Below are 72,089 nucleotides of genomic sequence, written 5' to 3'. Positions count from 1 at the left end.
TTTAGTACAAGTTTCTATGCAATCCATGGTGGAGGGTACATAAGATTCGGCCTGGCCCAACTTACGGCCGTATATACTTGTTCATTGTCCATCAGTTAAATTATTCGTCATTAATTTTTCTTCACATTTTTTCCTCAGTGTACATACTATTTATACCTTATACATATATACAATTTTTAAATATTATATAGCACAATATTCCTTTTTTTCTTTAAGCTTTAAAATACTCTTTGCTTGTATTGGCTGTAGTCTTGATGTTGTTGTTGGTTTTGGGCATCGTTTTCTGTGTGAAATGCGGTGGTATGTTGAGCCCCTTTTTTGTTGATTTTTCGTTCATAATTGAGCACTCATTCAACACAAAGATCCCTTTACATAATAATGAGGTAATTAATGATACACATTTTACCACATTACATTTTATTAATATAATTACTTTTGGTTGCCATTGGGTTTGCCTTGTTTCTTTTTTTTTTCATCTTAGTATCCTTTTGTGTTTTGTTCTTCGTGATGGTGGCCAAATATGATAAACCTTAATAAATCCAATCATAAATTATGGTATTCCATTGGCCAAGTAAATACACCGAGGAAAATCGTTACTTATAACAAAAAATAACAAAGAGCCTCTGTTGAATTTTTTGCCCATTTGAATTCGAACAAATCTAAACGGATTCTAAAATTTTATGCTATTTCCGACATTTTTAACAATAAATTAAAAACAAGTATATACGGCCGTAAGTTCGGCCAGGCCGAAGCTTATGTACCCTCCATCATGGATTGCGTAGAAACTTCTTCTAAACACTGCCATCCACAATCGAATTACTTAAGTTGCGGTAACGCTTGCCGATGGCAAGGTATCTTAAAACCTCCTTACACCATCTTCTAAATTGTATGTAAGTCCATACGTGGTATATATTAAATCAAAAAAGATCGATCCAATACTTATATAATTCAGTTTGACAAAGTAGACATACAATTTTGACAAAATTTTCTACAGAAATAAAATTTTAACAAAATTTTCTATAGAAATAAAATTTTCACAAAATTTTCTATAGAAATAAAAATGTTGACAAAATATTCTATAGAAAGAAAATTTTGACAAAAATTTCTACAGAAATAAAATTTTGACAAAATTTTCTATAGAAATAAACTTTTGACAAAATTTTCTATAGAAATAAAATCTTGGTAGATTATTTGTGGCTCGAGTGGCAACCATGATTATGAACCGAATAAAATTTGAACAACATTTTCTATAGAAATAAAATTTTGACAAAATTTTCTATAGAAATAAAATTTTGACAAAATTTTCTATAGAAATAAAATTTTGAAAATGATGAAAATTTTATTATGAACCGAATAAAATTTTAACAAAATTTTCTCTAGAAATAAAATTTTGACAAAATTTTTTATAGAAATAAAATTTTGACAAAATTTTCTATAGAAATAAATTTTTGGTAGATTATTTTTGGCTCTAGTGGCAACCATGATTATGAACCGATATGGACCAATTTTTGTGTGATTGGACCAATTTTGGTATGGTTGTTAGCGACCATATACTAACACCACGTTCCTAATTTGAACCGGATCGGATGAATTTTGCTCCTCCAAGAGGCTCCGGAGGTCAAATCGGGAGAACGTTTTATATGGGGGCTATATATAATTATGGACCGATATGGACCAATTCTGGCACGGTTGTTAAAGATCATATACTAACACCATGTTCCAAATTACAACCGGCTTGGATGAAACTTGCTTCTCTTGGAGACTTCGCAAGCCAAATCTGGGGATCGGTTTATATGGGGGCTATATATAATTATGAACCGATGTGGACCAATTTTTGCATGGTTGTTAGAGACCATATACCAACATCATGTACCAAATTTCAGCCGGATCGGATGAAATTTGCTTCTTTTTGAGGCTCCGCAAGCCAAATCTTGGGATCGTTTTATATGGGGGTTATATATAATTATGGACCGATGTGGACCAATTTTTGCATGATTGTTAGAGACCATATACCAACACCATGTACCAAATTTCAGCCGGATCGGATGAAATATGCTTCTCTTAGAGGCTCCGCAAGCCAAATCTGGGGATCGGTTTATATGGGGGCTGTATATAATTATGGACCGATGTGAACCAATTTTTGCATGGTTGTTAGAGACCATATACCACCACCATGTACCAAATTTTAATAAATCCAATCATAAATTATGGTATTCCATTGGCCAAGTAAATACACCGAGGAAAATCGTTACTTATAACAAAAAATAACAAAGAGCCTCTGTTGAATTTTTTGCCCATTTGAATTCGAACAAATCTAAACGGATTCTAAAATTTTATGCTATTTCCGACATTTTTAACAATAAATTAAAAACAAGTATATACGGCCGTAAGTTCGGCCAGGCCGAAGCTTATGTACCCTCCATCATGGATTGCGTAGAAACTTCTTCTAAACACTGCCATCCACAATCGAATTACTTAAGTTGCGGTAACGCTTGCCGATGGCAAGGTATCTTAAAACCTCCTTACACCATCTTCTAAATTGTATGTAAGTCCATACGTGGTATATATTAAATCAAAAAAGATCGATCCAATACTTATATAATTCAGTTTGACAAAGTAGACATACAATTTTGACAAAATTTTCTACAGAAATAAAATTTTAACAAAATTTTCTATAGAAATAAAATTTTCACAAAATTTTCTATAGAAATAAAAATGTTGACAAAATATTCTATAGAAAGAACATTTTGACAAAAATTTCTACAGAAATAAAATTTTGACAAAATTTTCTATAGAAATAAACTTTTGACAAAATTTTCTATAGAAATAAAATCTTGGTAGATTATTTGTGGCTCGAGTGGCAACCATGATTATGAACCGAATAAAATTTGAACAACATTTTCTATAGAAATAAAATTTTGACAAAATTTTCTATAGAAATAAAATTTTGACAAAATTTTCTATAGAAATAAAATTTTGAAAATGATGAAAATTTTATTATGAACCGAATAAAATTTTAACAAAATTTTCTCTAGAAATAAAATTTTGACAAAATTTTTTATAGAAATAAAATTTTGACAAAATTTTCTATAGAAATAAATTTTTGGTAGATTATTTTTGGCTCTAGTGGCAACCATGATTATGAACCGATATGGACCAATTTTTGTGTGATTGGACCAATTTTGGTATGGTTGTTAGCGACCATATACTAACACCACGTTCCTAATTTGAACCGGATCGGATGAATTTTGCTCCTCCAAGAGGCTCCGGAGGTCAAATCGGGAGAACGTTTTATATGGGGGCTATATATAATTATGGACCGATATGGACCAATTCTGGCACGGTTGTTAAAGATCATATACTAACACCATGTTCCAAATTACAACCGGCTTGGATGAAACTTGCTTCTCTTGGAGACTTCGCAAGCCAAATCTGGGGATCGGTTTATATGGGGGCTATATATAATTATGAACCGATGTGGACCAATTTTTGCATGGTTGTTAGAGACCATATACCAACATCATGTACCAAATTTCAGCCGGATCGGATGAAATTTGCTTCTCTTTGAGGCTCCGCAAGCCAAATCTGGGGATCGTTTTATATGGGGGTTATATATAATTATGGACCGATGTGGACCAATTTTTGCATGATTGTTAGAGACCATATACCAACACCATGTACCAAATTTCAGCCGGATCGGATGAAATATGCTTCTCTTAGAGGCTCCGCAAGCCAAATCTGGGGATCGGTTTATATGGGGGCTGTATATAATTATGGACCGATGTGAACCAATTTTTGCATGGTTGTTAGGGACCATATACCACCACCATGTACCAAATTTCAGCCGGATCGGATGAAATTTGCTTCTCTTTTAGGCTCCGCAAGCCAAATCTGGGGATCGGTTTATATGGGGGCTATATATAATTATGGACCGATGTGGACCAATTTTTGCATGGTTGTTAGAGACCATATACCAACACCATGTACCAAATTTCAGCCGGATCGGATGAAATTTGCTTCTCTTTTAGGCTCCGCAAGCCAAATCTGGGGATCGGTTTATATGGGGGCTATATATAATTATGGACCGATGTGGACCAATTTTTGCATGGTTGTTAGAAACCATATATCAACACGATGTAACAAATTTCAGCCGGATCGGATGAAATATGCTTCTGTTAGAGGGTCCACAAGCCAAATCTGAGGGTCCCTTGATATGGGGGCTATACGTAAAAGTGGACCGATATGGCCCATTTTCAATACCATCCGACCTACATCGATAACAGCTACTTGTGCCAAGTTTCAAGTCGATAGCTTGTTTCGTTCGGAAGTTAGCGTGATTTCAACAGACGGACGGACGGGCGGACATGCTTAGATCGACTCAGAATGTCACCACGACCCAGAATATATATACTTTATGGGGTCTTAGAGCAATATTTCGATGTGTTACAAACGGAATGACAAAGTTAATATACCCCCATCCTATGATGGAGGGTATAAAAAAAGAAAAAATATAGAGCTTTACTTTGTTGCACTACCATGTATGATAGGAAGAGACGCACCACTTCGCAGCAAAAAAAGGCTTTCAAAAAAGTAGTTTGGATCCCCAATTTTTGATCCGGAAGTAGTGAAAACTTGGATTATCTCCATTGAATTTTACATGGGTTTGTCATAGTTCGGAAGTACTCCATTTTTGGATCCTTTACATTACTTTGGAAGTTGTTCCTAAGAAATGCCTCTGAATGAAGAAATTTTAAAATGTGAAAACAACATTTTTTCACCAATTTCACTTTTTATTTTCACCACTATTTTTATACCCACCACCATAGAATGGTGACGGGGGTATAATAAGTTTGTCATTCCGTTTGTAACACATCGAAATATCGATTTCCGACTATATAAAGTATATATATTCTTGATCAGGGAGAAATTCGATGTCCGTCTGTCCGTCTGTCTGTCTGTCTGTCTGTCTGTCTGTCTGTCTGTCTGTCTGTCTGTTGTAATCACGCTACAGCCTTCAATAATGAAGCAATCGTGCTGAAATTTTGCACAAGCTCGTCTTTTGTCTGCAGGCAGGTCAAGTTCGAAGATGGGCTATATCGGTCCAGGTTTTGATATAGTCCCCATATAAACCGACCTCCCGATTTGGGGTCTTGGGCTTATAGAAATCGTAGTTTTTATCCAATTTGCCTGAAATTTGAAATCTGGAGGTATTTGATGACCATAAAGAGGTGTGCCGAAAATGGTGAGTATCGGTCCACGTTTTGGTATAGCCCCCATATAGACCGATCTCCTGATTTTATTTCTTGGGCTTATAGAACCCGCAGTTTTTATTCAATTTACCTGAAATTGGAAATCTAGAGGTATTGTAGGACCACAAATACGTGTGCCAAAAATTGTGAGTATCGGTCCATATTTTGGTATAGCCCCCATATAGACCGATCTCCCGATTTTACATCTTGGGCTTATAGAAACCGCAGTTTTTATTCAATTTATCTGAAATTGGAAATCTAGAGGTATTGTAGGACCACAAATATGTGTGCCAAAAATTGTGAGCATCGGTCCATATTTTGGTATAGCCCCCATATAGACCGATCTCCCGATTTGGGGTCTTGGGCTTATAGAAACCGTAGTTTTTATCCAATTTGTCTGAAATTGGAAATCTAGAGGTATTTTAGGACCATAAAGAGGTGTGCCGAAAATAGTGGGTATCGGTCCATATTTTGGTATAGCCCCCATATAGATTGATTTCCCAATTTTACTTCTTGGGCTTCTAGAATCCGAAGTTTTTATCCTATTTGCCTGAAATTGGAAATCTAGAGGTGTGCCGAAAATGGTGAGTATCGGTCCATATTTTAGTATAGACCCCATAAGAACGATCTCCCGATTTAACTCCTTGGGTTTCTAGAAACCGTAGTTTTTATCTGATATGCCTGAAATTGTAAATATTCTGGTATTTTAGGCTCACAAAAACGTGTATCGGATTAAGTTTTTATCGGTCCATTTGGTAATGCCTCCATATAGACCGACTTCACTTCTTGAGGGTGTAGAAGGCGCACTGATCATGAAAATTGCTTGAAACTCAATGTAAAATTTCCAGATTTTACTTCTACAGATTTAAGATTTCAAATCAAGACGTTATTTTATAATTTTCTTGCACACTTACAAGAGATGTTAATGATTCCTCTAAAACTCAAACAAAAATGGTTCTTATAAATCCAGAATCTGATATAGTCTTCATAGGTGAAATCTTTAAATTTATCTTCGGGAAGTGTCCTCAAGTCCTCAAGCCCTCATGAAATTTCAAAGGAAACCCTAATATTTGGTTCATGGCTGTGGGTATTTAAGATTCGGCCCGGCCGAACTTACTGCTGTATATACTTGTTTGTTATAATTTTATTTTCTTATTATCTAATTTTTACAATTTGAAAAACTATTTTTGCGTCCACCGGGGGTTGAACCCACAGTTGCCATTCGAGACAAAAATAATGTACCAAAATTTTGTGAAAATTTTACCAAAAACCTACCAAACTAATTTTGGAAAATTTTGACTTCTATAGAAAATTTTCTCAAAGTTTTATTTCTGCAGAAATTTTTCTCAAAATTTTATTTTATAGAAAATTTTCTCATTATTTGTACAGAAAAAATATTATTTCTGTAGATTTTTTTTATTTAATTTCTGAAGAAAAAACAATTTTATTTCTGTAGAAAATTTTGTCATAATTTTATTTCTATAGAAAAATTTTTCAAAATTTTATTTGTACAGAAAATGTTCTCAAAATTGTATTTCTATAGAAAATTTTCTCAAAATTGTATTTCTATAGAAAATTTTCTCAAAATTTTATTTGTACAGAAAAAAAATATTTCTGTAGATTTTTTTAAATTTAATTTCCATAGCAAAAAATTATCTTTTTCTACAAAAAATGTTCTCAAAATTTTATTTCTATAAAAAATTTTATTTCTATAGAAAATATTCTCAAAATTTTATTTGTATAGAAAATTTTCTCAAAATTTTATTTATACAGAAAATTTTCCAAAAATTGTATTTCTATAAAATTTTCTAAAAATTGTATTTCTATAGAAAATTTTCTCGTATTTTTTTTTTTGTACACAAAAAAAGTATTTCTGTAGATTTTTTAAAATTTAATTTATGTAGCAAAATATTATTTTATTTCTATAGAAAAAAATTGTAATTTTATTTCTGTAGAAAATTTTGTCAACATTTTATTTCTATAGAAAATGTTGTCAACATTTTATTTCTATACAAAATTTTATTTGTACAGAAAATTTTCTCAAAATTGTATTTCTATAGAAAATTTTCTCAAAATTGTATTTGTACAGAAAAAAATATTTCTGTAGATTTTTTTAAATTAAATTTCCATAGAAAAAATTATCTTTTTCTATAGAAAAAAAAAATTAATTTTATTTCTATAGAAAATTTTGTCAAAATTTTATTTCTATAGAAAATTTTCTCAAAATTTTATTTCTGTAGAAAATTTTCTCAAAATTTTATTTCTATAGAAAATTTTCTCAAAAGTTTATTTCTATAGAAAATTTTGTCAAAATTTTATTTCTAGAGAAAATTTTATGCATATTTTATTGCTATAGAAATATTTCTGAATTTTTTTTTCTATAGAAAATTTTCTCAAAATGTTATTTCTTTAGAAAATTTTTTACAAATGTTATATATAGAAAATTTTCTCAAAATTGTATTTCTATAGAAAAATTGTAAAATATCTCTTGGGAATATTTTACAAAATCTACAAAACATCAAGAATTCTACCAAACATTAAAAAATCTACCATTTTTGGTAAAATTTTACCAATTGAGGCAACCGTGGTTGAACCTGGATTTCTTGGCACCATAACAGAACGCCTTAGCACACTCAGCAACAAACGCCATTAAACAGAAAGCCTCGAAACATCAATTCAAATCGTAATATAACACCAAAGCATAACTAACTGTTTCTCGAGATGTTCTTTCGAATCCCACCAGCGGTGAATTTCTATTAAATATTTTTCAAAAATTTTAATTTTTATTTTGTTAATTTCGGCATATATTTTTGTATAACTATATTTTCCCCATTAAAAATCAAAAAAAAAAACAAGTATATACGGTCGTAAGTTCGGCCAGGCCGAAGCTTATGTACCCTCCACCATGGATTGCGTAGAAACTTCTACTGAAGACTGTCATCCACAATCGAATTACTTGGTTGCGGTAACTTTTGCCGATGACAATGTATTTTAAAACTTCCTAATACCGTAATATATACCACGTAGTCCATACGTGATATTAAACTTAAAATGGCCGTTTAAATACGTATATAATTAAGTTTGACAAAATTTTCTATAGAAATAAAATTTTGACAACATTTTCTATAGAAGTAAAATTTGGACAAAATTTTCTATAGAAATACGATTTTAACAAAATTTTCTATAGACTTAACATTTTGACAAAATTTTCTATAGAAATAAAATTTTTACAAAATTTTCATAAGATTTAAAATTTTGACAACATTCTCTATAGACTTAAAAATTTGACAATATTTTCTATAGAAATAAAATTTTGCAAAATTTTCTATAGAAATAAAATTTTGCTAGATTATTTTTGCTCGAGTGGCAAGCATGATTATGAACCGATTTTTGTGTGATTGGGGATAGGCTATATATAACTATAGACCGATATGGACCAATTTTAGCATGGTTATTAGCGGCCATATATTAACACCACGTTGCAAATTTCAACCGAATCGGATGAATACTTCTCGTCCAAGTGGCTCCCGAGTTCAAATCTGGGGATCGGTTTATATAGGGGCTATATATAATTATGGACTGATATGGACCAATTTTTGAATGGTTCTTAGCGACTATATACTAATACCATGTTCCAAATTTCAGCCGGATCGGATGAAATTTGCTTCTCTTTGAGGCTCCGCAAGCCAAATCTGAGATCGGTTTATATGGGGGCTATATATAATTATGGACTGATGTGGACCACTTTTTGATTAATAAATAAAATATAAAAAATATAAAAGTTAATTCATTAAAATCAAATTAGGATGGTGAGGCGTAAACGATTGCAACGACTTTCGCCGTTACATTGCACAAATTCATTTCATTCATTCATTCATGTATCGTACAATGTTATGATAGAATTATTTCTTTCTATATATTTTTAATTTATAATCTTTTTTTGTTTGTTTTTGCACTTGACCGTAATTTAATGAAATTTTCAAATATTTCAAAGAACAACGTTAATGACAGCTGAAATGTTTTGTAAATAAAAACTGGCCCATAATGCCTTTTTTATGGCCTATCGCCTTTGAACTTTAACCATCAAGCCCACATGCATACACACAACTAAAATAATTTTGTTTTGTATAAACTACAAAAAAAGGCAACTGGATTTAGCTTTTCCACAAATTGAGTTTGGGGGACTGCAAGAGGATGGTAGCTACAATTTCATTTAAAATATGACATTTTTCATAAGCTTTGAATACTAATTTATGCTGCTTAAGCAATTTATGCAATGGCCTCTACAACGCCTGGAATAAAGGATGTGACATAAGGCACCAGTATGCTGTCCGAGGTTCCGCGGCAGCAGCAGCTGTATGCCAAGCATTACAAAAAAGGCGCGAGCATAATGCAGAAAATTGCGAAATTTTCATTTAATGTCACAACACTTGGTGAGGAGTTGGTGAGAGTATCTCTCTTTCTCCTTGGTCATTTCGCAAATGCTTGATATCCTTGCGCTAACTACTTCACACGTTCACCCAATGTAGAAAACTATGAAATTGCCACCTCTGTTGTATGAAAAGTAGGCAAAATAAAACTAAATAAGAAGTGCTTAGGTTTCGGCTGGGATGTGGCTCATATACCCTATACCATGAATTTTATTATTAATCAAGGGAATTTCACAATTGAACCTGTGATAATTATTTATATTAATTTAGAATGAAATCAAATTATCTATGAAGTATAACAAAATCAATCTTTGTTGTATATCATCGACGCATATGCAATACTACAGCGGTGCAACTTTAGTGGCAAATTTTTCCAAGTGACAATACATTCGCGGCACTAAAATCCATATAGATAGAATTAGGTCCAAGTAGAAACACAGATATTCTCAAACAAAAACATGCAGATCTCAAATGTAGCCCTAATATACCCACGGTTGCCACAGTTGATAGAATTCTACCAAAAATGGCAGATTTTTTACTGTTTGGTAGAGTGGTAGAATTCTTGATGTTTTGGTAGATTTTGCGAATTATTCCTCTCAAACTAAGAGGTACTTCAAAAAATTTCGATAGAAATAAAATATTGACAAAATTTTCTATAGAAATAAAATTTTGACAAAATGCTGTATACAAAAAAAAAATATTGAACAAATTTTTTATAAAAATAAAATATTGACAAAATTTTCTAAAGAAATAAAATTTTGACAAAATGTTCTATAGAAATAAAATATTGACAAAATCTTCTATGGAAATAAAATTTTGACAAAAATTTCTATAGAAATAAAATTTTGAGAAAATTTTCTATAGAAATAACATTTTCTATAGGAATAAATAACATTTTCTTAGAAATAAATAAATTTAAAAAAAAAATTCTATAGAAATAAAATTTTAACAAAATTTTCTATAGAAATAAAATGTCGAGAAAATTTTATTTCTATAGAAATAAAATCTTTATAAAATTTCTATAGAAATAAAATTTGCAAAATTTTCTATAGAAATACAATTTTGAGAAAATTTTCAATAGAAATCAAATTTTGAGAAAAATTTCTATAGAAATAAAATTTTGAGAAAATTTTCTATAGGAATAAATAAAATTTTGAAAAAATTTTCTTAAGAATAATTAAAATATTGAAAAAATTTTCTATAAAAATAAAATTTTGACAAAAAATTTCTATAGAAATAAAATTTTGAGAAAATTTTCAATAGAAATAAAATTTTGAGAAAATTTTCTATAGGAATAAATAAAATTTTAAAAGGAATAAATAAAATTTTGAAAAAAATTTCTAGAGAAATAAAATTTTGACAAAATTTTCTATAGAAATAAAATATTGACAAAATTTTCTATAGAAATAAAATTTTGACAAACTTTTCTATAGAAATAAAATTTTGACAAATTTTTCTATAGAAATAAAATATTGACAAAATTTTCTATAGAAATAAAATTTTGACAAAATGTTCTATAGAAATAAAATATTGACAAAATTTTCTATAAAAATAAAATTTTCAAAAAAATTTCTATAAAAATAAAATTTTGGCAAATTCTATAGAAATAAAATTTTGAGAAAATTTTCTATAGAAATAAAATTTTCTATAGGAATAAATAAAATTTTGAAAACCTTTTCTTAGTAATAAGTAAATTTTTAAAGAATTTTCCATAGAAATAAAATTTTGACAAAATTTTCTATAGAAATAAAATGTCAAGAAAATTTTATTTCTATAGAAATAAAATTTTGACAAAATTTTCTATCGAAATAAAATCTTTATAAAATTTATATCGAAATAAAATTTGCAAAATTTTCTACAGAAATACAATTTTGACACATTTTCTATAAAAATAAAATTTTGACAAAAATTTCAATAGAAATAAAATTTTGAGAAAATTTTCTATAGGAGTAAATAAAATTTTGAAAAAAAAAATTCTTAGGAATAAATAAAATTTTGAAAAAAATTTTCTATAGAAATAAAATTTTGACAAAATTTTCTATAGAAATAAAATGTTGACAAAATTTTCTATAGAAATAAAATGTCGAAAAAATTTTCTATAGAAATAACATTTTTATACAATTTCTATAGAAATAAAATTTTGACAAAATATTCTATAGAAATAAAATTTTGCCAAAATGCTCTATACAAAAAAATATTGACAAAATTTTCTATAGAAATAAAATTTTGAAAAAATTTTCTATAAAAATAAAATTTTGACAAAAATTTCTATAGAAATAAAATTTTGACAAAATTTTCTATAGAAATAACATTTTCATTAAGAATAAATAAAATTTTAAAAACATTTTCTTTGGAATAAATAAATTTTTAACAAATTTTCTATAGAAATAAAATTCGAGAAAATTTTATTTCTATAGAAATAAAATCTTTATAAAATTTCTATAGAAATAAAATTTGCAAAATTTTCTATAGAAATACAATTTTGAACAATTTTCTATAAAAATAAAATTTTTACAAAAATTTATATAGAAATAAAATTTTGAGAAAATTTTCAATAGAAATAAAATTTTGAGAAAATTTTCTATAGGAATAAATAAAATAAAAAAAAAATTCTTAGGAATAAATAAAATTTTGAAAAAATTTTCAAGAGAAATAAAATTTTGACAAAATTTTCTATAGAATAAAATATTGACAAAATTTTCTATAGAAATAAAGTTTTTACAAACTTTTCTATAGAAATAAAATTTTGACAAATTTTTCTATAGAAATAAAATATTGACAAAATTTTCTATCGAAATAAAATTTTGACAAAATATTATATAGAAATAAAATATTGACAAAATTTTCTATAGAAATAAAATTTTCACAAAATTTTCTATAAAAATAAAATTTTGACAAATTCTATAGAAATAAAATTTTGACAAAATTTTCTATAGAAATAAAATTGTTATAAAATTTATATCGAAATAAAATTTGCAAAATTTTCTATAGAAATACAATTTTGACAAATTTTCTATAAAAATACAATTTTGACAAAAATTTCTATAGAAATAAAATTTTGAGAAAATTTTCAATAGAAATAAAATTTTGAGAAAATTTTCTATAGGAATAAATAAAATTTTGAAAAAACATTTCTTAGGAATAAATAAAATTTTGAAAAAAAAAATTCTATAGAAATAAAATTTTGATAAAATTTTCTATAGAAATAAAATGTCGAGAAAATTTTCTATAGAAATAACATTTTTATAAAATTTCTATAGAAATAAAATATTGACAAAATTTTCTGTAGAAATAAAATATTGACAAAATTTTCTATAAAAATAAATTTTGACAAAATTTTCTATAGAAATAAAATTTTCAGAACATTTTCTATAGAAATAAAATTTTCAGAACATTTTCTATAGAAATAAAATTTTGAGAAAATTTTCTATAGAAGTAAAATTTTGAGAAAATTTTCTATAGGAATAAATAAAATTTTGAGAAAATTTTCTATATAAATAAAATTTTAACAAAATTTTCCATAGGTAAAAAATTTGGACAAAATTTTCTATAGAAATAAAAAATTGACAAAATTTTCTATAGATATAAAATTTTTACGTATTTTTAAGTATTTTTGACCTATTTTATGATAGAAAGAATCGATTATTGACGTGTTTTAATATTTATTTCCAATATTTCTCTTAGTGCCACTAACCATCTTATGGGATTTTGTATTTGAGTTCGTGTGCTGCTGTTCGTTTCGCAATTCACCGTACACTGGAAATAAATATTAAAACACATTAATAATCAATTGTTTCTATGACCTCAAGCCGAACAAAATTAATAATCCGAATAGAAATAAAATTTTGTCAAAATTTTCTATAGAAATAAAATTTTGATAAAATTTTCTAGAGAAATAAAATTTTGAGAAAATTTTCTAGAGAAATAAAATTTTGAGAAAATTTTCTATAGAAATAAAATTGTGACACAATATTCTGTAGAAATAAAATTTTGACAAAATGTTCTATAGGAATAAAGTTTTAAGAAAATTTTCGATACAAATAAAATTTTGAAATAAAATTTAAAGTTTCTATAGAAATAAAATTTTTATAGAAATAAATTTTTTAGAAAATTTTCTATCAAACAAAAAAAATTCAAAATAAGATATCTTTGGCAGTATTTTGGTAAAATTTTCTACAAATATTAGTAGATTATTTATATGTTAGTAGATTATTGTTTAAGAATAAGTCAATATCGGGCGAAAGATATATACGGGAGCTATATCTAAATCTGAACCGATTTCTTCCAAAATCAATAGAGTTATATTCTGGGCCAAAACACATACTTGTGCCAAATTTGAAGTCGATTGGACTAAAACTGCGACCTAGACATTGATTACAAAAATGTGTTCACAGACAGACGGACATGGCTATATCGACTCAGGAGCCCACCCTGAGCATTTTTGCCAAAGACACCATGTGTCTATCTCGTCTCCTTCTGGGTGTTGCAAACATATGCACTAACTTATAATACCCCGTTCCACAGTATGGCGCAGGTTATAATAAAATATAGAGAAACATAAAATGTTTTCGATAAAAATAAAATATTGAGAAAATATTCAATAGAAATAAAGTTTTGAAAATTTTCTATAGAAATAAAATTTTCACACAATTTTCTATAAAATAAAAATTTTCGTTAGAAATAAAGTTTTGGCACAATATTCGGTAGAAATAAAATTTTGACAAAATGTTCTATAGAAATAAAATTTTAAGAAAATTTTCGATAGAAATAAATTTTTAAAATAAGTATCTATAGAAATAAAATTTTTATAGAAATAAAATTTTTACAAAATTGTCTATCAATTTTTTTTTTTCAAAATAAGATATCTTTAGCAGTATTTTGGTAAAATTTTCTACAAATTTTAGTAGATTATTTTGGTCTCGAGTGCCAACTGTTAATATACCCCGAACCTATCATGAAGGGAGTATTTAAAAAACAAAAATACCGAATAACAAAAAACTGGGTAGCTTGCAAGAAATCTCAGGCCAAGGATTAAATTCAGTTTTTAAATACAATAGCCAAGGGGTAGCTACTAAGTGTGAATCTCATTGACACAAAGGCTAAGGAGAAATAGGTTTGAATTCTTTTCTCTTCATTTCTTCGTACCAAGAACAGAGTCACGGTAAGAAAATGAAATGGTCACAAGACCGGTTGAAATGAACAAGAATACGAAAAAATGATAATAATGAAAAATGCTAACATCTGCAAAATTCTCAGATTTCTAATTATCTGGAATCTAAAAAACCATGAAACTACAGTAAACGGAATCATATTTTCTTTGCAATAAAGATCCTACTATTCTACACTGGGAATAATATTAACCTAATTTATACTGCTACATTCCTCAACAGCATTCTATAGTTGAAGCGAAAATAAATACATTCATTTCTATAGAAAATTTTCCAAAAATTTTATTTCTATGTAAAATTTTGCCAAAATTTCATTCCTATACGAAATTCTGCCAAAATTTCATTAATGTAGAAAATTTTCCAAAATGTCATTTCTATAGGAAATTCTGCCCAAATTTCTTTACTACAGTAAATTTTCTCAAAATTTAATTTTTATCGGAAATTTTCTCAAACATTCTTTTCTATAGGAAATTTTTTCAAAATGTCATTCCTATAGGAAATTTTGTCAAAATTTCATTTCTATAGGAAATTTTGTCGAAATTTCATTTCTATAGGAAATTTTGTCAAAATTTCATTTCTATAGGAAATTTTGTCAAAATTTCATTTCTATAGAAAATTTTCTCAAACATTCATTTCTATAGAAAATATATGTCAAAAATTTCATTTCTAAAAAAAATTGTCAAAATTTCATTTAACCAACACCGAGGGCCGATGTTGATTTTGAATAAAACACAAACTATTTAGGAAATTATTGTAATTTTATTTTATTATGATATATTGGTATTACTCAATTATGTATGGAACAAAATATCGGCCAAATGGGGGCCGCAACCTCGGTGGCACACCTTCATCCGATGGTCCAAATTTTCGATGACGCTGAGGCATAATGGAGGTTCTATGCCGTTAATGTGCCGAATTATCTCATCCTTTAGCTCTTGAATTGTTGCTGGCTTATCGACGTACACCTTTTCTTTCAAATAACCCCAAAGAAAAAAGTCCAACGGTGTCAAATCACATGATCTTGGCGGCCAATTGACATCGCCATTACGTGAGATAACACGGCCATTGAATTTATTGCGCAAAAGAGCCATTGTTTCGTTAGCTGTGTGGCAAGTGGCACCGTCCTGCTGGAACCACATATCGTCCACATCCATATCTTCCAATTCGGGCCATAAAAAGTTCGTTATCATCTCACGATAGCGAACACCATTCACAGTAACTGCCTGACCGGCCTCATTTTGGAAAAAATACGGCCCGATGATGCCGCCAGCCCATAAACCGCACCAAAGAGTCACTCTTTGTGGGTGCATTGGTTTTTCGACAATCACTCTTGGATTCCCATTCGCCCAAATGCGGCAATTCTGTTTATTGACGAATCCACTGAGGTGAAAATGTGCCTGATCACTGAAGATGATTTTCTTCGAAAATTGATAATCCACTGTTGCCATTTCTTGGAACCATTTAACACTTTGTTGGATTGTGTATCTCCATGGTTCAAATTGAGTAAGTCTGAAATAGAGAAATGTCAAATAAAATTCGGAAAAAAACTTGGTTCACATTCAACACCTAAGTTCACATTCAACATCGGCCCTTACAATTTAACCACCCTTTATATGGACTGCTAGCTGGATGAATGGACAGCCTTTTCGGAATTACCACATTCCTCATCAGCATCACAATGGACTGAATAGTCTAAGTGAGCCTGAATCTTAATCGGGCTGCCACTTTAACCTTTAACCTAACCATCAGCATCCTCTACTTTCATTTCTATAGAAAATTTTGTCAAAATTTATCTTTATAGGAATTTTATCGAAAATTTATACTGCTACATTCCTCACCAGCATCCTATAGTTGAAGCGAAAATAAATATATTCATTTCTATAGGAAATTTTCCAAAAATTTTATTTTTTATGGAAAATTTTGTCAAAATTTCATTAATGTAGAAAATTTTCCAAAATATCATTTCTATAGAAAATTCTGCCCATATTTCATTACTATAGTAAATTCTCTCAAAATTTCATTTCTATCGGAAATTTTCTCAAAAATTCTTTTCTATAGGAAATTTTGTCAAAATATCATTTCTATAGGAAATTTTGTCAAAATTTCATTTTTATAGGAAATTTTGTCAAAATTTCATTTCTATAGGAAATTTTGTCAAATTTTCATTTCTATAGGAAATTTTGTCAAAATTTCATTTCTATAGGAAATTTTGTCAAAATTTCATTTCTATAGGAAATTTTGTCAACATGTCATTTCTATAGGAAATTTTGTCAAAATTTCATTTCTATAGGAAATTTTCTCAAGCATTCATTTCTATAGAAAATATATGTCAAAAATTTCATTTCTAAAAAAAATTGTCAAAATTTCATTTAACCAACACAGGAAAAGTATATTTGCCAAATATATAGACTGCAAGCTGGATGAATGGACAGCCGTTTCGGAATTACCACATTCCTCATCAGCATCCTCTACTTTCATTTCTATAGAAAATTTAGTCAAAATTTCTCTTTATAGGAATTTTATCGAAAATTTTCTCAACATTGCATTTCTATAAAAAAATTTCTCAAAATTTCAGTTCTATAAAAAAATTCTTAAAAAATTCATTTCGATGGGAAATTTCCAGAAAATTTCATTTTCATAGGAAGTTTTAGTTTTTTTAGTTTTTCTTAAATTTTCATTTCTATAGGAAATTTTAGCACAATTTCATTTAATTTCTATGGGAAATTTTCAGAAAATTTTATTTCTATGGGAAATTTACTGGAAATTTCATTTCTATAGAAAATTTAGCCAAAATTTCTCTTCTATATGAAATTTTTTGAAAATTTCATTTCTATAGGAAATTTTCTCGATATCTCATTTTTATAGGATATTCTCTGAAAATTTCAGTTCTATAGGAAATTTTCGGAAAACGTCATTTCTTAGGAAATTTTCTGAAAATGTCATTACCATATTAAAATTTCTATAGGGAACTTTGTGAATATATCACTTCTATAGGAAAGTTTCTCAAAATTTCATTTCTATACGAAATTTTTTGAAAATTTCATTCCCATAAAAAATTTTCTGAAAATTTAATTTCTACAGAAAATTTTCTGAAAATTTAATTTCGTTAGAAACTTTTCTGAACATTTAATTTCTACAGAAAATTTTCTGAAAATTTCCATAGAAAATTTTCCGAAAAGTTCATTTCAATAGAAAATTTTATGAGAATTTCATTTCTATAAAGAATTTTCTGAAATTATCATTTCTATTGAAAAAAATTTAATTTCTATAAAAAAAAATTCTGAACATTTCATTTCAGAAAATTTTCTGAAAACTTTATTTCTATAGAACATTTTCTGAAAATTTCATTTCTATAGAAAATTTGCTGAAAATTTTATATCTATGGAAAATTTTCTGAAATTTTATATTCCTATAGAAATTTTTCTAAAAAAAATATTTCTATAGGAAAATTCTAAAAATTTTAGTTCTACAGGAAATTTTCTGAAAATTTCATTGCTATAGAAAATTTTTTAGAAATTTCATTTCTATAGTAAATGTTCTAAAAATTTCGTTACAATAGCAAATTTCTCGACATTTCTATACTAGTAGTCCTGTTAAAATCTCGCGAAAAATAATGAAAATTATGTGCATCTAAATTTAAGTTTTATAATGCCTAGATTTAAATTCTGAAATCAATACCAAAGTCCTTAAGGGAAGATCAAAATCTTCTGATCCTACACCCTCAAAAAAAATCGCTTCTCTAACATATGTTCCAAACATATTTTGCAGGAAACACATATATTATTGGATACTGCAGAAACATTAATATGTTTGTTTTATCTGAGCGTATTATATGTTTGGAAGCATTTTGAGTCCAAAAATAGTATATGTTTGGAAGAATTCCCCAAAGAAGATTGTGCTCATTCCCTCACATAATTTTCACTACCACGAAATTTTTGAGTTCTTCGCATCTTTTTCTGTAATACAAATATGCTGTTTTTTCTTTCAAATGTCTATTCTCTTGGTTCCGAATGTATATTCTCTTTATTCTGAATACTCATTCTAATATTCAAATTAAATAGTAATTAGACTTAAGCATATAAAATTTTTGGCCTTATCATGAAACAGTTTTCCGAACCAACATACAAGCGGTTTCACAGAAATTGCTCTCATTTCATTCTATCGCTGTGTTATGTTGATATCTTTTTATTCAACCATCCCGGTTTCCATCTCTATTTATTTCTCTATACTAACTCTCTCTCTCTCTCTGGCGCTCTTTGAATAAAGTATCACAACATATATATGTTTACTCGAAATTTGTAAATTTATATATGTTTACATTCACACATATTATTTTTATGAAACATTCATGCCCCAAACATAATATATTCTAACATATTAACATATGTGTCCCAAACATTTTGTGTTAGTTTAGGAACATTACATGTTTGCACTTAAATATATTGTGTTTAAAAATTGTGCCCGAAACACATTTTGTTTATATCGGAACATATTAAAAACATATTTTTCTAACAGTGTAGTTAGCTTTTTTGCCGTGTATACACTTAAAGACCATATAAAAGGTCTCTTCATCATGGATTTATTGCAAGTTTTGCATTGCATTGTGGCTTTACATGGGAACCACATCCGTTTCCGTTTTATTCGCTGTTTTTTTTTTTTTGCTTTTCTCCATCCCGACATTTTGGATTTCATTTTCCCCGCCACCCACTAAAGCTGAATGCATCCACAAATCTGTATGCGTTTGCTGTTTTTCAAAACAGTAGATGTTGTTATTAGTGGTGATGGTGGTGGTGGTGGTGTTGGTAGTTGTGCTAGTCAAAATTCTTCTCGGCACTTTTATGTGGTCAACAATTGTGTTTACGAGTGTATATGTGCGTGCATCCGTTTTGCTTCTTTTTTAGAGAGCGAGAGCAAGAGAATCAGTGGTATTTTGCACTTGTTAATACCGCGAAATAGTAGCTGCTAGTTCTTGTAACTAAATTTTGTGCATTGTTGCACTACATCCTCGAATTGGAGCCATTTTCATGTTTGCCTCCATTCATCTTGTTAGCACTCATGTTCTTGTCCTCCATTCCTTTCATTCGTGTACAAACGTGCAAATTAAGCAAAATTTAATCATATTCGCAATTTGTTACAACAATATCAGGGGTCTTGGCACATGCCAACACATTTTGTACCACGGTAGGTAAGTGTAACCTTCCAACCCATGTACACATATATTGAGAAACAACTTTAAAAAGAAATATTGACTTGGAAGAAAAGTGGATGAATTTACCAGAGCTATGCATTTGTCTAAATAAATAAATAGATAAAGAGAAGCTTAACAAAAACATTTTTTTGAGGCCAACAAAATTGTAAATTTTTAATCCAAATTGCCCAATTTTCATTTCTATAAGAAATCATATTTTCTGAAATTTCACCTTTATAGGAAATTTTGTCGAAATTTCATTTCTATATTAAATTTAGTCAAAAAGTCATTTCTAAAGAAAAATTTTGTTAAAATTTCAAATTTGTTCAAAATTTCATTTCTACAGGATTTTTTTTTCAAAATTTTAATTATATGGATTTTTTTTTGCCATAGGAAATTTTGTCAAAATGTCTTTGTCATAGGAAATTGTGTCAAAATTTCTTTACGATAGGAAATTTTGTCCAAATTTTTTTGCCATAGGAAATTTTCTCAAAATTTCTTTGCCCAGGGAAATTTTCTCAAAATTTCTTTGCCATAGGAAATTTGGTCAAAATTTCATTTCTAACGAAAATTTTGTCCAAATTTTTTTGCCATAGGAAATTTTCTCAAAATTTCTTTGCCATAGGAAATTTAGTCAAAATTTCATTTCTAACGAAAATTTTGTCCAAATTTCATTTTATGGGAATTTTTGTAAAAATTCTTTGCTATGGGACATTTTCCCAAATTTTTATTTCTATAGAAAATTTTCTCAAAAATTAATTTCTATAAGAATATTTGTCAAAATTTCGTTGCCAAAGGAAACCTTTTCACACTTTCTTTGTTATAAGAAATTTTGTCAAAATGTCAATGCTATGGGAAATTTTGTCAAAATTTCGTTGTTATAAACAATTTTGTGAGAATTACTTTTATATAGGCAATGTTGTCAAAATGTCTATTCTATAAAAAAAAGTTTGTCAAAATTTCCTTTCTATAGAAAATTTTGGCAAAATTTCTTTTCTATAGGACATTTTGTCAATATTTTTTTTACCTCTTAGAAATTTCGTCAAAATTTCTTTGCTATGGGAATTTTTGTCAAAATTTTTTTGCTATAGCAAATTTTGTCGACATTTATTTCTATAGGAAATGTTGTCAAAATTTGTTTTCTAACGAAAAGTTTCTCAAAATGTCTTTCCTATACGAAATTTTGTCAATATTTTTTTACTCTTGCATATTTCGTCAAAATTTCTTTGCTATAGAAAATTTTCTCCAAATTTCATTTCAATAGGATTTTTGTCAGAATTTCTTTGTTTTGGGAATATTTTTCCAAACGTTTTTGCTAAAGGAAATTTTGTCAAAATTTTATTTTTAGAGGAAATTTTGTCAAAATTTCATTAATATGCGAAATTTTTTCAAAATTTGATTTATATGGGATTTTTTTTTTGCTATAGGAAATTTTGTCAAAATTTCTTGCTGTAAGAAATTTGATCAGAATTTCGTTGCTATGGACAATTTTTTTTTCTTTGCAACTAGAAATGTTGTTAACATATCTTTGCTATGGAAATTGTGTCAAAAATGTCTTTGCTATACGAAATTTTTATCAAAATTTCTTTTGTCAAAATTTCATATATATAGGACATTGCTGTAGGAAATTTTGTTAAAATTTCTTTTCTAAAAGAAATTAATTCAAAATTCTTTGCTATGGGAAATTTTCTCAAAATTTCATTTCTATATTTGCTATAAGAAATTTCTTTGCCATAGAAACTTTTGTCAAAATTTCTTAGCTATAAAAAGTTTTTCAAAATTTCTTTTCTATAACAAATTTTATCAAAATTCCTTTGCCATAGGAAATTTTGTCAAAACTTCTTTGCTAAAATTTCTTTGCTATAAAAATTTTTGTCAAAATTTCTTTCTTTACCATGAAGGAAATTTTGTCCAATTTTTTTTTTTGTCATAGGAAATTTTATCACAATTTCTTTTCCATAGGAAATTTTATCAAAATTTCTTTGCCATAGGATATTTTATCAAAATTTCCTTGCAATAGGAAATTTTCTCAAAATTCCTTTGCCATAGGAAATTTTGTCAAAATGTCTTTGTCATAGGAAATTGCGTCAAAATTTCTTTGCGATAGGAAATTTTGTCCAAATTGTTTTGCCATAGGAAATTTTCTCAAAATTTTTTTGTCCTTGGAAATTTTCTCAAAATTTCTTTGCCATAGGAAATTTGGTCAAATTTTCATTTCTAACGAAAATTTTGTCAAATTTTTTTTTTGCCATAGGAAATTTTCTCAAAATTTCTTTGCCCTAGGAAATTTTCTCAAAATTTCTTTACCATAGGAAATTTGGTCAAAATTTCATTTCTAACGAAAATTTTGTCCAAATTTTTTTGCCATAGGAAATTTTCTCAAAATGTCTTTGCCTTAGGAAATTTTCTCAAAATTTCTTTGCCATGGGAAATTTTGTCAAAATATCTTTGTCATAGGAAATTGTGACAAAATTTCTTTGCGATAGGAAATTTTGTCCAAATTTCATTTTATAGGAACTTTTGTCAAAATTCTTTGGTATGGGTCATTTTCTCAAATTTTTATTTCTATAGAAAATTTTCTCAAAAATTAATTTCTATAAGAATATTTGTCAAAATTTCGTTGCCAAAGGAAACCTTTTCACACTTTCTTTGTTATAAGAAATTTTGTCAAAATCTCAATGCTATGGGAAATTTTGTCAAAATTTCGTTGTTATAAACAATTTTGTGAGAATTTCTTTTCTATAGGCAATGTTGTCAAAATGTCTATTCTATAAAAAAAAGTTTGTCAAAATTTCCTTTCTATAGAAAATTTTGGCAAAATTTCTTTTCTATAGGAAATTTTGTCAATATTTTTTTTACCTCTTAGAAATTTTGTCAAAATTTCTTTGTTATGGGAAATTTCGTCAAAATTTTTTTGCTATAGCAAATTTTGTCAAAATTTATTTTTATAGGAAATGTTATTAAAATTTCTTTTCTATAGAAAAGTTTCTCAAAATTTCTTTTTTATAAGAAATTTTGTCAATATTTTTTTTTTTTTACTTTTGGAAATTTCGACAAAATTTCTTTGCTATTGGAAATTTTCTCCAAATTTCATTTCAATAAGATTTTTTGTCAGAATTTCTTTGCTATGGGAATATTTTTCCAAACGTTTTTGCTAAAGAAATTTTGTCAAAATTTTATTTCTAGAAGAAATTTTCTCCAAATTTCGTTTCCATAGCAATTTTTTCAAAATTTGATTTCTCTAGGAAATCTTTTAATTTTTTTTTTCTAAAAATTTCTTTGCCATAAGATAAAAATTTATCAAAATTTCTTAACTATAAGAATTTATGCCAACATTTCCCTACTGTGTTTATATGTTTTTGCTATAGGATATTTCGTCAAAATTTCTTTACTATGGGAAATTTTGTCAACAATTCTTTCCTATAGGAAATGTTGTCAATATTTTTTTGTTATAGAAAATTTTCTCCAAATTTCGCTTCATAAGACTTTTTGTCAAAATTCTTTGCTATGAGAAAGATTTTCTCAAAAATTCATTTCCACAGAAATTTTTTCAAAAATTAATTTCAAAAAATTTATTTTCTATAGCAAATTTTGTCAATATTTTTTTTACTGTAGGAAATTTTGTGAAAATTTCATTTCTATCGGAAATTTAGTCAAAATTTCATTTCTGTCGGAAATTTTGTCAATATTTCATTTCAATAGGTTAGGTTAGGTTAGGTGAGAGCCCGATGTATCAGGCTCACTTAGACTATTCAGTCCATTGTGATACCACATTGGTGAACTTCTCTCTTATCACTGAGTGCTGCCCGATTCCATGTTAAGCTCAATGACAAGGGACCTCTTTTTTATAGCCGAGTCCGAACGGCGTAACACATTGCAGTGAAACCACTTAGAGAAGCTTTGAAACCCTCAGAAATGTCACCAGCATTACTGAGGTGGGATAATCCACCGCTTAAAAACTTTTTGGTGTTCGGTCGAAGCAGGAATCGAACCCACGACCTTGTGTATGCAAGGCGAGCATGCTAACCATTGCACCACGGTGGCTCCCTTCATTTCAATAGGAAGTTTTCTCAAAATTTTGTCAAAATTTCCTTTCTATTGGAAATTTAGCAACATTTCTTTTCTATAGGAAATTTTGTCAATATTTTTTTACTCTTGGAAATTTCGTCAAAATTTCTTTACTATAGGAAATTTTCTCCAAATTTAATTTTAATAGGATTTTTTGCCAGAATTTCTTTGATATGGGAAATTGTTTCCAAATATTTTGCTAAAGGAAATTTAGTCAAAATTGTATTTCTAGAAGAAATTTTTTCCAGATTTCGTTTTCACAGGATTTTTTTTTTCAAAAATTGGTTTCGTTAGGAAATTTTCTAAAAATTTCATCGCTATAGAAAATTTTCTTCAAATTTAATTTCTACACAAAATTTTCTTAAAATTTCTATGCCATAAAAAATGTTGTCAAAATTTGTTTGCCATAGGAAATCATGTCAAAATTTCTTTGCAATACGAAATTTTCTCAAAATTTAATTGCCATAGGATATTTCGTCCAAATCTTTTTTCTATAGGAAAAATTTTACTATAGGAAATTTTTATCAAAATTACTTCACTATAAAAACTTATGTGAATTTTTTTTTTGTTATAGGAAATTTCGTCAAAATTTCTTTACTATAGGAAATTTTGTCAATATTTGTTTTCTCTAGGAAATTTTGTGAAAAAAATTTTTCTATAAGAAATGTTGTCAATATTTTTTTGCTATAGAAATGTTTCTCCAAATTTCGACTCATAAGAATTTTTGTCTAAATTTCTTTTCTATAGGAAATGTTGTCAATGTCAATATTTTTTTTTACTATAGGAAATTTTCTAAAGATTTCATCGCTATAGAAAATGTTCTCCAAATTTAATTTCTACAGAAAATTTTCCTTAAAATTTCTATGCCATAAAAAATGTTGTCAAAATTTGTTTGCCATAGGAAATCATGTCAAAATTTCTTTGCCCTAGGAAAGTTTCTCAAAATTTCATTGCCATAGTATATTTCGTCCAAATCTTTTTACCATAGGACAAATTTTACTATAGGAAATTTTTATCAAAATTTCTTCACTATAAAAACTTATGTCAATTTTTTTTACTGTGTTTATACATTTTTTTTATAGGAAATTTCGTCAAAACTTCTTTACTATAGGAAATTTTGTCAATATTTGTTTTCTCTAGGAAATTTTGTGAAAAAAATTTTTCTATAAGAAATGTTGTCAATATTTTTTTTGTTATAGAAAATTTCCTTCAAATTTCGTCTCATAAGAATTTTTGTCTAAATTTCTTTTCTATAGGAAATGTTGTCAATATTTTTTTTTACTATAGGACATTTTGTAAAAATTTCATTTCTATAAGAAATTTTTTCAGAATTTAATTTCTATCGGAAATTTTGTCAAAATTTCATTTATATAGAAAATTTTCTCAAAAATTTATTTCTGTAGAAAATTTTCCCAAAAACTCATTTCTATAGGAAATTTTGTAAAAATTTCCTTTCTATAGGAAATTTTGTAAAAATTTCCTTTCTATAGGAAATTTTGTAAAAATTTCCTTTCTATAGGAAATTTTGTTAATATTTTTTTTACTATAAGAAATTTGTTTAAAATTTCATTTCTATCGAAAATGTTGTCAATATTTCATATCTATAAGAAATTTTCTCAACATTTTGTTTCTATAGAAAACTTTCTCAAAACTTTTTTTTTGATTTTTTTAATGTTGCATTTTTCTATAAGAAATGTTGTCAATATTTTTTTGCTATAGAAATGTTTCTCCAAATTTCGACTCATAAGAATTTTTGTCTAAATTTCTTTTCTATAGGAAATGTTGTCAATGTCAATATTTTTTTTACTATAGGAAATTTTCTAAAGATTTCATCGCTATAGAAAATGTTCTCCAAATTTAATTTCTACAGAAAATTTTCCTTAAAATTTCTATGCCATAAAAAATGTTGTCAAAATTTGTTTGCCATAGGAAATCATGTCAAAATTTCTTTGCCCTAGGAAAGTTTCTCAAAATTTCATTGCCATAGTATATTTCGTCCAAATCTTTTTACCATAGGACAAATTTTACTATAGGAAATTTTTATCAAAATTTCTTCACTATAAAAACTTATGTCAATTTTTATTACTGTGTTTATACATTTTTTTTATAGGAAATTTCGTCAAAACTTCTTTACTATAGGAAATTTTGTCAATATTTGTTTTCTCTAGGAAATTTTGTGAAAAAAATTTTTCTATAAGAAATGTTGTCAATATTTTTTTTGTTATAGAAAATTTCCTTCAAATTTCGTCTCATAAGAATTTTTGTCTACATTTCTTTTCTATAGGAAATGTTGTCAATATTTTTTTTTACTATAGGACATTTTGTAAAAATTTCATTTCTATAAGAAATTTTTTCAGAATTTAATTTCTATCGGAAATTTTGTCAAAATTTCATTTATATAGAAAATTTTCTCAAAAATTTATTTCTGTAGAAAATTTTCCCAAAAACTCATTTCTATAGGAAATTTTGTAAAAATTTCCTTTCTATAGGAAATTTTGTAAAAATTTCCTTTCTATAGGAAATTTTGTAAAAATTTCCTTTCTATAGGAAATTTTGTTAATATTTTTTTTACTATAAGAAATTTGTTTAAAATTTCATTTCTATCGAAAATGTTGTCAATAATTCATATCTATAAGAAATTTTCTCAACATTTTGTTTCTATAGAAAACTTTCTCAAAACTTTTTTTTTGATTTTTTTAATGTTGCATTTTCATAAGAAATTTTGCAAAAATTTGCATTGCCCTACTCATTCCTGATTGCTGCAAGGATAATATGTCCTGTGTTCTTTGCAAAAAGTCACATCAACTTTTAAGATAAATAAAAATGCTATGCCATCCAAGTGCATATATCTGCAAAAGAAATCCATAGTCAAAGTTTTCTAAATCTGGCCTGCCACAAAATACAATTTGTGGCCTATGTTGTTCTTTTTCATTGTCAGCCTCACTTACTGTTTGTAGTTCTTGATGTACACTTTTAAGCTCTTCGGACAATGTAACAAAAAATGCCAGTACTTTTGACTTTTTGTTGGCCTTTTCTACAAAGTGGATTGAAAAAATGTTTATGGGGTAACCAAAACACAAAACAAAAAATCCCCAACATTCAAAAAACAATGGTCTTGGTTATTCAAAGTTTGTTATTGCAGCCTATACAACCAGAAGAACAAAATGTTTGATTGTCCCCCTTCCTCCTGTTTGTGGGAGCTAAAATGGTTTTTTCTATGTTCGAAAAGAAGCGTTTAGTAGTAGTAGTATACTTCGGTTTGGATGTGTTTCCGGTGCTTTGTCATATCCGTTTACCAAATAAGCTAAGCTTGTTACGAATACTGACTCACCGACTTTATCTGCACATGCCAATGGCGATATATCTGTTCAAAAGCCAAAAACGAGAGGACAAGAGCCCCCACTACTACAAACAATATAAACTAACCGAAAAAAAAGATGTCGATTTGATAGGCAGTTTTTTCAGTAACCTTTTGTTGAGCTGGTTTAAAGTACACAGAAAAAAATATTACCAATAGTTTGTCAATTAAATTTTTAATTTAATTTAAAAAAAATATTTAATTAAAAATTTATTTGATTCGACAAATTTTTTTAATTAAAGGAAAAAATCAATCAAAAAAATTAATAGCAACAATTATGTTTTTCAGTCGATCAATTAATTTTTTAATTGACGTATGTGATCCTTTCGGTGATTAATAACATTTCAATTAAAAACCAATTTGGTAATTGAAGAACACATTTTTAGTACCCCATATATTCCTAGAAATTTACCATTTAAATAGTAAATTTTTTAAGAAGATATGGGGTACTACATATATACACTGAAAAATATTTTGACTTAATACACCAAGGTTATTGTTATTTATATTTTACGACAAAACATTAACAACAAATCTCTTTATTTACAAAAATATTTTATTTATTTATTTTTTACATTTTGGTACTATCGTACTAATTGGTACCGTATGCAGAACGAAACGAGTTTGGTTAGCGAAATTTAGCGATGCTGGTATTTAAAAAGTAGTACCTCTTACGTTCCTTTATTATGTATATACTTAGAAACCCACCCAGTAGCATTAATTTTGGCCGACGTGAAATATATATCCAAATTTTAATATATATACAAAAAAAAAATACCAAATCGTATCTATCAGTATATATTAACATGACGAACCTAAATTTACATTTAGGCATTTAAAAAAAAATTAAATTCACCATTATGGGCATTTGGATAGTATAGCACCTTTAGGTACTAAAATAGTACCAAACGTTCTAAATAGTACCAATTATCATCCAACGTTTTAAACCCTTCTGAAAATAAATGGAATTTCCAAATGGGGATATTTTTAATAAAACCTCATTTTAGGTACTAAAATTGTACAAAATCTTTCTAATTGATACTAAATTGCAGGGATGGCAAATACAATTTTTAAGAAAGTACAAAAAAGGTATTTTTGAACGAAAAAGTACATTTCTCTAAATTTCAACAAAAATTCCCTTGGAAGATCATTTGTCAAGAGCTCGTTTAGACTGAATTTTAATGAAAATAAAATTTTGTTTGCCAAATCTTCAATTCTATTATTTTTTTGTTGTAGTATATCCGCTTACAAAGACTACCATAGTATTGTAATCACGCCTGCCACAGTTGGTAGAATTCTACTGTTTGCTAGAATTCATGGTACTTCACAAATTTTCTAAAGATAAATAAAAATAAAATTTTGACAAAATTTTCTGTAGATATAAAATTTTGACAAAATTTTCTATAGAAATAAAATTTTGATAAAATTTTCTATAGAAATAAAATTTTGACAAAATTTTCTATAGAAATAAAATTTTGACAAAATTTTCTATAGAAATAAAATTTTGACAAAATTTTTTATAGAAATAAAATTTTGACAAATTTTTTTAAAGAAATACATTTTTGCAAAATAATATTTTTATACCCCACCATAGGATGGGGTTACAAACGGAACTTTGTCATTCCGTTTGTAACACATCGAAATATTGCTCTAAGACCCCATAAAGTATATATATTCTGGGTCGTGGTGAAATTCTGAGTCGATCTGAGCATGTCCGTCTGTCCATCCGTCCGTCCGTGAAATCGCGCTAACTTCCGAACGAAATAAGCTATCGACTTGAAACTTGGCACAAGTAGTTGTTATTGATGTAGGTCGGTATTGCAAATGGGCCATATCGGTCCACTTTTACGTATAGCCCCCATATAAACGGACCCCCAAATTTGGCTTGCGAGGCCTCTAAGAGAAGCAAATTTCATCCGATCCGGCTGAAATTTGGTACATGGTGTTAGTATATGGTCTCTAACAACCATGCAAAAATTGGTCCACATCAGTCCATAATTATATGTAGCCCCCATATAAAGCGATCCCCCGATTTGACTTGCAGAGGCTCTAAGAGCAACAATTTTCATTCGATCCGGCTGAAATTTGGTACATGGTAATAGTATATAGTCTCTAACAACCATGCAAAAATTGGTCCATATCGGTCCATAATTATATATAGCCCCCATATAAACCGATCCCCCAATTTGGCTTGCGGAGCCTCTAAGAGAAGCAAATTTCATCCGATCCGGCTGAAATTTGGTACATGGTGTTAGTATATGGTCTCTAACAACCGTGCAAAAATTGGCTCACATCGGTTATATATAGCCCCCATATAAACCGATCCCCCGATTTAGCTTGCGGAGCCTCTAAGAGAAGCAAATTTCATCCGATCCGGCTGAAATTTGGTACATGGTTTTAGTATATGGTCTCTAACAACCATGCAATTGGTCCATATCGGTCCATAATTATATATAGCCCCCATATAAACCTATCACCAGATTTGACCTCCGGATCCTCTTGGAAGACCAAAATTCATCTGATTCAGTTGAAATTTGGTACGTGGTGTTAATATATGGCCTCAAGCACCCATGCAAAAATTGGTTGATATCGGTCCATAATTATATATAGGCCCCATATAAACCGATCCCCAGATTTGACCTCCGAAGCACCTTTGAAGAGCAAAATTCTTCCCATTCGGTTGAAATTTTGTACGTGATGTTATTATATGGTATCCAGCAACCGTGCAGGAATTGGTTCCTATCAGTCCATAATAATATATAGCTCCCATATAAACCGATCCCCAGATTTGACCTCCGGTGCCTTTTGGAGGAGCAAAATTCATCCGATCTGGTTGAAATTTGGTACGTGGTGGTAGTATATGATATTTAACAACCATGTGGAGGGTGCATAAGATTCGGCCTGGCGGAACTTACGGCCGTATATACTTGTTATACCCTGCGCCACACTGTGGAACAGGGTATTATAAGTTAGTGCATATGTTTGCAACACCCAGAAGGAGACGAGATAGACACATGGTGTCTTTGACAAAAATGCTTAGGGTGGGCTCCTGAGTCGATATAGCCATGTCCGTCTGTCCGTGAACACATTTTTGTAACCGAGGGATTAGGTAGTAATTTAAGCTCAATCGACTTCGAATTTGGCACAAGTATGTGTTTTGGGTCAAAATAGAACCCTATTGATTTTGGAAGAAATCGGTTCAGATTTAGATATAGCTCCCATATATATCTTTCGCCCGATATGCACTTATACGGCCCTAGAAGCCTGAGTATTACCCCAATTTGGTTGAAATTTTGCACTAGGAGTACAATTGGTAGTATAGTCAAATGTGCAAATTTTTATTGAAATCGGTTCAGATTTAGATATAGCTCCCATATATATCTTTCGCCTGATATGGACTAATACGGTCCCAGAAGCCAGAGTTTTACTCCAATTTGGTTGAAATTTTGCACAGGGAGTAGAATTAGTATTGTAGCTATGCGTGCCAAATTTAGTTGACATCGGTTCAGATTTAGATATAGCTCCCATATATAGCTTTCGCCCGATATGGATTAATACGGTCCCAGAAGCCAGAGTTTTACTCCAATTTGGTTGAAATTTTGCACAGGGAGTAGAATTAGCATTGTAGCTATGCGTGCCAAATTTAGTTGAAATCGGTTCAGATTTATATATAGCTCCCATATATAGCTTTCGCCCGATTTACACTCATATGACCACAGAGGCCAATTTTTAACTCCGATTTAGTTGAAATTTTGCACAGGGAGTAGAATTAGCATTGTTGCTATGCGTGCCAAATTTGGTTGGAATCGGTTCTGATTTAGATATAGCTCCCATATATATGTTATTCTGATTTCGACAAAAATGGTCAAAATACTAATATTTTCCTTGTAAAATCGCCACTTCTTAGTCGAAAAGTTGTAAAAATGACTCTAATTTTCCTAAACTTCTAATACATATATATTGAGTGATAAAATAAATTTTTGCGAAGTTTCCTTAAAATTGTTTCAGATTTAAATGTTTCACATATTTTTTTACTAATATTGTGTTCCACCCTAGTGCATTAGCAGACTTAAATTTTGAGTCTATAAATTTTGTAGAAGTCTATCAAATTCTGTCCAGATCGAGTGATACATAAATGTATGTATTTGGGACAAACCTTTATATATAGCCCCCAACACATTTGACGGATGTGATATGGTATCGAAAATTTAGATCTACAGAGTGGTGCAGGGTATAATATAGTCGGCCCCGCCCGACTTTAGACTTTCCTTACTTGTTTTTTTTTAGTTTTTGGTAAGATTTTCTCCAAATGTGGTTAGATTATTTTTGTCTCAAGTTTCGACCGTGACCGTATTTTAGTACTCGATCGATAACTTCTTAGAAAGTGTTCGTGTGAAAGCGTAATATAGAATCGCTTACTTTTTTCGACTAGAACTTTCCTGAAATTCAATAAAATCGTGTTTTTGACTATGGCTTTTACAAAATCGAGATTTTCTTCCAGCATGAACATGTCTGTTTTGTCATATTTGTAAAAGACTATTAGCTAATAAGGTTGATAAAGACTTTCTCAAAATATTAAAATATTTTGTCAAAACTATTGTACCATAAATCTGATATCGGCTCAAAAATGTCTACACAAAAGGTACTAAATCATTCGCGGGGGTACTGTGGTACTGACCTGTGGGTGAAAAGGTATTGAAAAAAGTACTATAGTACTGCATTTTCCATCCATGCTAAATTGGTACTACAATTACATAGTACATACCTAAAATAAAGAGAAATGAGCTTTGAATATATCCTAATTTTAGATTTTGGAATGCCAATGAATATTTCGAAATATTCACAATTATTAACTAATATGTACAAAAAGATTACACAGTCGTACCTACACCATATGTTAAAAAGAAGATGAGTACATTTCCTATTCAGGTACTAAAAAGGTAAAAAAAAACTAAATAATATATAACACGATACGCTCGGCCTGGCGTCCATTTACTTAAACTCATTTGAAATCGTATTTTGAAAATAGTACTTATAGGTACTAAAATGGTACAAACACTTGCTAAATAGTACCATTTTTTGTTCGAAAACAAAAAATGTCGGAAATAATATCAAAGCGTGCTGAATGCCGAAATATGTGCATATCCAGGACTTCAATACTTTGTTTAGTACATTTATCGATAATATTTGGCACCAAAGCAATCTTATTACAATCGGATTTTTATCAACAAAGCAGCGGAATTGAACATTAAGCCTTCGCAGCAGTAACTAGAACAACCCTCTTAAGAACTAGTCAAAGAATGGTGAGGGATCTTTGGATCCTCCAAACTCTAACAGAAGGTCACAATCTTTAGATCCATTATTTTTTTCTTAAAGTGTATAAACAACAAACCATTTTCCGCATCTGGAATGAGGTATGAATTTAATTGCTCACTTGAATACATATTTCCGGCTTAGGCGTATAACATTTTTCGGTAATTGTGTTGTTTGTCAGTTTAGTGCTTGCCACAGAGAGAGAGAGAGAGCGAAATAAGGAAGTATGGTACGGTAAAGATGATTTGATTTTGATATAAATACGTGGCAGGCAACACAATATGTTGCTTAAATCACATTAACTCGTGCATTTCAAATATCCTTACAGTATCGGAGTTAGTGCTCAACAAAGTCCTTGGAATAACCATGTGGTATATTTGACAACTTCTCTCTATTATGGCCGGGATATCTTGAAAGCAGATGTTTGGGAAATTAAGAATTCTATAAAAAATTTATGATCTCCTCGGGTTGCAGTTGATCGGGAGTAGGTTAGATTTCAGACGGCATCACAATGGACCAATATTAGTTGCTCCTTGGAGCTACCTCCTCGATGATTCGTTGGAGTAGTAGCTTCGGTCTTGGCTGTGGTAGTAGTCTCGATTTCGGTAGTATCTTCAGATTTCTTTTGGTTATGGTATTAGCCTCAGTTAAGAATTACGAGGCGATCACTCATATAACCTATATGCTTACTAAGGCAAGGAACGAAGAACACAGGTGAGAAATTGCATTACCCAAAGGGGTAGGGAAGCTGTCGACTCCGAAAAGTCTTATATTTCATCCACTGATACCTTCGGACATACAATTCCCCACTAAGATCTTCAGTCATACCGCTCGCCCATTAAGAACTTCGATCCTAGAATATCACCAATGAGACCTTCGTGCCTACAATACCACCACTGAGATATTCGAATCTCCATTGAGACTTTTACTAAAACTCAAAAATTTTTCCCATTGCAAATTTTATCAAAATTTTATTTCTTAGAAAATTTTACCAAAATTTAATTTCTTAGAAAATTTTATCATAATTGCATTTCTTAGAAAATTTTGTCAAAATTTTATTTATATATCAAAATTTTATTTACATATAAAAACTTTTGTCAAAATTTTATTTCTATAGAAAATTTTGTCAAAATTTTATTTATATATAAAATTTTGTCAAAATTTTATTTATATATAAAAACTTGTATCAAAATGTCATTTATATAGACAAACTTTTATCAATTTTTTTTTTTATAAAAAATTTTGTCAAAATTTTATTTATATATAAAAACTTTCATCAAAATTTTATTTCTACAGAAAATTTTGTCAAAATTTTATTTCTATAGAAAATTTTGTCAAAATTTTATTTCTATAGAAAATTTTGTCAAAATTTTATGTGTATAAGAAATTTTGTCAAAATTTTATTCTTATTGACAATTTTGTCAAAATTTTATTTCTATAGAAAATGTTACCAAAATTTTATTTCTATAGAAACTTTTGTCACAATTTTATATCTGTAAAAAATTTTGTCAAAATGATATTGCTTCGAAAATTTTACCATAATTTTATTTCTACAGAAAATTTTGTTACACTTTTATTTCTATAAAAAATTTTGTCAAAATTTTATTTCTATAAGAAATTTTGTTAACATTTTATTTCTATAAAAAAATTTGTCAAAATTTTATTTCTATAGAAAATTTTGTTAAAATTTTATTTCTATAGAAATTTTTTTTTCAAAATTTTATTTCTATAGAAAAACTTTTATCAAAATTTTATTTCTATAGAAAATTTTTTCAAAATTTTATTTATATATAATAACACTTATCAAAATTTTATTTCTATACAAAATTTTGTAAAAATTTTATGCGTACAAGAAATTTTGTCAAAATCTTATTCTTAAATTTTACCACAATGTTATTTCTATAAACACTTTTGTCACAATTTTATTTCTGTAAAAAATTTTGTCAAAACTTTGTTTCTATAGAACATTTTGTCAAATTTTAATTTATATAGAAAATTTTCTCAAAATTTTATTTCATTATATTTTGTATAGTAGAAAATCTTGTCAAAAATTTATTTCTATAAAAAATTTTGTCAACATTTTGTTTTTATAGGAAATTTTGATCAAAATTTTATTTCTATAAAAAATTTTGTCAACATTTAGTTTTTTAGGAAATGCTGATCAAAAATGTTGTCAAAATTTTATTGCTTCGAAAATTTTACCAAAATTTTATTTCTACAGAAAATTTTGTTAAATATTTATATCTATAAAAAATTTTGTCAAAAATTTATTTCTATAGAAAATTTGCCGAAATTTTCTTTCTATAGAAAAATTTGTAAAAATTTTATTTCTATAGAAAATTTTTTCAAAATTTCATTTTTTTGAGAAATTTTGTCAAAATTTCATTTCTATAAGAAATTTTGTCAAAATTGTATTTCTATAGAAAATTTTGGCAATATTTTATTTCTATAGAAAATTTTGTCAAAATTTTATTTCTAAAGAAAATGTTGGCAATATTTTATTTCTATAGGAAATTTTGTCAAAATTTAATTTCTATAGGAAATTTTGTCAAAATTTTATTTATATATAAAATGGTGGCAATATTTTATTTCATAGGAAATTTTGTAAAAATTTCATTTCTATAGGACATTTTGTCAAAATTGTATTTCTATAGAAAATTTTGGCAATATTTTATTCCTATATAAAATTTTGTCAACATTTTATTGCTTCGAAAATTTTACAAAAATGTTATTTCAACAGAAAAATTTGTTAAAATTTTATTTCTATGACAAATTTTGTCAAAATTTTATTTCTATAAGACATTTTGTCAACATTTTATTTCTATAAAAATTTTTGTCAAAATTATATTTCTATATAAACTTTTGTCAACATTTTATTTCTATAGAAAATTATGTTAAAATTTTATTTCTACAGAAAATTTGTCAACATTTTATTTCTATAGAAAATTTTGTTAAAATTTTATTTCAATAGAAAATTTTGTCAAAATTTTATTTATATATAACAACTTTTATCAAAATTTTATTTCTATAGACAAATTTTTATCAAAATTTTATTTCTATAGAAAATTTTGTCAAAATTTTATGTGTACAAGAAATTTTGTCAAAATTTTATTCTTATTGAAAATTTTGTCCAAATTTTATTTCTCTAGAAAATTTTACCAAAATTTTATTTCTATAGAAACTTTTGTCACAATTTTATTTCTGTAAAAAATTTTGTCAAAACTTTGTTTCTATAGAACATTTTGTCAAATTTTATTTCATTTCATTTTGTATCGTAGAAAATCTTGTCAAAATTTTATTTCTATAAAAAATTTTGTCAACATTTTGATTTTATAGGAAATTTTGATCAAAATTTTATTTCTAAAAAAAATTTTGTCAAAATTAAATTTCTATAGAAAATTTGCCGAAATTTTCTTACTATAGAAAAATTTGTCAAAATTTTATTTCTATAAGAAATTTTATAAAAATTTCATTTCTATAGACAATTTTGTAAAAAATTTTATTTCTATACAAAATTTTGGCAATATTTTATTTCTATAGAAAATTTTGTCAAAATTTTATTGCTATAAAAAATTTTGTAAAAATTTTATTGCTACAGAAAATTTTGTCAAAATTTTATTGCTTCGAAAATTTTGTTAAAATTTTATTTTTACAGAAAATTTTGTTAAAATTTTATTTCTATAAAAATTTTGTCTACATTTTATTTCTATAGAAAATTTTGTCAAAATTATATAAACTTTTGTCAACATTTTATTTGTATAGAAAATTATGTTAAAATTTTATTTCTGTAGAAAATTTTGTTAAAATTTTATTTCTATACAAAATTTTATTAAATTTTTATTTCCATAGAAAATTTTGTTAAATTGTTATTTCTATAGAAAATATTGTCAAAAATTTTGTTTTCTATAGAAAATTTGCCGAAATTTTCTTTCTATAGAAAAATTTGTGAAAATTTTATTTCTATAGAAAATTTTGTCACAATTTCATTTCTATAGAAAATTTTGTCAAAATTTCATTTCTATAGGAAATTTTGTCAAAATTTTATTTCTATAGAAAATTTTGGCAATATTTTATTTCTATAGAAAATTTTGTCAAAATTTTATTTCTATAGAAAATGTTGGCAATATTTTATTTCTATATGAAATTTTGTCAAAATTTCATTTCTATAGGAAATTTTGTCAAAATTGTATTTCTATAGAAAATTTTGTCAAAATTTAATTTCTATAGGAAATTTTGTCAAAATTTTATTTCTATAGAAAATGGTGGCAATATTTTATTTCATAGGAAATTTTATAAAAATTTCATTTCTATAAGACATTTGGTCAAAATTGTATTTCTATAGAAAATTTTGTCAAAATTTTATTGCTTCGAAAATTTTACTAAAATTTTATTTCTACAGAAAAATTTGTTAAAATTTTATTTCTATAAAATTTTTTGTCAAGATTTTATTTCTATAAGAAATTTTGTCAACATTTTATTTATATAAAAAATTTTGTCAAAATTATATTTCTATATAAACTTATATCAACATTTTATTTCTATAGAAAATTATGTTAAAATTTTATTTCCATTGAAAATTTTGATAAAATTTTATTTCTATAGAAAATTTTGTTAAAATTTTATTTCTATAGAAAATTGTGTCTATAGAAAATTTTTTAAATATTTTTGGATAGAAAATTTTGCCATAGGTGTATTTCTAAAGGAAATTTTGTCAAAATTTTATACCTATACAAATTTTGTCAAAATTGTATTTCTAAAGAAAATATTTGTCAAATTTTTATTGTCAGATTTAAAGCTCTGTATGTCTCTGTCGTATAGACCCATTCAAATACCTTTAACCCATACTGTAAAACCTGTATTACACATGTATGTATAGGTGTGTTGAAAGACACGATTCTCTGTCATGTTAAACCTAATGAAATAAACCTCATGCCACAGAGCATACCATCAAAAAAACAAAAACTAAAGGATTCACAATTGTATCTTTAATTTAGAGTGCCTAACTCACAACACAATTCCGATACAAAAGCATGCTCACTCATACCCGTACACACACACAGCCACAAATATTCGCATTTGTGGTTGTATCTTTCAAAATTGTAAAATACACACATTCACATTCGTAACCAAAATAAAGAGCATCAAACTAAGTCCAACATCCGTTTCCGTTAAGGGTACAACAATGGTAGTCCCCTCTTCAATACAACAATAAAGGGGTCTGGAAAAAAAATAAAGCAACAAAAACAACCTCTAGAAGCTAACCAATTACAATGTGGTGAGCGTGTGTATGAGTGTTTGTTGAATACACGTGCTCCAACTTAAACCGCGACATTTTATTTTTGGTCCGCAATAAAGATGACAATGATGACATTTACCCCGTCAGCTTCCGGTCTCAAAATCGCTGGCAGACTGACTTACCCTAGAATTTAATCAAGCTTGAATTTTGTGAGAAATAGCTCCTTAGGATCTTTGCACAAAATTTATTATGCACAATCGCATCAAAAACTCGTTTGTTAGCACACCCTGGGATATGCATGCATATACAACCTGTCCATCTGGCGAAAGAGACACATATTCATCCTGGTTCTCATCATCCTGGTAGATGGTTAAATGGAATGATGCAAATTTCATGAACACTTCTGAATAGATCCCGTGGTTCTTTTTACCTCTGGTCTCTTTCTCATCCTCCTCCTTCAACGAAACTACCAACATCACCTCAATAACCATTAATTTACCCAAAAATTCGTGCAAAACAGGAATGTCTACTACCACCACATATGGATAAATGTGGCTCTGTGGCTGACAGGAACTCTGTCAGTCCAAAGAGCCATCGACCAAATATTTTGCCCATAGTACCAAGAGATGTCTTTGCTTGAAAACATGAACATGAATATCGACATGGGCTTATATACACAACTACCAGCACCTGAAATAATACGAATACTGCATGGTTTTTCATTAATTGTAACCACAGACCATCACCAATGATAATGGCCAAAATACATGGGGTGTTGTTCCCTTGCTCGATATTGATGTGCGGAAATATTCAAATAAGCCTACTAAGAATGGACTACGACACTTGTTCGAATGATAAACAATTGGAGGAAATGGCATTCAAAACAAGTCATAGAGGGATTTTTTAAAATTGTCTATACAAATAAAATTTTGACGCAATTTTCTATAGAAAACAAAACCTTGACAAAATTTTCTATAGAAACAAAATTTTGACAAAATTTTTTATAGAAAAAAAACGTTGACAAAATTTTCTATAGAAATAAATTAAAAAAAAAATTTATAGAAATAAAAATTTGACACAATTTTCTACAGAAATAAAATTTTGACAAAATTTTCTATTTGGACACAATTTTCTATATAAATAAAATTTTAACAAAATTTTCTATAGAAATAAAATTTTGACAAAATTTTCTATAGAAATAAGATTTTGACAAAATTTTCTACAGAAATAAAATTTTTTATCGAAATAAAATTTTGACAACATTTTCTATAGAAATAAACTTTTGAAAATTTTCCCTCTAAAAATAAAATTTTGACAAATAGAAATAAACTCCTGATAAAATATTTCTATAGAACTAACATTTTGACAAAATTTTCTATAGATATGAAATTTTGAAAAAAATTTCTATTGAAATAAAATGTTTACAAAATTTTCTGAAGATATTAAATTTTTTTTCATAAAATTTTCTCATAAAAGTAAAATAATGACAAAATTTTGTACAGAAATAAACTCCTGATGAAATATTTTTATCGAACTAACATTTTGACAAAATTTTCTATAGAAATAAAATTTTATAAATTTTCCCATAAAAATAAAATTTTGACAAAATTTTCTATAGAAATAAAATTTTGAAAATTTTCCCATAAAAATAAAATTTTGACAAAATTTTCTATAGAAATAAAATTTTTACAAAAATTTCTATAGAAATAAAATTTTGACAAAATTTTCTATGGAAATAAAGTTTTGACAAAATTTTCTATAGAAATGAACTCTTGATAAAATATTTCTATAGAAATAAAATTTTGACAAAATTTTCTATTGAAATAAAATTTTGACAAAATTTTCTATTGAAATAAAATTTTGACAAAATTTTCTATTGAAATAAAATTTTGACAATAAAGTTTTGGAAATAAAGTTTTGACAAAATTTTCTATAGAAATAAACTCTTGATAAAATATTTCTATAGAAATAAACTCTTGATAAAATATTTCTATAGAAATAAAATTTTGACAAAATTTTCTATTGAAATAAAATTTTGACAAAATTTTCTGAAGAAATAAAATTTTGACAAATATTTCTACAGGAATAAAATTTTGACAAAAAAAATTTTTGCCCAAATTTTATTTCTATAGAAAATTTTGTCAACATTTTATTTCTATAGAAAATTTTGTCAAAATTTTATTTCTATAGAAATTTTTGTCAAAATTGTATTTCTGTAGAAAATTTTGTCAAAATCTTATTTCTATACAAATAAAATTTTGACAAAATTTTCTATAGAAATAAAATGTTGACAAAATTTTCTATAGAAATAAAATGTTGACAAAATTTTCTATAGAAATAAAATGTTGGCAAAATTTTGAATAGAAATAAAATTTTGACAATTATTCTATGGAAATAAAATTTTGACAATCTTTTTTATAGAAATAAAATTTTGAACAAATAAAATACACCAGATACCATAGGAAAGGCCAGACCTAATTGTTACCTCTGCTGACGACCTACCTTCTGATCTATTAGAAAATAGCCAAAACATCAGTTAAATTTCTCTCGCATCCTTCTGAAAATCTTCCACTACTGAATTTTATTTTCACATATACAAAGATAGATAATTTTCCTTTTCAATCTTCATTTTTAGTATCCGTGTTGGTAAGACTTGAACAGCAGCTGCTGTTCCACCATGATCATGATAGAAATCGCAATAGCGTACCCGCTTATAATCGGCAAATTCACGACGTAAACGTAAACGTTGCAGCTCTGTGGCAGCACAATTCTTCAGCTCACTCTCCATTTTATGCATACAGGATCGACATAAATCCAATTCGGTATTAAAATCACGCCAATAGTCACCCAAAGGAATCTGTTCACATTTGTGACATTTAGCTCCATTGAATGGACTACAGATGACAGTGACAGCAGGTAAAATTCTCCGTTTACTACCAAAAGCGGTGGATAGTTTCGGTTGGCGTCTTGGCACATGATGGGGATAGGTAGAGGGTCTAAAAGAAAAAAAAATCAGATAAATTGAGAAACTAAAGTAAACAAACTTACGCTGGTGTTAAAAATCGATCCTTATCCTTAAGTTCGGCTCCAATATTAAAAGGTTTTTGTGCTTTCCTTAAGGATTTCCCAGTCTCCACATTATAACTTCCCACACAAGGAAAATCAGCATTTGCTGGAGTCAATAAACGTGGGACTTTACTTGCGAAAGCTGAATGTCCCAATTTAGAAGGCCACTGAAAGATTTCTTGAATTTAGAAGGTTCCATGCATTTGGTTATGACATATGCCCGGCCCATTACCTTTATATCTAAATGATCTTTTTCATCAACTCTTGCCGCAGGTCCTGGAGTCAGAAAGACATCTCCCTGATGTTGACGCATAAAAGAAGTTAAACATGGCCCACTTAAAGGTAACGTAACACGTTCCAAACTGGAGCCAAAGGCTACACGAGGTAATTCAGGAGGATTAACAACATAGACGAATCCTGAAAAGTGTATGGAATCGGAAAATTTTGTGCATTAGTTATAGAGAAATCAAACATAAACGAGGTTGCGATCAAACAGCATGAGGTTTGTGTCAAATTTCATGAAGTTTGAATCAAACTAAACTGGGCTCAAAACATACCAAAAACAGTTTGAATCAAACAAGATGGAATTTTATTTGATCTGGAGTCATTTTAAATGGATAATAGCAAAGACAATAAACTCTAAGAAGATAGGAAATTGGCTACTGAGCAGATCAAACCATTTACGGTGTTAGTTTCATACTCGAACCAAACGCGTATACGAAAAGTATTGACATAGCATTAAAATGCAAATAAAAAGAAATTAAGTGCACGAAATAAATTTCCATAAAGGGGAAAATGTAATTTTTTTGTTGTTGCCTAAAATTTAGCATTGTTTCATTAAGAAAATTAAGTTTTTCATTTAAAAAATAAAAACGAAAAACAAATAAAAAATTACAAACATGCATGGAACTAACATGGTAAATGCAACATTTGGTATGACGCAAGCCAATTTCCCATCTTCATACAGTTTATTTAGTACCCAATTAGCACCATTTTCGGAAGTTTAGTCAAATGCCTTAAATTAGAAATCCAGTGGAATTTTAGGTCCACAAAGATCTGTGTCGAATTTGTTTTTTATGGCTTAATTTTTTGGTGTAGTCCCATATAGACTGACGTCCCGATTTGACTCTTTGGGCTTCTAGACACCGCAATTTTTATTCGAATTGTCTGAAATTAGAATACTTTCGAATTCATATCTTAGTAAAAACGATAGAAGGCGCTTTGAGCATCCAAAGAGATTTCTTATTTACTTTCAGAATTCGTGCTATTACGATATGATTCGCATATTGAGCATCGGATGATACATCAGCTTCCGGGTATATAGAGCATTTCGTTTTACAGTTTTTAAATCTATTGTTGATGAGTATATAGTCAATTAGATTACGAACGATATTCCTTCTGTTGTCTAGAGATGATCTCCATGTGTTGCGTCGTCTGGGATGTAATTGGAAAAGTATGTTGGTTATGGTCATTTTAAATTCATGGCAGGATTGAATCAGTCGGTCTCCCCTTTCATTTCTTTCGCCGAGTCCATATCTTCCTGTTACGACATCTACTTCGCCATTACCCACTTTGACATTGAAGTCGCCTTGAATAATTGTTATTTCATGTGATTTCATCATTTTTAATAATTGGGATATTTCTTCGTAGAAATGTTCAACTTCGTCGCTGTTTCGATCACATGAAGTGGTATATATTTGTATGATGTTTATACTCAGGGACTTTGCTGAAATTTTTATCATTACAGACCTTTCTGACATTGGATAAGATCCAAGCACACATGCTGATATGTGATTTTGAACAATAATTCCTACACCTCTTCTGTGTATTCCTTCCATATTTCCAGAGTACATTTGGGATTTAAAAACCCCACATTCTGCCCACCAGCTTTCACTGACACCTGGTATATTAATTTTGAGTCCATTCATTTCGCCAATTGTGTTTTTTGGTTTTCCGATTTCGTATAAACTTCTGACATTACAGGTTCCAATGTTTATTTGTTGGTTACTTTTACCTCCGGGGATGCTTAGCACCCTCGTTTGGCCGGAGACTGAGGGCCGTGTGTTTAGAATTGTGTTGTTCATATTGTATGATTTTCAAGGGAAGTATACTTCAGTGGTCTCCCGTTGCCTTCTGAAGGGTTTATAGTTTTCCTTCTGTATTTCAGCCGCCCAATGTGGGAACAGACATTGCTACCTGTTGGTGCGCGAGAGGTATTTGGGAGGCGTTCCTCTATCCACCACCTGGGGACGCGCCCTATAGGGGTTACAGGCTCTCCGTAAGGGGAGAGGAATAATTTGCACAATATTCCTCTCCATCTAAGAGGTACTTTACTAGTTTCGTATACAAAAAATAAAATATAGACAACAATTTCTATAGAAATTTTAACAAAATTTTCTGAAGAAATAAAATTTTGACCAAATTGTCTCTAGAAATAAAATTTTGACAAAGTTTTCTACAGGAATAAAGTTTGGACAAAAATTTTTATAGGAATAAAATTTTGAAAACATTTCTTCTAGAAAAAACAAAATTAAAAATTTTTTATAGAAATAAAATTTTCTATAGAAATAAATTTTTGACAAAATCTATATCTATAAAATTCAATCTATGTTTGTTTATTTGTTTGATTGTTTGTTTGTATGTTCCGAGTTGGCTCCGAAACGGCTGAACCGATTTACTTGAAACTTTCAGAGATCGTAGGGGGTTCATGTGGTGAAAATAGCGTACCTCATTTTTTGACACCTGGTCGCGGAGGGGGGCCTCCTCTTTGTCGGACTTTTTGAAAATTGGACCAAAGTTGACCGATTTGCTTGAAATTTTCATTGAAGTTTGGGGTTGGCATCTAGACAAAGATCCGCTACTTTATATTTCGATATTTGGTGGCGGAGGGGGACCTCCCCTTTGTTCGACTTTTTTTTAAAGTACAGTGAAAAAACTAAAATTCTCTAAATTATCTGAGATTTACAGAGAACATGCGGTGCGGTTATGGAATTAATAGGGGGTACCTGATGATTTCATATGTGGACGGAGAGGGGGACCTCCCCCTTGCCCACTTTTTGAAACTTGGAACAAAATTTTGCGATTTGCTTGAAATTTTCATTGAATGTTGGGGTTGGCATCTAGACAAAAATCCGCTACTTTATTTTTCGATATTTGGTCGGGGAGGGGGACCACCCCTTTGCCAGACTTTTTTTTAAAGAACAGTGAAAACAAAACTAAACTCCCCCGACTGAAATTTTACGGAAAAATTAGTGAGGTTATGATATTTATATCAGGTTCCTAATTTTTTAATAAAAATAAAAGGACATAGGGAGACATCCGCTTCTCTTAAGTAACTACATACAGAGAAACAATTAAACTTTACCGAGTTACTTGAAATTTACAGAGGACTGGGGAGAGGTTACGATATTACTAGTTGATACCTGATTTTGTGATATTTGGACGGAAGCGAGGCCGCTCCTTTAGGCTTATAATTTGCTTGACATTTTCTGGGACGTTTACAAAAGATACGCTACATCACTTTTCGATTGGTCGGGAAGGAGGTCCTCCTCTAAAACTGCAAAAAAAAATTCTTAAGTTTTCTTGAAATTTACAAAAGAAGTGGGGGATAGTTATAAACGAAGAGGCAACCTTCCTTGCCCTTGAAAGTAGAGGGTTGTACGTAAATGGGAACTCGGTACATAATTTTATGATTTTTGCACAGGCTTCTGGCAGAAGCCTGTGCTTTTTCCGATTTATTGGATGGGAAACAGTAATACTTTATATGTTATTATAATATAGTGCTTAATATTCAGATATGTTGAGGAGAAGGATACCTTTCCTTGACAAACCACACTTAAAATTCACAAGAAATATAAAAGATTGTCCAACTACTTGAATACAGAACATTATTTAAAAAATTTGGAGGAAAGGGTACACCCTCTCCCCGACATTTTTTAAAACGAACCGTTTTACATATGCATATCCGCCGTATTTGTACCTATAAACGAAAAAGCAAGTAGTCCGATTTGTTTGAAATATATAATATATGAAATAATTTTTAAATTTTTTATGATTTTTAATGCATTATAACGGTTGTCTGGAACGTTTGACATCAAATATTTTCAAAAATTCGCAATTTTTCTAGAAAGGATTTAGCATTTTTTTTCGGCAAAATTTAAATAATTTGCACTATTTTATTAATTTTTGATATGTTTTTAACCCATTTGAAACAATAAAATTTTAAATTTCCCATTAAAAATATGAAAAAAGCAAGTTATAAAAAATTCACTCAAATGAACTTCCAGTGCAGTTAAAATAAAGAACATCTTTGGGAGAACATTTTTGGAAGTGCTTTTAAAGTTGTGCCTTAAGAAGAACTTCCAAATTTTTTTGCTGGGTTCTAAAATAAAAATAAATAATTTCTTTCAAAGAAACAATTTTTCATAACAATCACAAAAATTTGATCAAAAACTGAAAAATAAGATTTTTTGATTTGGCAAAATTTTCTTCAAATTTTGGCAGATTATTTTTGTGCATGTTTAGTTAGACGTTTAAGAACAAAAATTGTTCTAATAAATCCAGAATCTGATGTAGTCTCCATATGTATAAATCTTACATTTATGCGTACCATCTGAACCGATCTTCTTTAAGTAGAATATTTGTTCATATCCACATGAAATTCCATATATTCTCAATTATACCGCTACGTTGAGGGGTTTCCAAAGGAATCTGTTAATGACGGTGGGTATTTAATAGAGGATTATTTTGCAAGGAAATGCAGAAATTTGAAAAGGTTCGGAATTCTGTTGTGAAAATTATGCCACGCAAATTAAGGGTATTTTCAGCACTACCGACCCACGAGAATGCTGCGATTCCCCCAAAAGCTGAGTTGCATTTTGCTTTGATGGTGACTTGAATAAATTAATGTGAACTAATTTCAATGTGTTCATCCATATTTATACCAAAAATATATAGTGTATAAAAATCGGGAACAATCGCAAATGATGATTATATTTTACTCTTATTGTTTGTTTTGAGTTCATTTAACTTTAGCCCTGTTTGCTCCTTTGATTTCTTTTCTGGCCGTTAAAAATATAGCATTTTTTAGGTTACTGAAAGAATTTTTAATGTGTACACTTTGTACTGACAAAATGAAGGCAAACCAGAAAAGAAAACCCCATAAGATTCGGTCCGGCCAAACTTGGACTTGAATAGTTGGCAACATTGTTTATGTGAGTTTTTGAGTGTCTCTCGCTCTCTCAGCTCTACTGATGGTTTCGTTATCGTAAGAACAACTTATAAAACGTCAATGAACTTCCGACCGGTCATCAGCACTGCCTGTTTGGTAAGCATCCTTTCAATCAAACCGTGGCGTAGATTCACTTATATGCATAGTTGCAGTTCGATTATTTCCGATATCTTGTATCACTTGTCGATCTCTTACTCACTTCTCTGTTTTGCTCTATCTCTTATCAATTGACTCTCTTTACGTTGAGCTCTTATTCTCTCGCGCTCTTCCCGTGTTAATTTCTTAATAAACATTTTCACTTTCGTATCGAGCCTTCTTTCGTCTAAACCTTATTGAATGCAACTGAAATCAATGCTTAGGATATCAATGGCATAAAGGACAAGAACTTAGTATCTCCTTCACACGCACTCACACACACACATATACGCAAGTATTTCCTTAATCTAACCTTAAATGTATTTTCAATACAATGTCAAAAGTCATAAACAAAACAAAGCAACAAATTGAAAAAATAAAAAGAAATCCTAGACTAACGTTTATTTAATTGGCCCTTTCATATGAAATGGTAAAAGGACTTTCTTTATATGCTTGCCTAGGGATATATGGAAGGAAATTTTTTTCTATAAACTTTTGCTATTGGAACACGCACTAACAAAAATCAATCACAGACTGGCACGCATTGTACATTTTTAATAGGTCTATGCCAATATCATAATATTTATGTAGGTTTGATAAGAAATCGATAGGTGGCTTTAGGTTCACTCTCATACACCCAAAGAAAAAATACTTTCCTTAGGAATGGCATTTTTGATAAACGAAACTCTCCTTTCATATAAAGTATTTTCTTGAAGAGCCACATAGAGATTTAATAACAACAGTTGCAATGATTGTCCCTGAACTTTTTCATTTGTTTTTAAAGGTTTTTGTTTTTAAAGTCAGAAGAAAACTTTCATTCCCCAAAAGGGAAAAATCTTCTTTCAGTGTAGATGATTGCAACATAGGGAAAATAAACAGGAAATATTCTTCAGGTAGTGTAGTGTGCCAGTTTACCAAGGGTATAGCGAAATATATTTTTCTAAATACCGAGTTGATTTATCCTTTACACAGAAAAAATATCACCAAACATTTTTCAACTAATTGTTAGATTGTGGCTTTTGTTCCCAAAATAGGAAATTCCTCAGACCACCGAATAAATTTTTGGCAATTTTTTAAGAATAAAGTTGGGCGGGGCCGATTATATATTATATGCCGCAACACTTTGTAGATCTACATTTTCGATACCATATCGAATATTTCAAATTTGTTGGGTGCTATGTTCCCATATCCATATATTTACATCTGAAATGATTTGGACAAAATTTGTACACTTCTACACTGAAAAAATATTTACACAACCTAAATTATAGCCAAATTTTCTATAGAAATAAAATTTTGACAAAATTTTCTATAGCAAAAAATGTTTGACGACATTTTCTATAGAAATACAATTTTGACAAAATTTTATAGAGAAATAGAATTTTGACAACAGTCTTGATAGAAATAGAATTTTGACAAAATTTTCTATAGAAATAAAATTTTGACAAAGTTTCCTATAGAAATAAAATTTTGACAAAAATTTTCAATAGAAATAAAATTTTGACAAAAATTTTCAATAGAAATAAAATTTTGACAAAAATTTTCTGTAGAAATACAATTTTGACAAAAATTTTCTGTACAAATAAAATTTTGACAAAATTTTCTATAGAAATAAAGTTTCGACGACATTTTCTACAGAAATAAAGTTTCGACGACATTTTCTACAGAAATAAAATTTCGACAAAATTTTCTATAGAAATAAAATTTTGACAAAATTTTCTAAAGAAATAAAATTTTGAAAAAATATTCTATAGAAATAAAATTTTGACAAAATTTTCTATAGAAGTAAAATTTTAACAAAATTTTCTATAGAAATACAATTTTGAAAAAATTTTTTACAGAAATAGAATTTTGACAAAACTTTTTATAGAAATAAAATTCTGGCAAAATTTTCTAAAGAAATAAAATTTTGAAAAAATTTTCTCTAGAAATAAAATTTTTACAAAATTTTCTATAGAAATAAAATTTTGTAGAGAAATAGAATTTTGACAAAGTTTTTTATAGAAATAAAATTTTGACAAAATTTTCTATAGAAATAAAATTCTGGCAAAATTTTCTATAGAAAAAAGTTTTGACGACATTTTCTACAGAAATAAAATGTTGACAAAATTTTCTATAATAATAAAATTTTGGCAAAATTTTCTAAAGAAATAAAATTTAAAAAAAAATTCTAAGAAATAAAATTTTGACAAAATTTTCTATAGAAATAAAATTTTGAAAAAATTTTCTATAGAAATAAAATTTTGACAAAATTTAAGAGAGAAATAAAATTTTGTAGAGAAATAGAATTTTGACACAATTTTTTACAGAAATAGAATTTTGACAAAATTTTTTATAGAAATAAAATTTAGACAAAATTGTCTATAGAAATAAAATTCTGGAAAAAATTTCTATAGAAAACAATTTTGACAAAATTTTCTATAAAAATAAAATTTGTACGTAATTTTCTATAGAAATAAAATTTTGAAAAAATTTTATATAGAAATAAAATTTTGACAAAATTTTCTATAGAAATAAAATTTTGACAAAATTTTCTATAGAAATAAAATTTTGACAAAATTTTCTGTAGAAATAAAATTTTGACAAAATTTTCTATAGCAATAAAATTTTGACAAAATTTTCTATAGAAATAAAATTTTGACAAAATTTTCTTTTGAAACAAAGTTTTGACGACATTTTCTATAGAAATAAAATGTTAACAAAGTTTTCTATAGAAATAAAATTTTGACAAAATTTTCTATAGCAATAAAATTTTGACAAAATTTTGTATAGAAATAAAATTTTTACAAAATTTTCTATAGAAATAAAATTTTGGCAATTTTTTTATAGACGACATTTTCGACATTTTCTATAGAAATAAAATTTGACAAAATTTTCTAAAGAAATAAAATTTGGAAAAAAATTTCTATAGAAATAAAATTTTGACAAAAATTTCTCTAGAAATAGTAGTTTTTGAGCGTGCTTCCTCTATCTTCATTCGTTTTGTTTGTTATTGTTGGCTTCTCTTCAATCATTATTTTTGTTTTTGATCTCAGCTTAAAGCCATGCATTGACTAAACTACAAGTGTAGTTTAACCAAAAGAGGAAAAGTATGCTATTGTTGAATTGTATACGACCTTGATTGTTTATTATTTTTGGATTCTTTTAGATTAATTCTAAATTAATTCTAAAAGTTTTGACGACATTTTCTATAGAAACAAAATTTTGACAAAGTTTTCTATAGAAATAAAATGTTTACAAAATTTTCTATAGAAATAAAAATTTTACAAAATTTTCTATATAAATAAAATTTTGGCAATTTTTTTATAGAAAAAATGTTTTGACGACATTTTCTACAGAAATAAAATGTAGACAAAATTTTCTATAGAAATAAAATGTTGACAAAATTTTCTATAAAAATGAAATTGTGACAAAATTTTCTAAAGAAATAAAATTTTGACAAAATTTTCTATATGTTAGAAATAAAATTTTGACAAAATTTTCTATAGAAATAAAGTTTTGACAAAATGTTCTCTAGCAATAAAATTTTGCAAAATTTTGTATAGAAATAAAATTGTGGCAAAATTTTCTATAGAAAAAAAAGTTTTGACGACATTTTCTATAGAAATAAAATGTTGACAAAATTTTCTATAGAAATAAAATTTTGACAAAATTTTCTATAGCAATAAAATTTTGACAAAATTTTGTATAGAAATAAAATTGTGGCAAAATTTTCTATAGAAATAAAATTTTGACAAAATTTACTATAGGAATAAAATTTTGACAAAATTTTCTATAGAAATAAAATGTTGACAAAATTGTCTATACAAATAAAATTTTGACAAAATTTGCTATAGAAATGAAATTTTAACAAAATTTTCTGTAGAAATAAAATTTTGACAAAATTTTCTATAGAAATGAAATATTGACAAAATTTCCTATAGTAATGAAATGTTGACAAAAAGTTCTATAGAAATTAAATTTTGACAAAAAGTTCCATAGAAATGCAATTTTGACAAATTTTCCTATAGAAATGAAATTTTGACAAAATTTCCTACAGAAATGAAATTTTAACAAAATTTCCTATAGAAATGAAATTTTAACCAAATTTCCTTTAGAAATGAAATTTTAACCAAATTTCCTTTAGAAATAAAAGTTTGACAAAATTTTCTATAGTAATCAAATATTAACAAATTTTTTTTATAGAAGTAAAATTTTGAAAAAAATTCCTATAGAAATGAAATTTTGACAAAATTTCCTACAGAAATGAAATTTTGACAAAATTTTCCATAGAAATAAAATTTTGACAAAATTTTCTATAGAAATGAAATATTGACAAAATTTCCTATAGGAATGAAATGTTGACAAAAAGTTCTATAGAAATTAAATTTTGACAAAAAGTTCTATAGAAATGAAATTTTAACAAAATTTTCTATAGAAATGAAATTTTAAAATTTCCTTTAGAAATTAAATTTTAACAAAATTTTCTATAGAAATAAAATTTTGACAAAATTTTCTATAGAAATAAAATTTTGACAAAATTTTCCATAGAAATAAAATTTTGACAAAATTTTCCATAGAAATAAAATTTTTACAAAATTTTCTATATAAATAAAATTTTGACAAAATTTCCTATAGAAATTAAATTTTGACAAAATTTTCTATAGAAATAAAATTTTAAAAAGACTATTTGCCTATCTCGTCTCCTTCTGGGTGGTACAAAAAGAATAAAATATTTGTTATGTCAGTTTTCGAGTTACACTAGGAACAAGATTTTAACACAGAGATTTCAAATATTATGCGACTCGTCATCAGAATATTACTTCACAGGGTGGCTGATATATACTACAATAAAGTAAAGCGTAACATTATTTTAGAATCAGTTAAGATTTGTTCGAATTGACTACCTTTGAAAAAGTCATCACACGGTGATGAGAGAGTGAAGCTTCTACGGTGATGACAGACATTTTCACGGTTGCCACTTTGAAGACAATTTTATCAAAAATATACCAAATTAAAAAAAAAATCGCACTTAAAAATGTTTTCTTCAAAAGAAATGTTTTATTATTTTATTTCAGAAATTATTTACAGTATTAGTAATATTATATATTATGATCTCTCCTATTAACAACAAGTTTTTTTGTGCTATATATCCATTTAATTGTAAATGTGTGGAATTTTAAATGTTTGGACGGTTTTAGCTTGCATCAACAACGGAAAGTTACTACTTCTACAAAACGGGAGAACTTACTCACAATGGAGTTTTATAGTATGACCTTACACGAAAATTAACATTTTTAAATATATTGAATTTTATAGAAAATTTTGTCAACATTTTATTTCAATATAAAATGTTGTCAAACAATTTATTTTTATAAAAAATTTTGTTAAAATTTTATTTTTATTTTTTATTTTTATTTTTTTCAAATTTTTTTTATAGAAAATTTTGTCAAAATTTTATTTCTATAGAAAATTTTGTCAAAATTTTATTTCTATAGAAAATTTTGTCTAAATTTCACTTCATTGTCAAAAATATAGAAAAGTTTTCAAAATTTTATTTCTATAGAAAATTTGTCCAAATTTAATTTCTATAGAAATTTTTTTAAAACTTTTTTTTTGTCAAAAATATAGAAAATTTGTCACTATTTTATTTGTATAGATCATTTTATCAAAATTTTATTTTTGTAGAATATTTTGTCATTTTTACTTTTTGTTTAAAATTTGGTCAAAATTTTATTTTATAGAAAAGTTAGTCAAATTTGTATTTATTTAGAAAATTGATGTACCTCTTCGTTGGAGGGGTATATATTGCAAAATATGCCAAAACATCAAGAATTCTACCAATCTACCACACAGTAAAAATCTATCATTTTGGTAGAATTCTACAAACTGTGGCAAGCGTAAACACAATGGACTGAATATTCTAAGTGTGACCGAAAATAGACCTTTCCAGCAAAAACTTTTACATTACATTTGTTGTTCCAAATCGACAAATCTATGGCCTGGCAAACAAATTGGACCAATCGACCAACTTGTACTAAGGGCGATAAAGTCGAAACTTATGACTGATTTTTGTAAACATATTATTAAAATAAAATATTTTGTGTACCCCATATCCTATAAAGGAGTATAAGGAATCCACCGGTAAGGATTCCAGTTAATATTGCATTACACTATAAAATATTCCCAGTGATACTTGGTTCTCATTTGCATTTTATTTTTCACCACATTCCTTCTTACCTTCCATTTTCCATAGAATATAAATTGAAGAAGATTCTTGTTGCACTTCCGCCACAATTCACAATGTTTAAATATTCCAAGATGTTGTTAGCAAAATGACAATATTTGTGTTATTTTCCGCTTTCGTAACACAGAAGACGTGTAATTATTCCACAGAAAAATCAAGGAAAAGCAAATATCTGTAGAAAAAGAAAATCATAATAAAAAATTCAAAAGAGTTACATTTTTTTTGAAAACTTTTTACTATGTTCCCCTTTTAATTTTTCTTTCTGTAGTGTCAATGAAATATAAATTCAGAGGGGTAGAGGGTATCATGTATAACGAAGGTATTGAAAGTAGGAAAATAAATAAAACTATATTTCGAAGTTAAATTCCAATATGTGATGGATACAGGCATCGAATTTGAAGACACAAGATTGATGAAGGTGAATATATCCAAGGATAGCCAAATGGCTTTGAGAACAATAGCAGAAGCAGGATTCACACGGGGACTTAGTTGGAATGCAAGAAGATAACAAATGCTTCTCTGAATATGAAGACCATTATAGGGTACAAAAAGCGGTATAAGTTAAGGCACACCAGAAGGAATGGGATCTAGATACAAATATGGATATAAGGTGACAGCGAGACCCTCTGAAGGACACTATGGGGGAATTACTGAAAGAGAGTAGGACATCGAACAGTATTACACTAAGAATTTTCGATCAATCTCTATTTTCTAGAACGCAAAATTCAGTGATACAAAAGGGAGCCTCTGGATCTGTCAGTTTTTCAGATTCAGGAGGATACTACAGCGGAGGCTGTGAAAAACTACAATATTATTCCTATTCTCGAAATCTGACCACCACCAATAGTACCGTAGGAAATGGGATATCTCTTTCCCATTTCTTGATGATAAAATCACGGGATTAATAGCATCTGTATTCAAGCTTCATAGTTTCTATAGAAATAAAATTTTGACAAAATTTTCTATAGAACAAAAAAATTGACAAAATTTCCTATAGAAATGAAATTTTGACAAAATTTTCCATAGAAATAAAATTTTGACAACATTTTCTATAGAAATGAAATATTGACAAAATTTCCTATAGGAATGAAATGTTGACAAACAGTTCTATAGAAATGAAATTTTGACAAATTTTCCTATAGAAATGAAATTTTCAAAAATTTTCCTATAGAAATGAAATTTTGACAAAATTTCCTATAGAAATTTAATTTTAACAAAATTTTCTATAGAAATTAAATTTTAACAAAATTTCCTTTAGAAATAAAATTTTGACAAAATTTTCTATAGAAATAAAATTTTGACAAAATTTTCTATAGAAATAAAATTTTGACAAAATTTCCTATAGAAATGAAATTTTGACAAAATTTCCTATAGGCATGAAATGTTGACAAAAAGTTCTATAGAAATTAAATTTTGACAAAAAGTTCTATAGAAAAGCAATTTTGACAAATTTTCCTATAGAAATGAAATTTTCAAAAATTTTCCTATAGAAATGAAATTTTGACAAAATTTCCTACAGAAATGAAATTTTGACAAAATTTCCTATAGAAATGAAATTTTAACAAAATTTCCTTTAGAAATGAAATTTTAACAACATTTTCTATAGAAATGAAATTTTAACAAAATTTCCTTTAGAAATGAAATTTTAACAAAATTTTCTATAGAAATAAAATTTTGACAAAATTTTCTACAGAAAAGCAATTTTGACAAATTTTCCTATAGAAATGAAATTTTCAAAAATTTTCCTATAGAAATTAAATTTTGACAAAATTTCCTACAGAAATGAAATTTTGACAAAATTTCCTATAGAAATGAAATTTTAACAAAATTTCCTTTAGAAATGAAATTTTAACAACATTTTCTATAGAAATGAAATTTTAACAAAATTTCCTTTAGAAATGAAATTTTAACAAAATTTTCTATAGAAATAAAATTTTGACAAAATTTTCTACAGAAATAAAATTTTGACAAAATTTTCCGTAGAAATAAAATTTTGACAAAAATTTCTATATAAATAAAATTTTGACAATATTTTCTATGGAAATAAAATTTTGACAAAATTTTCTATAGAAATAAAATTTTGACAAAATTTTCCATATAAATAAAATGTTTACAAAATTTTCTATATAAATAAAATTTTGACAAAATTTCCTATAGAAATTAAATTTTGACAAAATTTCCTTTAGCAATAAAATTTTGACAAAATTTTCTATAGAAATGAAATTTTGACAAAATTTCCTTTAGAAATAAAAGTTATACAAAATTTTCTATAGAAATCAAATATTAACAAAATTTTTTATAGAAATAAAATTTTTAAAAAATTTCCTATAGAAATGAAATTTTGACAAAATTTCCTACCGAAATGAAATTTTGACAAAATTTTCCATAGAAATAAAATTTTGACAAAATTTTCTATAGAAATGAAATATTGACAAAATTTCCTATAGGAATGAAATGTTGACAAAAAGTTCTATAGAAATTAAATTTTGACAAAAAGTTCTATAGAAAAGCAATTTTGACAAATTTTCCTATAGAAATGAAATTTTCAAAAATGTTCCTATAGAAATGAAATTTTGACAAAATTTCCTACAGAAATGAAATTTTAACAATATTTCCTTTAGAGATGTAATTTTAACAAAACTTTCTATAGAAATAAAATTCTGACAAAATTTCTTTTAGAAATAAAATGTTGACAAATTTTCTATAGAAATAAAATTTTGTCAAAAGTTTCCATAGAAATAAAATTTTGACAAAATTTCCTTTAGAACTAAAATTTTGACAACATTTAATATAGAAATAAAATTTTGATAAAATTTTCTTATAGAAATTTCCTACAGAAATGAAATTTTGACAAAATTTCCTATAGAAATGAAATTTTAACAAAATTTCCTTTAGAAATGAAATTTTAACAACATTTTCTATAGAAATGAAATTTTAACAAAATTTCCTTTAGAAATGAAATTTTAACAAAATTTTCTATAGAAATAAAATTTTGACAAAATTTTCTACAGAAATAAAATTTTGACAAAATTTTCCGTAGAAATAAAATTTTGACAAAAATTTCTATATAAATAAAATTTTGACAATATTTTCTATGGAAATAAAATTTTGACAAAATTTTCTATAGAAATAAAATTTTGACAAAATTTTCCATATAAATAAAATGTTTACAAAATTTTCTATATAAATAAAATTTTGACAAAATTTCCTATAGAAATTAAATTTTGACAAAATTTCCTTTAGCAATAAAATTTTGCAAAATTTTCTATAGAAATTAAATTTTGACAAAATTTCCTTTAGAAATAAAAGTTATACAAAATTTTCTATAGAAATCAAATATTAACAAAATTTTTTATAGAAATAAAATTTTTAAAAAATTTCCTATAGAAATGAAATTTTGACAAAATTTCCTACCGAAATGAAATTTTGACAAAATTTTCCATAGAAATAAAATTTTGACAAAATTTTCTATAGAAATGAAATATTGACAAAATTTCCTATAGGAATGAAATGTTGACAAAAAGTTCTATAGAAATTAAATTTTGACAAAAAGTTCTATAGAAAAGCAATTTTGACAAATTTTCCTATAGAAATGAAATTTTCAAAAATGTTCCTATAGAAATGAAATTTTGACAAAATTTCCTACAGAAATGAAATTTTAACAATATTTCCTTTAGAGATGTAATTTTAACAAAACTTTCTATAGAAATAAAATTCTGACAAAATTTCTTTTAGAAATAAAATGTTGACAAATTTTCTATAGAAATAAAATTTTGTCAAAAGTTTCCATAGAAATAAAATTTTGACAAAATTTCCTTTAGAACTAAAATTTTGACAACATTTAATATAGAAATAAAATTTTGATAAAATTTTCTTATAGAAGTAACATTTTTAAAAATTTTTCTATGGAAATAAAATTTTGCAAATATTTTTTTGTTTGGTAGTTTTTTGTCAAAATTTTATTTCTATAGAAAATTTTGTCAAAAATTTATTTCTATAGAAAATTTTGTCAAAAATTTATTTCTTTTGAAAATTTTGGTAAAATTTTATTTCTATAGAAAATTTTGGTAAAATTTTATTTCTACAGAACATTTTGTCAAAATTTTATTTATACTTGTTTTTAGTATCAAATTGCCATTTTACTTCCAAAATGATGCTATTAAATCTGTGTATACTAATATACTACAATAAAATTATGAAATAGTTCCGATAAAATCCATGAACATTTTTGACGTCTGTAATAGAGGTGTGCGCGTGAATCACGTGAGTCATGAATAAAATCAGAAGCAACTCTCGTGAATGTGCGTGAATGGGACTAAAATAAATATGTCGTGCGTGAGCGTGCGTGAGTATTAAAATCGGTTCGTGAATGTGTGTGAATACAATTTCTGCAAAATCACGCTCACGGTAAAAATAAAGATTTAATTCTTAAAAAATAAAGATTTAATTCTTACTTATATTAAATGAAATTGATTTAGCTGTCGAACTATATTTTATTTAGAAATTTTGTTACCTTTGCTCATTCCTGGTTGGAAAATGTCGTGAGTCTCGTGAATTTGTCGTGAGTCACGGGAATTGTCGCGAATCGTGCGTGAGCGTGAGTCTGTGAAAGTAGTTCGTGCGTGAGCGTGCGTGCGTACTGCTTTTCATCTCGTGAATGTGCGTGAGTGTGAGTGGATACGACATTTATCGTGCGTGAGCGTGCGTGAATAAATATTTGACTCCATGAATGTGCGTGAGTGTGAGTGAAATTTCACTCACGTGCACACCTCTCAATTAGTTTGTGAGATAGAGCGTCTTTTGTGAAGCAACTTTTGTTATTGTGAAAAAAATGGAAAAAAAGGAATTTCGTGTTTTGATAAAATACTGTTCTGAAGGGGAAAAATACGGCGGAAGCAAAAACTTGGCTTGATAATGAGTTTCCGGACTCTGCCCCAGGGAAATCAACAATAATTGTGTTTTTCTTTGTTAGACCGGGGACTTATCAACCAACCTGTTATTTTTGCATCCTGGGATTCGACAATGGTGGCAGCTACACTAAAAAAATGAACGCTCTATTTCACTAATGCCAATTTAACTTTATTTTAGTTCATGGAATTATTATGTTTGGAGAAAGTTTCTTTTACTCTAATAATTTTTTGCGTACGCTAGTGAAACTAACTAAAAAACGGGAAAAAATTATACATAAATTAAGTATAAAGATTTACTAAATTCGTATTTCTCAAAACATAGTTCATTGTTTCTTTAAACTTGCAAATTTTACAAAAATCTAGAAATGCGTTCATCATGATGTCAATGAATATATTCTTGCAATTTTAAACTCCAATTTTTTCTTTAAAATTACAAAATTTTCTTTAACAAGTGAAAAACCCTAATTATGTCTACTAAATTTTCTTGAATTTGTTAAAAAATATTTACTTATTTTTGTGATATCGGCGTGATGACAGCGTGTGTAATACTGTTTAGTTTATATTTTCTAAAAATATTAAAAAATTTTTAAAATAAACCGAAAGATTTCTTCCTGGTGGGTTCACTGTTTTTTCATTTGACTTGCTCTTAATATAATTTTACCACATCTGATTTGGTGTTGGAGTGACCGGCCTTAGGCCGGTGTTTACAACTTTCTTCTATGGACAGGATCCAAAGTTAGGAAACGCGAAGAGTTTTGTTTTCTGAGGAACGAAATTTTTCGACAAACCAAGTTTTCTTTTGATGCTAAAAAATTTTCTATTGAAGTAAATAAATATCATTAGATGAAATCGTTGCAACACTTGTCATCAATTCGTGCACCCAGAGAAGGAATATGATCACCTCAAACATGTTTTAAGAGCAAAATGTTATTTTTGATGACCATGTAATATGGTTTTCGCAACCATGTTATTTTCTCGGAAATCGTGTATCTGATTTCGGCAAGCAGGTTATATTTGACGAGAAAATAACATTTTAGTGACAATCATGTTACATGGTCACCATACAAAAATAACATTTTGCTCTTGAAACATGTTTGAGGTGATCATATTCCTTCTCTGTGTGTGTTTAAGAAAATACTTTATAACACAATCTCGTTTGTCTAAAATTGGTTTCTGAGGAAAGTATTTTTTCTCCGGGTTTGGAGACTCGTACTCAGTAACAGCCTTTTAACGTTTTTCTTAAAACTACAATTTTTTCTATGACTTAGGGTTCATTTTCACTCGGTCTTTTAAACCAAAAGAGAAAATGAATCCTGATTTTATTTTTGGGACGATTTTCATGCTTCAGCTACATTTTGTTGGGGAACATTTTCATGGGCCTCATATTCATTATGAAGTGTCGTCCCATATTTGTGGACCAGTTTCACTTGGGTTTTGGTCACTCATTTTCTGGCGGCCTGTTTTCATAACGCCTGAGAATCGTTTTCAAGTGGGGCCTATTTGCGCTTTTTGGGATTTGGCAATGGTGGCAATGTTACAGCCTTTTGTTGTTCCGAATAGAATTGTATTGCAACATATTTGATATGGATGGTGATGTTTAAGACTTTTTCCTAGATAAGTAGATCCAAAGGGAGCTAAGAAAATTATTTTACAATTCAATTCACCACGGTTCAGTTATCAAACTCCCTTTTCCATTGTGTTTCCTTTCCTTTAATAAGGAAAAAACTGTCCTTTTAGTTACGCCACTGCTGCAATCTTAGATAAAATGACTGAAACTGCAAAAAGTAGGAAGAACAAACAAGAAGTTACATTAACACAAAGTTGTTTTTTTTTGTTGCTTTTTTGGTGGTTCCATCAAAGGAGAAAACAACATTCCAAACAAGAACAACAAAAAAAAACATGCAACAATTTGTTATTGCAAAGAGTAATTTTTATTAAAACAATGTTTACATTTACCAGTTTATTTACTTGGAAAGTAGTGGAAGTAACAAGCACCACATATTACCATAGAAATTCTGCAGTCCCATGGTATATAAGTAAGTGCATACAATTTATTCATATGAGTCTCAAAACTCCAAACTGTCATTTATCACCAACTAACCTAACCAACCTTCTACGAGTAGGGTGATGGTGAGTGTGGAAGGTGGGAGCAAATAGTTTTTGTTTTATTATTCACTTTTTTTCTTGAATTTGGAACACTTTAATTTGGCATACGAAGCAATTTGCTAAATCCAAAAAGAACAGCCACTGTGATATAAAATTATTTCAAGAGAATACATCACTGCCACCGTTCTCTCCGATTTAAACAAGCGGGTGAGATGAGATGAATTTTTTTGAACTCTTAAAAACTTTTAATAGCACACACATTAAACGCAATAATTTTTTTTTTCAAAATATTATTAGGATTGTATTTTTTTTTAACGTATACACTGGAAAAATAATTTTTTATAATATTGTAAACAGTATACTCTGATGATCTCTCTCTCTCTCTCTCTCTCATCCTGAAGTTGAGCCCAAAGACCAATGGCACAACAATTATCATAGAAGTTATGAGAGATATAATCGTATATTCCACAATCCATAAGGCGAGTCCCAATGATTCCACAACTTCCTATACCTAAATACTGGAAAAGGCTTCAGTTAACTTTTAAATATTTTTTTTTAATTTTAATTTTCTAGAAGAAATTACTGTATTACTGCCGGTATATTTCATATGTCAGGAATTATTAGGAACTGCCGATAAGTTTTCAGTTAAAGTTTACCAGAGAGAGAGAGAGAGAGAGATGATATCTGCAATTTACTTTTTGTTAACTTGTAGTTAAAGCCTAACGGAGCTACATGAAAATGACCGTTAATATTTAATTTATATTATCAGTTTGATTGCAAAATATCAATAAGATCGCTTTGCAAATAAAGATATAATTGTCATATTTAAACAAATGTATACTCAAAAAAAAGTTTACTTATATCCAAAGATTTTGACTTTCAATAGAGGATTTTAGTATTAATTCCAAGCCGAATATTTGGCTCTTTGGCTTCTTTAAAATAAAGACATTTTTTAAATCTAGGATCAATTAAAATTAGGATACAGATCTCATTTATCGAATTTTCATTCTTTCTTTGCGATATATTAATAAAGCTATTCACCTACAAATAAATGCCAGTTTAAAAAACCAAATTATAACAAAAACTTCAAAGTAAAATGGAATTTCTTAATTAAAAAAAAAAAACAAAAATCCAAATCCTTAAAAAAATTCTTAGCCTATATTTGAATAGTTTTTATTTTAAATATAAAGATTGATTATACCAGTTGATTAAAAAACCCTTTCTTTACATTAAAAATGTTTTTCTTAAGAAAATTTGACTTCCTTCAAAGACCTCAGATTTTAACTGAGAGATGCAAATTCCCAAAATTTGTGTACTAAATTTAATGAAAAAAAATTTTGAAGCAAACATTATAAACTTTCTTTTACTTAAAATATCATTATTTTAAAGGAATTTGTCCATTCTTTGAAAGTTTTTATTTTGAATATAAAGATTCATTATATCAGTTCATTTAAAGACTCTTTCTTTACATTAAAAATGTTTTTCGTTACTTTAAAAAAAAATTGTCTTACTTCAAAAATCTCAGACTTTAACTGAGAGATGCAAATTTCCAAAATTTGTGTACTAAATTTAATGAAAAATTTTGAAGCAAAGATTATAAACTTTCTTTAGGGAGCCACCGTGGTGCAATGGTTAGCATGCCCGCCTTGCATACACAAGGTCGTGGGTTCGATTTCTGCTTCGACCTAACACCAGAAAGTTTTTCAGCGGTGGATTATCTACCTCAGTAATGCTGGTGACATTTCTGAGGGTTTCAAAGCTTCTCTAAGGAGGTCCCTTGTCATTGAGCTTAACATGGAATCGGGCAGCACTCAGTGATAAGAGAGAAGTTCACCACTGTGGTATCACAATGGACTCAATAGTCTAAGTGAGCCTGATACATCGGGCTACCACCTAACCTAACCTATAAACTTTCTTTTAATTAAAATATCATTATTTAAAGTGATGCAAATTTCCAAAATTTGTGTACTAAATTTAATGAAAAAAAAATTGAAGCAAAGGTTATAAACTTTCTTTTAATTAAAATATTATTATTTTAAAGGATTTTGTCCTTTCTTTGAAAGTTTTTATTTTAAATATAAAGATTCATTATATCAGTTCATTTAAAGAACATTTCTCTACATTAAAAATGTTTTTCGTTACTTAAAAAAAAAATTGCCTTACTTCAAAACCCTAAGACTTTAACTGAGAGATACAAATTTCCAAAATTTGTGTACTAAATTTAATGAAAAAAAAATTTGAAGCAAAGATTATAAAATTTCTTTTAATTAAAATATCATTATTTAAAGAGATGCAAATTTCCAAAATTTGTGTACTAAATTTAATGAAAAACAAGTAAGGAAAGTCTAAAGTCGGGCGGGCCGACTATATTATACCCTGCACCACTTTGTAGATCTAAATTTTCGATACCATATCACATCCGTCAAATGTGTTGGGGGCTATATATAAAGGTTTGTCCCAAATACATACATTTAAATATCACTTGATCGGGACAGAATTTGATAGACTTCTACAAAATCTATAGACTTATAAAAATATATATATAGGAGAGCTATATCTAAATCTGAACCGATTTCAACCAAATTTGGCACGCATAGCTACAATGCTAATTCTACTCCCTGTGCAAAATGTCAACTAAATCGGAGTTAAAAATTGACCTCTGTGGTCATATGAGTGTAAATCGGGCGAAAGCTATATATGGGAGCTATATCTAAATCAGAACCGATTGCAATCAAATTTGGCACGCATAGCTACAATGCTAAATCTACCCCCTGGGCAAAATTTCAACCAAATTGGGCCAAAACTCTGGCTATTAGAACCATATTAGTCCATATCGGGCGAAAGATATATATGGGAGCTATATCTACATCTGAACCGATTTCAATCAAATTTTGCACAATTAACTGCAATACTAATTGTACTCCTAATGCAAAATTTCAAACAAATTGGGCCAAAACTCTGGCTTCTAGGACCATATTAGTCCATATCGGGCGAAAGATATATATGGGAGCTATATCTAAATATATGGGAGCCATATATAGAAGCCATATCTAAATCTGAACCGATTTCAACCAAATTTGCCACAATTACCTATACTACTAAACGTTCTCCTTGTGCGAAATTTGAAGCAAATCACGGCAAAGCCCTGGATTTTGAGTCCATATAAGTTCAAATCGGATGAAAGATATATATGGGAGCTATATCTAAATCTGAATCGATTTTGACCATATTTGGCATATACAATAGTATCGTTAAAATTACCGCTTGTGTAAAATTTGAAGTAAGTCAAGGCAAAATTCTGGCTTTTGAGACCATATAAGTCCAAATCGGGCGAAAGATATATATGTGAGCTATATCTAAATCTGAACCGATTTCAATCAAATTTACCAAGCATTGGTAGAATGTCAATGCTACCCTCTGTGCAAAATTTCACGAAGATCGGTAGTAAACTTTGGCCTCTGTGGTCATATGAGTCTAAATCGGACGAAAGATATATATGGGAGCTATATCTCAATCTAAACCGATTTGGCTGATATTTTGCAAGATTTTCGAGATTCATAAAATATTTGGATGTACGATATTTCAAGAAAATCGGTTGATAAACACGCTAACTATGACCACATCGGGGATAAATATATATGGCAGCTATATCTAAATCTGAACCGATTTTTTCCAAAACCAATAGCGATTGTCTCTGTCCCAAGAAATGGCCCTATGCCAAATTTGAGGACGATCGGACTTAAATTACATATACAGACAGACGGACGGACGGACAGACATTGCTAAATCGACTCAGAATTTAATTCTAAGCTGATCGGTATACTATAAGATGGGTCTATGACCACTATTTCTTGGCGTTACATACAAATGCACAAACTTATTATACCCTGTACCACAGTAGTGGTGAAGGGTATAAAAAAAATGTTGAAGCAAAGATTATAAACTTTCTTTTAATTAAAATATCATTATTTAAAGAGATGCAAATTTCCAAAATTTATGTACTAAATTTAATGAAAAAAAATTTGAAGCAAAGATTATAAAGTTTCTTCTAATTGAAATATCTTTATTTAAAGAGATGCAAATTTTCAAAATTTGTATATTAAATTTAATGAAAAAAAAAAAATTTGTTTGAAGCAAAGATTATAAATTTTCTTCTAATTAAAATATCATTATTTTAAAGGAATTTGTCCTTGTGTAAATTGCGTGTACTAACATTTAGGTTGCATAATCTTCTAATATTAGGTTAATTTTATTTTAGTGTAGCTAACAGAAACTGCTTTGTCTGAGACTGCAGTTCTCTGGAATATATTTTTGTATAAAAGAAGTAACTTGATTTTAATAAATCTGAAATAATGTTGCAACATTAAAGAAATATTCCTTAAATTCTATAATTTGGTAAGATTAGATAATTTATACTACAATTGTTTTATATATATAGCTATATAGGATTTTCACATCAAATTAAACCTTTTACATTTGAAATAAACTTTTTTTTAAATAATATTTTTTTTAAATAATTTTATTTTTGTTTCGCTTTGTTTTTTTTTAATCTCTTTCATTTTAAACGAATCTTTTTTTCAAGTCAAATACAAAAATTTCAAATCAGATATTTTTTTATTGTACGGCCATTTTCTTGTAACTCCGTTAGGCTTTAACTGCCAGTTAATAGAAAGTAAATTGCAAATATCTTCTCTCCGATTAACTTTAACTGAAAAAATTTCAGCAGTTAAATTTCTAACTGGCATTTGGAATATATAGGCAAGATGGCAGATATATCCATGGTACGGTTTAAAAGTTCGTTAGCTAACGGAGCACTAACGGAGTTTTCAGTTAAAACTACCATTGATACAACAATTATTTTTATATAGTACCAACCTTCAAATGATTCGTGTCAAAATTTGACGTATCTAAGTCAATTAGTTTGTGAGATAGAGCGTCTTTTGTGAAGCAACTTTTGTTATTGTGAAAAAAAATGGAAAAAAAGGAATTTCGTGTTTTGATAAAATACTGTTTTCTGAAGGGAAAAAATACGGTGGAATCAAAAACTTGGCTTGATAATAAGTTTCCGGACTCTGCCCCAGGGAAATCAACAATAATTGATTGGTATGCAAAATTGAAGCGTGGTGAAATGAGCACGGAGGACGGTGAACGCAGTGGACGCCCGAAATAGGTGGTTACCGACGAAAACATCAAAAAAAATCCACAAAATGATTTTGAATGACCATAAAATGAAGTTGATCGAGATAGCAGAGGCCTTAAAGATATCAAAGGAACATGTTGGTCATATCATTCATCAATATTTGGATATGCGGAAGCTCTGTGCAAAATGGGTGCCGCGCGAGCTCACATTTGACCAAAAACACACAGAAAAAAATTTCACGAAAATTTTTCCAATTAAAATTTTAATTGAGCTTTAAAAAATATTCTATTAAAAATTTAATTGATTCAACAATTTTTTTAATTGAAACAAAAATCAATCACAAAAATTAATAGTATCAATGAATTTTTTAATTGGATCAATTAATTTTTTAATTGACCTTTAATTAATTTTTTAATTGATACTATCATTTCTGTGATTGAAGACATTTTAATTAAAAAATTAATTGGATCAATTAATTTCGTGATTGAATCACAAAATTTTTTTTTTGTGTGCAACAACGTGTTGACAACGTCTGAGCGGTGTTTGCAGCTGTTAACTCGTAATACACCCGAGTTTTTACGTCGATATGTGACAATGGATGAAACATGGCTCCACCACTACACTCCTGAGTCCAATCGACAGTCGGCTGAGTGGACAGCGACCGGTGAACCGTCTCCGAATTGTGGAAAGACTCAAAAGTCCGCTGGCAAAGTAATGGCCTCTGTCTTTTGGGATGCGCATGGAATAATTTTTATCGATTATATTGAGAAGAGAAAAACCATCAACAGTGACTATTATATGGCGTTATTGGAGCGTTTGAAGGTCGAAATCGCGGCAAAACGGCCCCATATGAAGAAGACAACGCACCGTGCCACAAGTCTTTGAGAACGATGGCAAAAATTAATAAGGAATCATTTAATAAGGAATCTTTTAGTAAAACACACCTTAAGACAACAAAACTGGCCAAAATAAAAAGAAAACTTATTTGAAACTATTCAAGAGACTTTGCAGCATGTGCTGAATTTTACCGTATTCATTTTTCTTGCTTAGTTCTCTTGCTTTTGTGTCGTTAACATTGAAAATTTAATCAGCTGGCAAAAAAATTGAGGCATTAGAAAGTTAAAATAAAGATATTTTTTAGGGACCTCTCTGGCTTTAAATCTAGGATCCAAAAAAGTTCTATTTGGATACAGATCTATTTTTTTTTTCTATTCTCTGTTTGCGATATATTAATAAAGGTATTCATGTACAAACAAATTCCAGTTTCAAAATACAAATTATGCCAAGTACTTCAAAGTAAAAACTGTTTTCTTAATGTTAAAAAAAAAAACTTTAAACCAAAGATTCAAATCCTTAAAATAAGTCTTAGCCTATATTTGAAGCATTTTTATCTTAAATTTAAAAATTCAATATGTCAATTGAGTTAAAGACGATTTCTTTAAATTAAAAATGTTTTTTCTTTATTTTAAGGAACATTTGTCTTACTTCAAAGATCTACAATTTCAATAGAGGAACGCAAAATTTCAAGATTTGTGTGCTAAATTTAATGAAAAAAATTTTTGAAGTAAGGATTATAAACTTTCTTTTAATTAAAATGTCATTATTTGAAAGAATTTGTCCTTAGAAGAATTTTGCGTAAATTTCGATTCTTAAAATTTAAGATGCCTAATCTTCCATATATTTTTTTTCAATATTTTTTTCAGTGTACCTTTATTAATAAACCGCGAAAAGAGAATGAAAATTTGATAAATGAGATCTGTATTCTAATTTTAATTTTATTGGTCCTAGATTTAAAGACAGATAGGTCTCCAAAAAATTTCTTTTTTTTTTTAAGAAGCCACATCTTTAGCTCGGATCCAATACCAAAATCCTTAAGGGAAGGTCTAAATCTTTGGATCCTAGTAAACTTTTTTTTGAGTGTACTATATCCTGACCATAGGTTACGTGAAGAAATCTCTTAAAAATTAATGCATATGTAAATAATTTTACTAGAAAAAAAAATAAAAATTTTATTAAAAAGAAAATTCAAAATTTAAAGTGAATATATTCCACATGGTTTCAATTTGATTTGAAAAAGGTTTCTTTTGTTTTGGAAAATAATAAAAAAGGCTTTATTTGTCTAAAAAAAAACTTTAACCCAAAAGGAAAGAAAATCTAGGTTTATTTAAGAAAATTTTAATTAAGCTATACTATAAATGCTGGTATGATCGAAATTCGCAAATATTTTTCTACAAATTATTATTTATATTTAATTTAACTAACGTACACAAACAAAAATTAATATGAAGGAAACTTTCTCATATAAGGAAAATTTTAACTAAAACATAATAATTCCTATGAACTAAAATACATTTAAATTGGTTTTACGGCCATTTTCGTGAATCTCCGTTAGGCTTTAACTCCCAGTTAACAGAAAGTAAAATCGAAATATCTTCTCTCCGGTTAACTTTAACTGAAAAATTTTTATCAGTTAAGTTCCTAACTCGCATATGGAATATATAGACAAGATGACAGACATGTCCATAGTATGGTTTTAAAGTTTGTTAGCTAACGTATCACTAACGGAGCTTCCTGAAAATGGGGGTTAGTGCCGAATTTTGCAGTTACCTTAAATTTTGAGAATAAAATTCTTGTATACCTCCGAAAAAAATACTGCAACTAATTTCCTAGATGTTTCAGGTGAATGCCTTTAAGTTATAAATATTTTAGGCAATTATTTCGTTATATATAAATTTTTTCTGCAATAAAAAAAATCAAGTTTATTATTAACTCTTAAATTGATGGTACAGACACAATGAGAAATTAAGACTCATTTTTAAATACAAACCACAAAATTCCTTAATCTCATCCAAAGCCGATTCCATCCCAATCGAGTTGAAGAAGTAGATAAGTAATATTTATCTCAGTGAATAGGCCCACCGAAAGGAGGAAATTAATAACTCAAAAATTCAAATTATAAGGTGGTCATGATTAGCCATTCATTTTAGGATGGGTCGCATAAGGTTCTTGCTATTAACGCATTGATAGCTTAGGTTAGGTTAGGTGGCAGCCCGATGTATCAGGCTCACTTAGACTATTTAGTCCATTGTGATACCACAGTGGTGAACTTCCCTCTTATCACTTAGTGCTGCCCGATTCCATGTTAAGCTCAATGACAAGGGACCTCCTTTTTATAGCCGAATCCGAACGGCGTTCCACATTGCAGTGAAACCACTTAGAGAAGTTTTGAAACCCTCAGAAATGCCACCAGCATTACTGAGGTGGGATAATCCACCGCTGAAAATTTTTTTGGTGTTCGGTCGAAGCAGGAATCGAACCCACGACCTTGTGTATGCAAGGTGAGCATGCTAACCATTGCACCACGGTGGCATTGATAGTTTGTAACACAAAGGACCTTGTGTTACAGCAATTGCTGAACCTTTGTGTTACCAAAGGAGATCTGATTACTTCATTTTATGGCCAAGTCCCAGACCGAATTCCGAGTGATAATTCCTAGAAGAAGAAATGAGTTTTTTTCTCCAGAGGATTTCCCACATTCCTAAAGAGAATTTTTTTTTTTTGTTATCCTATATAATTTCAAATAAATAAATTTTAAAATTTAATAATTAATAATTAAAATTAAATTTAAAATTTAAATTAATAACTACAAAAATACCTAATTCTTCTTTTCACAGTATTTATTTTTCTTTTCACAGTATTTATTTTCATTTGTTGTAATATCTACTGTGATAAAATCTCATTAAATGAATTGTATTTAAAATGAATGAGTATTTATTTATTTTTTTTTTGTTTTTGTATTTAATATTTTATTTATATCCCACATTTCTAATGATTATAATGATGATTGTACTGTATAATCAAAAAGAACAGCCACTGTGATATATCACTACAAATGGAGTACATCACAAGCAGTAGTTCTCTTTCATTAAGGCACAGTATTAAGTGCAATAATCAAAAGACAAATAAAAAATACTGCACAATTTGGAAAAGCACATAATTCACACTTCCTCAAATAAGGATTCAAATAAAAAAACACTTCTTCATAAAAACGTCGTAAATTCATTTCAAACCAGAAATATTCACTTTCACTTGGTGTGATAAATTCAAAATGGGTTATTTTGAAGTTTGTACATTAAAAGTAAAAAGAACAGCCACTGTGATATACTAGAAAAATTAGAATGTAATGAAATATACATCACAGCCACCATTCCCTGAACTTAAAACGTTAAACAAGGAATAAAATTTAATTCTTAATTTTTTGTATAACCACAATACATACAATTTTAAAATTTAAATGTTTTATTAAGAATTTTTTGTTTAAAAAAAATTATTTTTATTTTCACTTTTTAATTATTTTATTAATGAATGTATTTATTAAACTATTTGGAAACAAATTTGGATTTTATTTCTAAATATTTTTTTTTTAATATTTTTATTTAATTTTTTTTATATCTCTTAAATGTTTTATTTCAATTTTTATCTACACTGTATTTATTTACAATCCTTTTCATTTTCGTTCATTGATGTTTTTAAACCATTGCAATATAAAGGAAAATCACTGTGATATGACAAATTTAATAAAGCATATCACAACGATCGTTCCTTTCATTGAAATGATCATTAGAAATTGGGAAAAACGAAATTTATTTTTAAAAACACTTTAAGGTCCTTTTAAAAAAATTAAAAATTTCAGTAAAAAAAATTTAATTTTAATATTATTGAAGGGCATATAAACAATTTTATATTTTATCCATTTTTTATGCTTTTAAATTTATTTGGATTCATTCTTTTTTAACAAATATTTTTTTTTGTCAATTGTTAATATTATTTTAAAATGCATTGATCATTTTCATTTTGTTATGATTCTGCAATTTTCAAATATTTTTTTTTTTTATTTTCCACTTTATGTATACAGACGCCACTTTTTTCTATTTTTTTGGATTTTCTTATTTTTTGGTCGCTACGATCTCACATAACTAAAGGAACATAACTGTGATATGTCTTTTATTTTCTAACGAAAATATTTAATATTATTAAGCATATCACAACGATCGTTCCTTTGATTGATTTGATCATATATCGTAGAAATTTAATAGTTTTTGTGAAAAACAAACGACTAAAACCGAGAGAAAACTATACACACTCACCATGCCAAGCGTTACTTGAAATGAATATGGGAATTTTTTCCAAAACAAAAAAAGTACAGGCTCACCATACTCATTTAGTTGGTATAACACTTGGAAAGGTTAAACTCACATACACACAAACGTATAGTTTCAATAGGACACACTCCATAAAAATCCATGAATTGCTTTATCTTTTTTTCTCTCAAATTAATTTTCTCATTCACTCTCTCTCTCTCTCTCTCTCTCTCTCTCTTTCAGTCTTCTGTTATAACAGTTACTTACATGTTTGGTATAACATATGAAGAGAAGTGATTTATCTTTTGGATTCTCTCTTTCACTTTCTGTCTCTCTCGCACTCTTTCTCCCTGATATAGAAGTTTTAATACAAATACTTGTATTGTATAGCATTGTTGCAATGAATCCAAAAAGAAGCGTTTATTTCATGACCTTTCTCAATGAAAAACAACAAAATCTGTAAAAAAGGAAAAACCAAAAAATACAATTAATAAAAGGAAGAAATGACGATTAAAAAAATTGTTTATATATATTACAATTACTTTTACGATTGCCATTTTTTGTAATTAAAGCGTAAAACCAATACAATAATAATTTAATATTTTTATTTTTTTTTTTTTTTGTAATATATAGAAACAATTTTTTCCACAAAAGGATATGTATGTACTTCGTTTATACACTTACCAACTTAAATTGTTTATTTAATTTTATGTTTATTCAACACATATTTATTTCATTTTATTTGAGTATTTTACTTAATATGAATTTTCAGTTTTTACATTTTTATATTATGTATTAGTTTTATATTTTTCATGTTTAATTAATTACATTTTATAAGGAAAATACTATATTTATACACTTTAGAAAAAATAAATACTTTATAAAACACAAATTAATTTTGTATTTTTATAATATTTCTTATTAATATACATTTTAAAAATTTAAATTGTTTTATATTTCATTATTAATCTTTTCTATGAGTATAGCTGTTTATACACAACAGTAATTAACACTTATAAAAAATTATATCAAGCAAAAAAAGTTTTTATGATTTAATAATATCAGTAAAGTCAATGATTTTTTTTTTCAAATTTAATAATAAAATTATTTTTAAAAACTTTTTTAATTATTATTACTTTTTTAAATCGAACTAGTAATTCACGTTGTTTGCCCTTTGAATTCTCAGGGAAAACAATTGTTTGTTTCATTATAACACATTTCCCACCATTTGTATAACTCTGCTATTCGTTTCATTTTCTTATATTCCTTCCCTTTTTTTGATATTGAAACACATGCTCTATTCCTTTCATCTAACCATTGATGCTTTGGTTAACAACGAATTTCAATGGTTGTCTAGCTTTATGAGTATTTTTAAAAACATCACTAAAGACTAAACCACCACCGGAATTAATTGAGTTTCTTTTTTGATTTTGTCACTAATTAAAATAAAATGATTAATTTTTATAATATTTTACACTTATATCGATGATTTTTCTAAAATTATAGCACGAGTGTTCGGTCTAGTCACTGAAAATTATAACACAGAGACTATACCGACAATCGCCATTTAATTTTAAAATTGAAATATTTTTTTTGGCGGCGTCACTAGATTGCACTCTAGCTGAAACTCTCTTGTTTTCAAGCACTGCACTACTATTGCTCTCTTTATCTACTATAGAACAAATTCACTCACTCATTTATGCATTATGCACTTACCACTCACTTCACTTTATTGCTGCTTTATCTATATCGTATTGAGACACACTTTGCCCAGTGTTGTAAACATGTGGTAGTTAGTGAGAACCAAGAACCAGTAGTTAAATAAACAACAACAACAAACTGAACAAATTGCATCCCAATGATGATAAGATGATGATGGGGTATTTCCGTATTTCATTTGATATTTTCTTACCATAGCTCTATAGCTCTCTCTCTGTTTCTCCCCATGGCAAAATCTTTGATATTTCCTGTTGTAATACTTTGATTTTCCTATGAGTTTATGTGTGTGTGTATATCGTTGTTATTATAAGACAAACTTCACCCAGTGATGCAATATTGAACAATAAATTACCATCATATACTGAACAATGTTTGTCGTATAATCTTAAATGATTATTTATCGTGA

The 72,089-nt window shown here is 27.8% G+C and overlaps 1 protein-coding gene across 1 annotated transcript; it reads right to left on the bottom strand.

Annotated features, from left to right (window-relative positions):
* Positions 1-40,546: 40,546 nt before the first annotated feature.
* On the bottom strand, positions 40,547-52,940 carry LOC142239170 (uncharacterized). The gene is made up of 4 exons (XM_075310935.1): positions 52,661-52,940; positions 41,309-41,493; positions 41,059-41,243; positions 40,547-41,006 (listed from the first exon to the last, which is right to left on the bottom strand). Exons 1-4 carry the CDS (start codon positions 52,665-52,667, stop codon positions 40,598-40,600), a joined length of 786 nt encoding a protein of 261 aa, XP_075167050.1. The 5' UTR covers positions 52,668-52,940; the 3' UTR covers positions 40,547-40,597.
* Positions 52,941-72,089: the final 19,149 nt, after the last annotated feature.

The sequence above is a fragment of the Haematobia irritans genome, chromosome 5 (genome assembly GCF_050003625.1).
Source record: "Haematobia irritans isolate KBUSLIRL chromosome 5, ASM5000362v1, whole genome shotgun sequence".
Classification (NCBI taxonomy): domain Eukaryota; kingdom Metazoa; phylum Arthropoda; class Insecta; order Diptera; family Muscidae; genus Haematobia; species Haematobia irritans.
Note: the sequence above shows the minus strand (reverse complement) of the source record. Positions and strands in the feature narration are given on the sequence as shown.

What these genes read in the sequence shown, in the direction of transcription:
- LOC142239170 (XM_075310935.1), bottom strand. An exon ending in AAGATCATTTAGATATAAAG is followed by an intron (nt 41,244 to 41,308) that starts GTAATGGGCCGG and finishes GAAATCTTTCAG; the next exon opens with TGGCCTTCTAAATTGGGACA. An exon ending in GATCGATTTTTAACACCAGC is followed by an intron (nt 41,007 to 41,058) that starts GTAAGTTTGTTT and finishes TTTTTCTTTTAG; the next exon opens with ACCCTCTACCTATCCCCATC.